Source organism: Cebidichthys violaceus, unplaced genomic scaffold, assembly GCF_023349555.1.
Source record: "Cebidichthys violaceus isolate CVI_PGR_0920_01 unplaced genomic scaffold, fCebVio1.0.p SCAF_30, whole genome shotgun sequence".
Taxonomy (NCBI): Eukaryota; Metazoa; Chordata; class Actinopteri; order Perciformes; family Stichaeidae; genus Cebidichthys; species Cebidichthys violaceus.
Genome location: NW_027176484.1, coordinates 442,930 through 515,018, shown reverse-complemented (window position 1 = coordinate 515,018; position 72,089 = coordinate 442,930). Strand labels below are relative to the sequence as shown.

Below are 72,089 nucleotides of genomic sequence, written 5' to 3'. Positions count from 1 at the left end.
GGTGATGTGGTCTGCTAGTTGCTCTTGGATGTGGGAGAGCAGCTGTGTGTTAGACACTGCGGTTGACTCACACACTTGTCGGGGGTGTAGTTGGACATAGATGGTTGGAGTTTCGATTGGTTCCAAGTAATCTGGTCCAAACCCACGTGGACTGCGGTGGATTTTGTTTAACCCAATTTACCGTTTGACGAGCTTGAAACAGATTGTTTCTGTGTGTGTGTGTGTGTGTGTGTGTGTGTGTGTGTGTGTGTGTGTGTGTGTGTGTGTGTGTGTGTGTGTGTGTGTGTGTGTGTGTGTGTGTGTGAGAGTGAGTCACATCCTACTATAGATTCTTCAAACTTTTCACTGTCAAACCTCAGCAATGCCTCAGCAGGTTTTTACCCTGCTGATGTTAAACAGAAGCATATCCTGTCACAGCTGCTAGTAACCTTAACGTAGTGTCATACATACTGGTGATCTGTGTGAATTCTCCTGGTGATAATTTCATTTATACTTTTGTCCGTGTCTGTTTTCCAGAGTTGATATGCATTTTAATAAGGCTGCTTGATTGTGAAATTTTTAAAAAAAAAATTATTATTTTTTAAAAATTTTAAATTTAATTATACATTTTTTAAAATTTAAATGTATTATTTTAAATTATTTTAATTTTGTATTTATTTTATATGTACTAATATACTATTATTCTTGTCAATATTTAGATCAATATTCTTACCATGGTTGCTCATTGTCGAGTGGGGCGTTGCTGTGAAGGAAAGGGGTGAAAAACAAGAGCATCACTGCAAAACGGAATACGGTACACAACAATAACTATATCTCGATTATCCCGACTTCATAATTATCGGAAGCCAAAAATCGTAATTGAGAATAAGAGTGGATTTAATTGCCCAGCTCTCACGACTAGCTGAGAAGCACCTTTAATGTCACAGACCGTGTGGGTGGGGCTGGAGGTATAGAGGACACACATCACATTGTTTCACGCTCTCTGATTCTAGAAGGAAAAAAACAAACAACACACCACCTAAAACAAACACAATCAATTTTGAAATGTGATTAAACCTGAGAAAAGTCAGAGAGCCCGACCTCGCGTGAACCTTTCCGGGGTCAGGTCCGACTGAGAGTGAATCGATGAAAGAGAAGAAAAACCCCACGGAAGGCTTTAAGATGAGCTCTCGCTCCCTACCCGGTTACAGGGGAAGCGGCTCTCCGGCTCAGGGGAGAAGACCGAGGCTGAGGAGCTACATCTTCTCGACACGTCTTCCTTGCATTAAAAAAAAATGAATTTTTTTTTTTTTTTTTCAAACTAAAGTTGCCCTGCACACGGCGATTATGCATTCATGTTCCAAGTACAGAGAAAGGGCAAAAGATTTTCCTTTAATGAAGAAATCTGTCTCTCCTTTTTTAAGAAACTATTTCTGAATCAAAGGTGTTTCAAGTATTAAACCTGCGGTGTTGATAACCCACTACTTCATATTTACATTTTTTTTAAAAAACTTCAAGCCTAAATGTGATTAAAGCTGAACTTTTACAGTCTTTGGCGGTAACTTCAGTGGGCGGCCACCGTCTTTTATACGCCGTCTTTTTTAACCCCCTCTAATTTCCGAATGTTTATAGCTCTCATGTTTAGTAAAATGCCTGTTGTTTATACAGTCAATTAATTTGTTAGTCTGCTGTTTTTATTTTGTTCATTATTTCTTTTACCTCCTGGCTGTCCTTGACATATTTCAAAAAGGACATTATCTACATGTAAAACCCTACCGGCGGTCTGCGCGCTGTGTGTGTGCTTTGGTAATTGCTCATTGCGAAGCTTCGAGTCTAACATTATAACCAAGGAGAGAGAGAGAGAGAGAGAGAGAGAGAGAGAGAGAGAGAGAGAGAGAGAGAGAGAGAGAGAGAGAGAGAGAGAGCGCAATTACATCCTACTGTGTTAAGTCTTGCAGTTTGGCAGCTCCAGTGGTTTTGGCATGTTCAGTAGTTTCTGCCTACAATTTTTTTTTTTTTTTTTGTCTTTCTTTTGGAAATCCTCTCCTGTCACTCAAGTGATAATGTTGATCTTTCTTTTTTTTTTTATCTTCACAGTATAATGCTGCCGTGGCCACCGACAGCCTCTGCATCCAGAAAGCAAGTCCCGTCCGTGGTTCTGTCCTTTTTTTTGAATATTTCAAGAACCGTTCATCCGATTTACTTCACACTTGGCGGGTGTGTTGTTGCTCGGGACCCGAGGGAATGCCGTGTCCAATCCGGTGCAATTTGGACAGCGCTGCTTGCAGCACTTGGGGGGGGGGGGGCTTCAGGGCTTCTGCGAACTGAGTTCAGCATGTCGTCTGCAGCGGGGTCTTTACAGGTCACGGCTTATTTACTGCTCTTCACTTTTGCTGCTGGATGCTGGATGCACTGGTGTTGCAACCAAACTCTTCTTACATGTGACGGCGACTGTGCACATAGTAGTACATTACATTACATTACATTACATTACATTACATTACGGTCATTTAGCAGACGCTTTTATCCAAAGCGACTTACAATTCAGTGTCTATCTACACGCCGTAGACGGAGCTACGGGAGACATTTTTTGGGGTTAATTGTCTTGCTCAAGGACACATTGACATGAGACTAGTAGAGCAGGAGCCGGGAATCGAACCGCCGACCCTCTGATTGAAAGGCGGCTTTGAGTTTGAGTTACCAATCCATGACTGTTTTGACTTGGTGTCCAAAATTCAAACCAGATGCAGATATAAAACAAAAAACTGTCCTTCTTAATAAGATTTAAGACCATCATTCAAAAAGTTGCAAAGTACAGGTAGGTAGGTTTTGTTGCAGAGGTTGAGTAAAAGTGATTATTGGGAAAATGATCTTGAAGTGAGGACGACACCCCCGGCACGGACAGTGAAATAGTCCTGAGGAGGTTACGGAGCGAGGAAGCAGAGGACAACCTATCGCTGAGATATGAAACATAAACCAATTAACAGCTGTGTCTGCAACTTCCACAAAATCTGTAATACAATTAAGGACGAGCGATAACAATGCCAAAGGCCGCACTTTCTGGTGGGACTGTAACGCATATCCGCTCGTCTGCTTAAAGGTCGTTCGCGACTAAATAAAAATGAAAAATTTAGTCTGTGGAGTGCGTGGAGGTGCAGCATTCAGCAGCATTAAGAGCTTTGAAGTAAGTCAAGGTGAACGTTGAATGTTTTATGTTTGCAGTTTGTGGTACCTGGCGGTGAATGGGACTGACAATGAAAGATGTCATTATGAAAATAATCCCTTGTACGCAGAACTACTACGCGTTTTGCACTTAAATCATTGTCCCCCCCCCCCCAACGCCTTAGCTTGAAATTTGGTGAACTGCCTCAAAATGAAATACCACACAGCCATTCGCTGCATGCCTGTATGCAAATGAACCTGCAAGTTTCCGTTAACAATTTGTGCACAATAGGTACAACCGGGGAAGGAAACGTAAAGATGCACGGACGTGAAATAAAACGTTTCCCCTCTAGCGCCATGATGCCACGGCAGGAGATCGTGCAGAATACCGTCTCATCATCCTGCCCAAATTAAGTGTTCGTAAATGTGCATCTGGGCTCCATTTTTTTTTTTCGATCGGGGGGGGGGGAGGGAGGCGCATTTAAGCTGCGCAGAGCTCAAAGAGATGGAACCTGAACAGCGCGTGACTGCATGGAAATGAATCACGGCAGCGGGGTAAATAAGTCAGACCGCCGAAGTGACGAACGCGACGCCGCAAACGCATTCAATCACGGCGTGTCGCGTCCGTGCTCTCTGTTGCGTCTTCATCACTGCGTTCCTATTGGAAATGCACATGTACAGTGTTTGCACATGTGCAGAGAGAGAGAGAGAGAGAGAGAGAGAGAGAGAGAGAGAGAGAGAGAGAGCAGTGTACAGAAAATAGGGTATCCCCAGGGACAGTGCTTACTCCCGGTGGAGCGACCTGTCTTAAATAAATCATTCCATTTCCATGCCCAACTTTCCCTATCTGCCTTTAATCCAGTGTGGGAGAGAGTGGAGAAAGATAGGGGAGTAAGCTGTTTGCCTTCCTCCTCTGCCTGTGTGTCGCTTTAAGCCTTTGGTAACTTGAGTTCCCAAACTTTTTATTTATATATTTTTTATTTTTGTGTGTGTTGACCCACTTAAATGTAACTGTAAACCCACAAACTGGGTTGTACAGTAGGGGGGGAAAGGGGGGGGGGGGGACAATTTAGAATGCATTTTTTTTTTTCTGTCGGTAAACAGGGCTGTTTTCATTGCTGCATGCATTCCAGCTGCATACCGCCGAGCAGGTTGACCGCACATGCCATCGGTAATGAGCGCTCTATTTTCGATGCACTTTGAAACGCAGCGCTGAATCTCCGCCCGTGCTAATGTCATGCACTCCAGTTAAAAGAAGAAAAAAAAAAAAAAAAAAGATCAGATGTCAAGCATTAAGACGGCAGTAAGTCATTTTGCACGGTCAGCGATATGCCGCTTGATGAAAGACTGAAATACTATTGTTGTTCATCCCCCCCAAAAAAAACCCAACAAAAAAGACAACTTGCTTTTTGCTGACTTCAGGTAAAAAAAAGTCAACGCCCACCTTTGCTGTGTGCATTCAGAGTACAAATGGAGTCCTCTAGGAACGCCGATAAGATGTGGAGGTCATTGGTAGTCCTGTGAACGGGCGACGGCGTTCTCCAGCTACACCCTTGGCGCAATCCCGTGGGTACCGCCTGAGAAGTGCACATACCGCATAGCAGATCAGTTGACCCTGTCAGGCTTGTGCCTCGCAGTGATTGACACGGCTCTCCGCGAAAGCTGCAGCCTCTTACTAGTGCTGACAAGACAAGGCGCCCCCACCCCCTCCACCCCTCACTCACTCAAGTTTCTCTACCTCGCCGAGTCTGGAGACCCTTCAGTCTTTTCATGTTGCGATCAAGTGCGGGAGATGTTTGTGAGCCCTGATGGATAAGCCCTCCGTTCCTTCGGTGAGCGCTGGGCTGGGAGGAAAAAAAGACAAAAACAAACTGAAGAGGAAGGAAAAGTAAACATGAACCATGATATAAAACAATCATTTTTTTTGATTTCTAGATAATAGAAACTTGACGTGCAGTTCACCGCCCACATTAAAAAGACCCCGTGGCCTCGGAGCAGCCACTTTATATACAGACTCTTGGATTTGAGGCGAAGCACAGAAACGGTGGATAATATTAGCGGTCCTCTTTACAACGCAGATGTAAAAAAAAAGCTTCTTTCTGTAGGCCTTATCTGTAAATTGTACAAATAGTGTATGAAAATTCCGAAAGCAGCCATTTACACGAGATATATATATATATATACGTCTGATAAAGCACAACCCAGCTTCATGCATGTCTTATATATGAACTACCAAGTAAATGAGATACAGGCAGCGATTACAGGCGACCTCATTCTTTTAATTTCCTGTCATCACTTTAAAGGAGAAGCGACTGGTTTTATACACACTCCGGTTGAAATTGCCGTCGCACAGTCCAGGCTCGTGTGAGTTGACGTCGCCGATTGCCGAGACAATCGGCGATTGTTGTTTTCCCAATGCCCGCATAAAGGAACCGTGATGTTATAGAATCGGGACGATGGTTCTGGTGCAGCGGCATGTCTGCGCAATGGCGATGACGACCGTTGTTGATCAGCGCACGTGAATCTGCTTCTTAAATTTGAAGCAACCTGTTTTTCCCATTTCCCCTTTTTTTGGCGTGCTCCGTACACTAAAGCTGAGTCCTTACTGCAGTGGGTTCAAATCCGAACCCGCTTCAGCTATACTAATAAAAGCCCCAAAAATCATCTCCATTCCCCAAATGCTTACTCACCAAAGCTCTGCTCGTCGCACCGAGAGCGTCCTGCCGCGTCGCGTCGCGGCTCAGTCATGGCCGCCGGAGATGATCTGCCGCCGTTCTCGCCGGTGCGCGTCGACGGTCGCATTGCATTTCCTTCTGACGTCGTCTGAACACATGTACAGCGAAACCATTATTCTTTTTTTTTTTTTTTTTTTTTCGCATGTGACTGAGAGAAGGAGGAGGAGGAACCCACAAAATACTACTTTTAACCATCAGTCATTAAAGCTGCACTGCAGATGGAATCACAGCTTTTATCACTACACTGTCTGGCAAAAAACGAACAACAATATAAATATGAAACTACAGACAACTTCCCAACCCTCACACAGACGCAGCAGGTTAGGCTAATTTAGCCTGATTTACTGTGTGTTTCGGGGCTACAAGCCTCTGTCTCCCTCTGGAGTCCTTTTTTTTTTTAATCTTTCCACAACGTACCTTTTGGGTCCCAACTGTATTTTTTTTAGAAAAATATGTATTAATTAAAATGCCCAAGGATTCTCATTATAAATTAACAGCTTTGTACCACAACATGAGGCTGCTTTTTTTCCCCCAAAAAAAATCAAGTCTGCCCCCCCCCTCAAGAACTTTAATGCCATGCAAATTGTCAAAGGCCGTTTGCATGACAAAAAGCATTCTTTACAGTTTCCCTTGCCCTCTGAGTGCAGCAGTATGAGGCAGCCTTGTGAGTGAGTGACTCCCCGAGTTTCACACTTACCCGTTTTAAATCACATCTTCTGGCTCGGAGCTTACTCCGCTCATCTCTTGGAAGTCGGCCACTTTCAACATTTATATCCTTATCTTAGTTAGTGGAGCCCACCAGGAAAAGCTAAGACTGGCTGTTTTAGTGCCATGGAGACTTCTGCAGTCGGATTGTAAAAGTCCCTCACTCACGGAGCTGCAACATCTTCTAGCTCCAAAAAAGAAAAAAAAGTTGATTTTATTTCGCAATGCTATACGAAATACTTTTTTCTTTTTTTTTTTTTCTTCAATTTGAGCCTCGTGTCCCTTCAGCCTTTTGTTCCCTCAGTTCTTATAAGTTCAGTAACAAGCTGTTCCAATATGGTGTCAGCATGTGTCCCTGCAGCACTTGAAAGGCACAAAAAATACTGAATTTGACTGACAAAATGACTACGAGGAGAGAGGCTCAGTGCACTGAAGTTGCAGCCTTTTATATAATTTCTAAATGACAACGCCATAATTGTTTTACTTTAATAGAGAGAAGTTAAAGGCAGCAGCCTTTGCTTTATCCCTGAGGGAATGTCAAATAGAAGATTCTCTGCGTCGCCGTCCCAAATATTAATCATCATTTACCTCCAGCCGTTGTGTACGGTGCTGCATTTGCAGTGTGTTGATGACAGACATTAATATCGTCATAAAGAGACTCAAAGACCACACAAAATCGAAATGTTTTTTTTTTCTAAACCTATTATCCAACAGTGAGTTATATCCTGAAAGGTATTTTGCAATGCCACATTGTATCTATTTTCTGCCCAGAAAGATAAGATGGTTACCCTTAGGGGGCAAAAACCACCATTTAAATCCAATATTTCCACGGACCGGGCGGCTGCTGCTGCTGTTGCTTGTGTAGAAACTAAGGTTACAAACAGTGTAACCCTAGTTCTGTAAGCACGTCTAAAGGACGGGGCAACTGAACCCGTTTAGTAGAGGGCGCCCACCTGGCCTTATAGAACTAGGGTTACAATGTCGTAACCTCTGCTCCAACTCATGCAGGAGCCAAAGGAATGCACATCCTGACTGACTAAAGGTTAGCAGAATACAGAATATTAGAATATTTCCTTCCTCGTTGTTAGTTGTTCTAATATTTTGGAGCGCACGGATTGTCTTCCTGTTTATCCTGTTGTTGTTTTTTTGACCTTTTCGAGTACACAGAGCAACCAGCCATCTCCGTCTTCTATCGTGAAAATACCATCGGTAATGGAAAATTTTATTATACGGCGCATTTATTTGATTACACGTAAACTCAAGTGCTTTACATTTAGATAACAAAATATAAGAATATAGGCATAAGCATATAGGAACATAGGTGGCATAAACAAAAAAAAATAAGAACACTAGAGGTGTCACGGTTTTCAATACCAAACCAAAAAAATCTATCAAAATGTGCTTTTTGATTTCAACTTATTGTTATTGTAAAGTACCCTACTGCCATCTAGTGCACATTCTTTTTGGTGTTTAACAGTTAGTTTCCCGTTTGACTGATGAAATATTGAATATATTATTTAAATGTCTTAATATGGCCTTAGTGTGGTACCTATACCCCAAAAACATCATGCTTGGTCCCGGCTCACTGAACCTTAACCTATTGTGTTAAATATTTAGGTTTCAAAGCCATAACGCGAGCTCGAGACCACGAAAGAAAATAGGGTTTTAAAACGTTAATTGTAATGTAAGTTAGTCAGATGACCTCTGGAGGCTTTTAATTGCGACGCGTTAAGAACGGAACACAGAAAAATTGGCAAATAAAATTACAGTGTTTGTACAGAAGAGAATTCTGATGGCAGCGACGCCAGCATTGCTGTAATTAGTCTTCAGCAGCACAGCAGGTACGTCTGCCTCTTCAAACGACAGCTGTCCCTTCTGCCGGCCCGTAAATGTCTCCTCCATCACATCGCTGCTGTGTCTCGGTGGCGCAGCAAAAAGTGTTAAAAAAAACAAAACATGCACTTGTAGGGCATTTGGAACTGGTTAACCACAGAGAAAATGTGTGTCTTTGTTTCTAAACCTGAAAGCACTCTTAACTACACTTCAACTTTATTGGGTTGTATTTCAGCAAATTCATTTATAATTTAACCTTAATTTAATCTTGTAAATTTTCATTGAGATCAAGGTCTCTTTTGCAAGAGAGCACACCAGAGGAAACGAGCACAGGGAGAAAAATCACACAATCACATGGCGTCTATAAATAAGTCAACAGTTCAGCTACCCAGTGGGTAAACACAGATGTCACACTGCAGAGTGCGTTTAGAGTTAACTAGTCTTGACGTCGAGTCTGGCAAATAGCAGCTTTTAAAAGTAGAGTAGCTTTAAAAAGGTATGGCTGGCAATGTTCTGTATTTTTCCCCCCCATTTCAAACAAATCACAAAAACGCACTATAGCCCGTGCCATAGACCTTCATTTACGGGAAAGAACATAAATCAGCCACATTCGACGTTTTTTCCTTCAGTGCGATGAACTGTAGGTTTATTTTGAGTCAAGGCTACGTTTGCCCTTCCTGTTGCTCTAAATACTCGGTAGTGCACCGAATGTGTGTTAATCCGAGGCTAATAGTCCACAACAAATGCAATATTTACTCCTATATGAGTAACATTTGCTTAAAGCTAAAGTGTCCAGCTGTTATTTACATCTTAAGTAGGAGAGAATGGGCTCGGGGCTGTGCTCTAGACGGAGCGCGGAGGAGACTGCAAGTACTGAGAGACGGAATAAACATAGTTGGTTTAAGACTTTTTAAGTTCCTTGTGTTGACGGAGAGAGAACCGTAAAAATACAGCAAACAAACTTGAAATTTGACAAGAGACAACCAGGAGACTTTAGAAGTGGGAGAATGAGAATGTAGTTCTCTCTTTTTTGTTGATTGGAGGACCAGCTTACCTGTTCTGATATGAAACCTCACTGATTATAATATGCATCTCTAATAGTAGGCACAGTGGTAAACTGTAATCAAACACATATGTAATATAATAATATTATATAATATAAAAATAAAAAATTGGAATAGCCAATTGTGAAATCGTGCCCTGACCCCCCCCCCCCCTTATTCTCAGTTCATGCACAACCTTGTGGGCCACATGAAAGTAGAGCTTTAATAAGAATACAGGACAAAAACTTTTACAGACTTCTTTTAAAGGCGAGGGGGGGGGGGGTCACTCTCTTCAGTGCATGGCCTTATGCCCACTCTGCTTCTAACCCCTCTATTATGCTGAATCGCAGGAAAAGGATTGCAGATACTCCAGTTCTTTCTTTCGGTGAAATAACTCCCCTCTCGGTTTTACCTTGGAGGTCTGAACATTACAGGGAATTTCAGTTTAGAGTGTGTGTGTGTGTGTGTGTGTGTGTGTGTGTGTGTGTGTGTGATGTCTTCAGTTAAGTTCTCACCTTCAGTCTTAAGTGTAGCCTCTCGGGAGGACATCGCTCGCCTCAAATTGCTAATGATTTATTTTTCCATCCTCCATCCAAGGTGCCTATTAAACATACAGTCAGCATACTGCTCACTTTTGCATCTTTAATGAACAATCTGCTTCGAAAAATTCTACCCATTTCTGACTTATCTATGTGCAAACATATTTTTTTTTTGAGCAAACAACTTGTTAATCATTCAAAAAAAAAAGAGAAAGTTTTCTCATCCACACTCAATGTTTTTCGTCCTCCTACGTAAATGTCAACATCCACAGCCTGCGCTTCTGCTCGGGGAATGAAGAACAGAGCAAAGGTGCAAAACCATGTGCATCATCTGCCATCAGTAAATGATGCACGCTGTAGATCGTTCTTTTTAGTTTGGCGGTTATCGGTACTGTACTTATCGCACAAAAAAAAAAACAACAACAATAATAATTGATGATAGAAATGTTTTCTTGTCAGAAATTTCCAGAAAAAAAGTTGAAGAGATCAGTGAAGATCTCCCCCGCATGCTCAGAGGTATTGCATATTTTCGGTGGAGGGAAGAAGTCACAGTTCTCCCTTCACAATGTGATGCACTGCGGTTTGCTCTCGGCTTTGGCAGAGGCAGTGGGAGAAGCAGGCAGTTATGAAGGAGGTGGTGATTGATTGCATTACATTGGCTGGTGTAGAATCACACCGCCGTAATATCCCAGTGGAGGTTGGACCTCAGCGTCCGTAGGAGGAACACATACCCACTGCAGGATCTCCCTGCTTTTGGAAGGGAAGGCTAAACTCACGGAGGAAGGAATGGGGGGGTGGGGTGGGGGGTGTATTGCAGAGGTTGTTGACGGGTGTTGTGTTCCAGGTTTTTCTGTCACCGCGACGCATCTCAGCCCGTCCTCTCCCTACCCAGCGGCTCATTTTTTCAATTACACCTAATCTAACCCGTATGGTTGGTAAACTTCAGCTGCGCAACTGGAGGATTCTTGGAAACTTTGCGAGGGAGTGGTATCGAGCGCGGATAAAACTCTAGCTTAAGATGAGTTACGCGTCCTTGCTGTGGGACCACGGGGCCCCGGTTCTCTCCCTCGATCAATTATATGTACTTTGAGCGTAAGTCGGGCTGCTAAATGATTGAGATGAACCCGTGAAAATCACTGCTTTTCTAAACGTTGCGTCATAAAAATTGTTGCGACTCTGAATTTGAACGCCACTGCATCTGCAGCAGAGTGAGAACACATAGCTTGTTTTGTTGTTACTCTTTTTTGAATCCCCCCTTCCAAAACATTTGCATATGGAGAAACGACGACTACAGTCGGCGAACAGGAGAGCGGGTCGCATGTTCGGTGAGGCATCCATTAACCTTTTGTTAAGTTTGCTGCGCTGCCTCCGATGACCTTTTGCGGCGCCATCCCACTCAAAGTACAACGGCGCAAGGCGAGGTCACTTTGTGTGTGTAGCACAAACACAGATGCTTCTCATTTACAGGAATGTTTTATTAATGTGCACTGTCCCTACCAAATAAATACAAAAAGTAATAAAAGAAAGAACATGAGACGTTTAAAAAAAGCGCTGACAAACTGTTTTTTTTTTTTTTTAATAAAGTATGTTTTTGTGCCATTTATTCCTGTTATTGGACACTGAGGCAGCAGTACATAAACAAATAGAGACGTATGACATGCAACGAAAGTTGTCCTAGGCCACAAGGACAATGTGATGAGACTTTTTTTTTTTTTTAAAGTGGCGACTAAAGGCAGCCTGTTTCGATGTTGTTATGTGAGCGATCAGACCGGAATCACGGCGACTGAAAGAACTCGTGACTTTCAGCGCCGACATTAGCGCTTTGCTATAACGTACAGTAAAATAGTGGCAAATTGCTATTGATGTCTTCTAAAAAAAAAAAAAAGGAGATCGAGACTTTGCCCTTCATGAAATTTAAGGCCGAAGTATTAAACCGTAATGTTCCACAACCTTTGGAGAGGAGAAGCTATTATCTCTATTCTGAAAACTCTTCATTGGAGAAGCTTTTTTTTTTTTTTTTTTATCTTTTGTTATATTTTTTGCCTCTTAAAAGTCTGCATGTTAGCGCACTGATGATCAGCTCAAGCGATGTCTGCGCAAGTGTTTCAAGTGCACTTGTCAGGTCGCATGCAGGTGTTGCCGCACTCGAGTAGTCCAGCCTCTTCTAAAACCTGGAGTGTCCATACTTTACTGTCCATGCTGTGTACCAATTAAATGGCGTTGTATGCTAATCGTGTTCTACACAGAACCCAGCGTTGTGTGAGTTTGTATGTTCGGGCGTTAATGTCTGTTCTCGCTTCAGGGCGCGCGGCGTTAGTCGGAGCTCTTCCGAGTGCAAAAATGATTGGACTGGAGGTGACGAAGGCCTGATGAAGACCTTTTTTTTTTTTTTAAGGCCACTTGTGGCGGCGTCACAGATGCTGCACCTGTTACAGAGCAACGGCTGCATATTCAGCAGCGAGTCGAGCCGAGTGAAGTGCTTGTTAACCGGTTCAAACTGGCTGCTTCATTTGCATATGAGCTCTTTGGGAAAAAAAAAAAAAAAAACGGCAACATGACATTTAATTAATTCTATGGAGAAATCTTTCACTTCAAGCCTGGTGACTTCCATGTACGCCGTACAAACAGGGAAAATACAGCCGCGCTGGGAGACAAAGCGCTGTCGCATACGGCAGGGCTCGCCGGTGAGCGTTTTGAGAAATTGGCAACCAATTCTTGGCTTTTGGTTGCCATCAGTGGCAACTAGGGCGGGACAGTAGATCGACGTTACATCGATATCGAGATATGAGACCGGATATCGTCTTAAATTTGGGATATAGTAATACAGCATAAGTATCTTTTCCTTTTTTTCCCTATTATTTGCCTTTACCCACTTAGTCAGTATATCCACATTTCTAAAGACTATTTATCATCACTGTATTTGGTCAAAAATAATTGTGGTAGTTGTGGTTGATGGTATGAATAACCAGATGACCCTGAACAGAAAAAAACAAAACAAAAAAAAGGGAATTTGTTAAGTCTTGGGAGGCAAAGTTTCCGGCATTCTTCGATTGTCTGGTTTTCCATCCTGGCAAGCACTTTTTAAAAGTTAGCCTGTTGAGGCCTGGAGTCCAAAAGAAGGAAGAAGAAGAGAACTGCAATAATTGTCACGACTGACAACATCATTATTTAGGAAGATATTATTACACAACACTGAACAAAACGGCAAACAAAATATGAAAGAAATGCATGATTACCAGCCACTTAACCGGTCTGGCTGCCAACAATTGAGAGTGTAAAAATGCAAAACATAATAATTATTGTCTCTACGGTTAATCATCTCATTGCTTAGCGCATCGGCAGTAAAAGCAGCACGTCAGGTTGTTTTAGTTACACTAACTGCGAGCCCCCTAATGCGTTCGCCGCGCGACGACAAACAGTCAGCAACTGGTGAACCATAATTATCTCGCCACCGGTGCCTCCTTCAAACCACCGGGGATTTTCCTCCGTGTCTTTGGGAAAAATGAGTGGGGGGAAAAAAAAAACAGACAAAGCACTTCAGAATAAAAGCCTCGGGAGATGGGTCCACGGGTCTACTTTGACGACCGCCACAGATAAGAGCTCCATCGAGAGCGGCAACCTTTTTTTTTTTTTTTTTTTCCAACCGTTGAGGAATTACATATGAAGTCGGTGCTCGCCGCAGAAACCGAAACACCGGCGATGAAAATTGTTTTTTCCCAAAAATGTGCAGCAGTTAGGGAGGAGGGGGGGGGGGACTCAACAGGGACTCAACAATCATACTAGCAGTCTCTGAATGTGATTGAGCAGCCCCCCCCCCCCCCCCCCCCCCCACACACACACACACACACACACACACACACACACACACACACACACACACACACACACACACACACACACTTTTTTATGCTGCACTACATGGTGGAGTAATCAAGATGATCCTGTGCTCTCTCTATACATACAGTGTGTACAATATGCAATATACAAGCAGCTTATAGGCTTTACCGTATGATTTCATATAGAAAAGTATATTGTGATATAGACAGTGTTATGAAACAACGTAAAGTATATCTGGATAGAAGGTTTGGGAGTTAATAACACATAGTATAGTTGTTGCACATGTTACACAAATCGTTCCAATAGGCCAAGAACAAAATCATGAAAAGCAAAACAAATCAATTTATTTTTCTGCAGTATTCACGTTCTGTTATGTGACAGATCAGACCACACAGGACTTGTGTGAAACGCGTGTATTGAAAAATGTACAAAATGACGGCCATGCATGCACCGGGGCTATCTGCCCACCCACCTGCCTACCTGCACTCCCACCAAATGTCATTATTAGAATTACACAAAATTGGGACTGAACACCTTCTTACCTGCCAATGGCAATAAAAGAGACACGCACCAAAATCTGCCAGCTGTCACCTCCCCACACCCACACACACACACACACACGCACACACACACACACACACACACACACACACACACACACACACACACACACACACACACACACACACACACACCGGAGTAGGAACAGGATTCTATTTTCTTTCCAGGGCCGTGGATGCATTGCAGCACAGATTTTGTCAAAGTGAGCACACTGAAGCTTACTTCCGCACATGTGCACTTGGCAAAAAAAAAAAAAAAAGCGCAAGAAAGAAAGGGAGATGTAATTTGTATGTCTACAAATGTCAAAATGTCAAGGCATGTAATCCTTTCAAGAGGTGATGAGGTCTTTGGTTAGAGCTTGGCGCCACTCCAGACTTTATAACAAGAAAAGTGCTTACTCCAAGTTCTGGAGGTGAACGGTGAGTCCTGATCCCTCTCTCCTCCCTCTCTCTCTCTCTCCCTCTCTCTCTCTCTCTCTCTCTCTCTCTCTCTCTCTCTCTCGCTTTTAAGGGATTATTGTGGTGTATCAGTACACATGGATTTACAGTAGCGGTGTACAGCATATCCTGAGTGGCATGCTCCATTTTATTTAACGCCGGCAAAACTTTAACAAAAAACAAAAACGCATGTTTTCCAAGGATGTATGTGGGCTGAGGTGATGTGCGTGTGTGTGTGTGTGCGTGTGTGTGTGTGTGTGTGTGTGTGCGTGTGTGTGTGTGCGTGTGTAAAAAGTTAGCATTCAAATCATTCAGTTTAACGACGTATCACAACAAACCCGCGATGCACTGGCTCACTGATGTGATCATTCGCACAGACACTGTCAACACGTTTTAAAAGCGCGGCGCTCTGGCAGAGCGACACATCGGGGTAGATAACCCAGTTAAACACCGACGGGGTGTGTTTGTGCGGCATACAGCACGTGTGATTACTGCTTTCTGAAAGCCTGATACATTTCTAATTATTTGCTCTAATTCATAATTGGATTTTTATTTTTATTTTTATTTATTTTTTTGTCATTGCAAAACTCACTCAAACGCAAACCGTTAATTACGTCAGTTAGAAGGAAACGCCAGAATATCTTGTTTTATTAACACAATGAAGGTGAGACTGTTATATTCTATGTATTCCAATCCAATGTTCATTTCCCTTGTAATTTCCCCATACTATGTTTTCTACCAATATCCTTGCGTTAAATAATTTCAGAATCAACTCCCAATAATTCCCCTTTTTGGGTTTTTTTTTAACCTCCTTTTTGTTTTTGTTCTTCCTTTGCAAACTCTTGATTTGATATTCCATGTATCCCTCCACTGCTTTTTAAAGAATTCTGTCCGACGTCTGTCCTCCCACCGCACATCGGTCTTCTTCCACTTACAGCAACTGTTGCTAGGCAACAGCTCATGGCTGCATTAGAGTATCAGTATTTACATAAAAAGAAAAAAGAAAAAAAAAAATATTAAATTGTTTGGTGAACGTTGGATATAAAGTTGCATCATGGAGAGATTCAGTCGAATTTCAACGTGTGGCGCAATCATTGGACGTCTCCACCAGTGCAGTAACTTTCTTTTACTGGGACATGTAGTGTGATTACAGTCACACGAGTGTTAGTAATGTATTACTCTGTTGCTCTAAATGCTGAGCATAGATATTGGATTACTGTGCAGGATTACAGCGCTCAGTATTGACTATGGAAATGACATAACGCTGCTGTCAGAATGCCCCTAAATCACAAATCTTCTTCTTCTTCTAATAAATAAAAGAAGTTGTCTCTGGACCCTTTACTGCAGTACGCTTGTGTTGAACATCACTCGACGAAGGTTGATATGTGACGCCAGACCAGCCTGATGCAGCCATATGGTTCTCTTAATGGTGGGTGACATCCGACGAGGCTTTGTTTCATCTCGTCCTAACTCGTGTAGTCCCACCTCAGCATATCGGTAGACCTACACCGGTATTCCTCAAATGTTTGAATTCCTTTAAAAAGGACAGACTGATCTTTTTCAGTCTCATGAAATATATATATATATATATATATATATATATATATATATATGAGATTCTTAAGCAGGGCCTTACTGGCACAAGTCCATATGCGGTCTAGGTGATTGGGCGTTTGCCCATGAATACATAATACAGTATAGTTGATTGGGCTTTTTTTTTTTCATGTGTGCATGAACAGTATATGGGTGATTGGGCCTCTCACACATTCAATGTCAGCCTTCACATTTGAACCGATACGCTCAAGACAATTTATTTTAATCCTTACGTTTTGCTTTGTCATTATTCTGCATTTTTTTTATTTAATCTTTAAGTGGCAACTTTTCAACTCCCCCCCCCCCCCCCCCCCCCCCCCCCCCCTAGTGCTTCCAAGTGGTATTACTGTTATCGCCGCCGCCATCTCGCCATCTCGTTCCGTGTTCCTCAGAGCCTGTTTACGGCGTAAAAAAACCCGGCCAACACAACCACTAAGGAATGTGCCGTGACGTCATCAATGTGCAGCGTTTGGCTTCATCTGGCGACTTTTAGTAAGCTAGCGCTAGCTAATTTCCACCGGGAAAGAGTTGCCAACAGCGCACAGGGGGACTCCACCGTCCACCGTTTCTGTCACCGGGTAAAAAAAAATGGATAAAGAGCTTCCTTTTGTGCCGTAAAGCGAGCCTTCGCGTTCTCCTCGGTGCAGTGAATCGCACAGTGAAAATGAGGTTCATAGGGAAACGCAGAGGGTGTCGTTATTCCACCGCCATCACTTTGTGCAACCAGCATTTACCTCATAATGTCTGTTGCCACTTTAATACTGGGGGGTTCATATGTTGTCGTTTCCTGTGGATCGTTCATGCACTCATGCCATCCATGACTGATTCACATTTTGGCAGTACTAATATTGTTAGTAATAATAATATTGAGAGGTAGCTTCGGTTTTTTTAAGGCAGGAGTCTACCTGCTGAAGCTGCTATTCAATTTTAATATTACTAAAATTGCAAAACTGTCTTTGGTCAGGGAGGGCTGTTAGTCAGGGGTTTAACCCCGACATGTGACCTATTGTTGAGCTCTTTACCCAAACCAGTAGTTTGGCGTTCGTCGAGTACGTGACAGCAGGACGGCGGATCGATAATTCCTTTTGGCGTTGCCGTCAGAACGACTCGCGCAACCCGGCGGTCGTCGCTGCTGGATTAGAGCTCTTACATTGGGGGGGGGGGCGGGGGGAGCCAGAGCGGAACCGCAGACTGTCATTTCCACGGCTGAGCGGTCTGGGTTTTTGTCGTCTGCCAGCCCATCAAAGCGCGGAAAAGGGCAGAGAATATTGCTTTCACTGCCAACCCCGTGTCTGCCAACGCAGGTAAACACATGTTTAGCATAAGACACTTCCTGGTGCGTTTTTGAGCTCTCCCTACTGACTCTTAAAATCACAAGCAATGCAGGCCCGAGCGTTTGGCCCAAGGCTGCAAATAACAACTATTGTTGTTAAAAAATGACTCAAATATTAAGTTCACACTGAACAGAGAATAACACATCTAAGAAGCTGGAACCATGAGGATATTTAGGACTTTCCTGTGTTGTGTTTTTTTTAACGGTTAATCAGCACCACACCTACACAACCGTGTTTGCTCTCTGTGCTCTCCTCCTCTGCAGCTTTTCCTCGTCGTCAACCTAGATGCACGGGTGCACAGTTTTATGACGATGTCAGCACTTGCTTGAAACTATGCCAGAGCTGCAACAGCAGCACCGGCGAGGCTTACCTTCCCCGTCTTAAACGCACAGGCCTCTCCATGTGTTTAAAATGCGTAATCTGCTACTCGACTCTCCGGCTCGTCTGCCCCGACGCGTGAGGTCCTGTTATGGTTGTGTCCTTCGCCGAAACGTGTCAATCTCGCCTTGTGTGTCTCGCTTCCAATTTGTCAGCGCCAATTAGCCCGGCCTCCGCTTCCTTGCACTCCCAAATAAAGCAATTTTGATTTCGATACAAGCCGGGGGGGGGGGGGAATAATTGGCGTACAGTGCTCTATAGGCCATTTAACATTATGCATTGCTTGTTTTGTTGGTTTGCATGTAAATACAGCTGAGGGAGCAGCATAGATACGGAGAAAACAAGTGCAGCACAATATGAAATATTGGAATACAAGTCTGGAAATATTCTTATCTTTTTTTTTTTTCTTTTTTTTCCCTCTCCCTTCCTTTGGAAATTCACTTCACGCTTATCCCTTGAAAAGTCCTAAATAAATAAAAGCATTATTTTTTTTTTTTTTCATCAGATGATACTCAGCCTGTCAGATTAAACCCGCCAGTGTTTTTTTTTTTTTTTTTGTAGTAACAATCACACAGACTACTACAGATTAAGGAAAGCAGATGTCTTCTTGCACCCCAAAGGGCAACATCGGCTGACATCGGCAGACCAATTTTTTTTTTTTTTTTTTTTTTAAGCTCTCTCTTTTTAAAAAAAAAATAAAAAAAGGAGAGCAAATTTGTGGAGCTGCCACACGCAGTTTAGATTTCCAGCCCACATGAGTCGCAGAGGCACGTCGAGCGCGTATCACTTTCAGGCAGCAACCGCATGCCTCCCGCCTCCCGCCGCTGCCAGTTTGCTCGAATCAACCCTCGGATCATTTGTCGCGGCGCCGGATGTCTTGTAGGCGGAAGTGGGATTGGCTGCTGTCAAGGCAACATGCAGCCATTTCTTGTGCCTCCTAATTGCAGTTTCATAGGAACAACCGCCATATATATATATATATATATATATATATATATATATATATATATATATATATATATATATATATATATATATCCCCGTCCTAGCCTAGAGCGCATATGTTCCAAATGTCGAGGTCTCGGAGTTGTTTTCCACTCGGCGATAAAAGGAAAACATCGAGGCGTCCATTCAGCTGCGACTGAAACAAAACTCCTAAACACAAAACACGGTACAGCTCGGTATCCGTGCAGCGACAGCAGCCTTTAAAGTCGGAACGATGTCGCCTTTTTTAAAATCCGTTTTGCAGCTCTTTGCTTCTGTCGGATATTGTAATGAATTATACATTAACTAGGATATTAATCAAAGCAAATAATACAAAAAAACATCTGGTACCTTACACACACACACACACACACACACACACACACACACACACACACATGCAGTGAGTGAGCATTGAGGAACGTTTTTCTTTCTTCTTCTCTTCTCCATCAAATCATAATACACTTGGCTCCCTCTCTTATCCAGTCTGTGCAGACAAAATGTCTGTAGCTACTTCGGGTACAATGCTGCCCGAAAACCTGCGAGAGATGCCAAAACTGTATTTTGCGAGGCAACTATCAGAGCCTGGAACTCACAATTTTTAGACCTTGGCCTACATCTGTTTCACATCGACTCACTCTCACTGATAGAAATGTGGCTACTTACAGGTACTGAATACAAAACTCAATTTTTTTGCAGGTTCTCATCCTATTCTCTTTCGTATCTCGTATAGTTATCTCAGCGGAAGGTCATGTATCTTGTGTCGAAACATAAAACAGGGATGCGCGTGCAGAGAAACTGCTCTTTAAAAAAAACGGAGCATTTTTTTAAAGCACGCTTTAAAAATCTTACTGCCCCCTAGTTTCCATCATATATATTTCATATCTGTATTTGTTGACATTTCTGTTTTTATTGGATATTTTATGGTGAAAAGAGAGAAAGGACGCAACGAGCGTCGAGCTTCCCGAGCCTGATAACAACCAAGACGATGCTTTTACATGGTCTGGTTCCTCAGGCTACTGAGCAGTCCATAAAGGATTTTTCTACCTTTCAGTCTGTGCACTCTCTCTCTCTCTCTCTCTCTCTCTCTCTGTCCACCTGTGTTCTGTCTAACAGGTGTTATTAGATTCTGGATTATAGACAACAGCACTCAAGTGGATTACCATCTGTTTTCACAGCTTGCTGGTGGTCCATTTAACCTGAACTAGACCCACTGAACAGAGCTTTTCTTAAAGGGGACATTTGCCCGGAAAAAAAAATAAAATCTGAAAATCAGCGTATATCTGGTTTGGTCATCATGTGTGTTTGGAACACAATAGAAATCTCTGCACCCTGTTCTGGTTTGGCACAGCTCAAATAATTCATTCTTTTACAAAGAAGGCCAATTCGTCTTTAGAAACTGGAGGTCATTTGAGTTCACATTTCGGCGGCCAAATCAAACCGTTTGCAGGATGTTCAACCTTCGTCTCTTCACAATGCATTTCATCCTTGACTTCCTTCTTGACCGCGCTGCTGTTAAACGGCATCAAAGTAGTCCACGAATGTGAGACGTGAGTTTTAAAAGATCATTACAATTCCTCCTCTGCATTGTGTAGGTTTCTGTCTTCTTGCTTCTTCGCCCTCTGGGGCTTCCGAAGAACAATGCAACGGAAAAAAGCGCGTCGACCACAAACGCATTTAGTGCGTGATCGTGGGTCGCACGCCATCGGCTGCTGTGTACAGAATAATGTAGCGTTCTTTATTCATGGAACCTTAAAAACAATGCTCGTCGTGTGTTCTGCTATAAGGGGCTCGACAGCTGTGGTAAAGTACAGTACGTTACATGAATAATCCGTTCACGATCGAGTTCTTGGAGTATTCCGTTTGCGGATGTAAACTCCGTATCCTGCTTCTAGAAAACCCGAATACGCTTGCTGGAGTTCTCCGAAAGAACACCAGGATACCGTATCTCGGTTATCGAGGCGCCACCGACCTGTGGACTTGCACACGCGTCGATGTACGCTTGCACTGCTTCCTACAGGGCAGTGAAAGGAACAGCTCCTTCCTATCTCCAGGCCACGGTCAAGCCCTACACCCCCCCGCCCGACCACTTCTCTCTGCTGCCTCGGGGCGAGCGGTCGCCCCGTCGCTCAGAGGTCCCTGCGGCCGATCGACCCGGTCACGTCTGTTCTCTGTCCTGGTTCCTCAGCGGTGGAATGAACTTCCCACTGACGTCAGGACAGCGGAGTCGCTGCCCATCTTTCATCAGGCTGAAGACCCACCTCTTCAGGAAGTGCTACCCTGAGCCTTCCACTCAGCACTTATTGTATTCATACTAGCTTGTTGCTCTTATTGTATTCATACTAGCTTGTTGCACTTATTGTATTCATACTAGCTTGTTGCTCTTATTGTATTCATACTAGCTTGTTGCACTTATTGTATTCATACTAGCTTGTTGCACTTATTGTATTCATACTAGCTTGTTGCTCTTATTGTATTCATACTAGCTTGTTGCTCTTATTGTATTCATACTAGCTTGTTGCTCTTATTGTATTCATACTAGCTTGTTGCTCTTATTGTATTCATACTAGCTTGTTGCTCTTATTGTATTCATACTAGCTTGTTTCTCTTATTGTATTCATACTAGCTTGTTTCTCTTATTGTATTCATACTAGCTTGTTTCTCTTATTGTATTCATACTAGCTTGTTGCTCTTATTGTAGTCATACTAGCTTGTTGCTCTTATTGTATTCGTATTACTTATAGCACTAACTGTTTTTCTTGTTTCTGTACTTTGGCTCTGAGTTATGCTCTGCTTCATGCTCTTAGATGCTTGTTTGGAAAAGGAAATGTACTTATGACTTCTGGTGACTAGTAGTTCTCTTGATTACCAATGTTGATGCACTTATTGTAAGTCGCTTTGGATAAAAGCGTCTGCTAAATGACTAATGTAATGTTACCTGCATACATTCTTTTCAAAATAAACTTCCGTCCTCACAGGGAACAACTTATTTAGGTTCGGCAAACAAAACTACGTAGTTAGGTTTGGGTTAAAATGACCATGGAAGAGACGTTACTCAAGTACTAGAAGTTACACGACGAATAAAACCAACGTTGACGTCTTTGTTTCACACGGGGGAGAAGAACCGCCATCTCCTGGCCGACAGACCAAACGTCTCACTTCTGGAGCGACCGAGAAACAAAAAGAGGCAGAAGCGTGACAGGCCGACACCGAGGGCAGCGTTAAAGGAGTAGTATATATCTGCTCTGTTTTTAAGGATCGCTCGGTCCACAGCGTGGAGGGTTGAGAGGGAGAGAGAGAGGGCGGGGGGGGGGGGGGGATGCTTTTAAAGCAGACCGCTTTTGACGATCCGAAGAGGTTTGCAATGACGACGTCGTGTTTTAATATTACTGTAATATGATCACATCCAGGGAATAAACTCATAAACGGGTTAGCCGCGTCCGAGTAAACACAGAGAACCAGACGGAACACCTTTTCTGTGAATCGACTTTCTAGAGCGGCGCAATCTGCCTCTGAGGAGAGTGTAAACCACTTTGTGATATTTTAAAGTTTGATAATCCGTCTATCTGGATTTACTAGTCGGTATTTAATAATCTTTTCCAATATTCCAATGACGCAGCAATCTGTGGTCTCACGGTACGACGTATTCCTTTTAAGTAAACTTATATTACTTTATTAACCAGTCGTTTAAAAAAAAAAAAAGTAAATAGCATTGATTTTTTTTTTTCTAAAGAAATTATAAATGTTCTCTTAAAAGTGGAAGCCGCTCCCTGCTTCTTCCTCGGGGAGATTAATGACGCTTTCACAGCGACTCTGCAGAAGAAGAAGAAGACCGTTCTGCTGATAACGTTGCCGATGGTTCGTTTATTTTATCCGTGAACCTCGAGTGGACTTCGCCGTGTCGTAGTTCAGCTTTTAACCTGTTCCCCCCCGTTGCAAACCCTCTGGTGTTGTTTTGCTTCATGCCAGCGTTTTGGTCTGAATGCACCTGATTCCTTTATCCGGTCCACCGCAGGGCTGCTGTATATTGTTGTATATTCATGTTCCACCGGTACCTCCAACTTCTAAGACGTGACTGTCTACTGATAAACAGCCGAGGTTTTAATATCCAAAAAAAAAAAAACTCTGAATATCCTTAATTAAAGCAAATGGTCATACTAGTTTGTTTTGTAGATTTTGTTTTCCTCAGTGAATGCAGCCTATAATTCCCGAATTTCAGATGACCAGCGCTTCACACCAGCACACGGATGCACCACACACACACACACACACACACACACACACACACACACACACACACACACACACACACACACACACACACACACACACACACAGCCTCAAAGCCACAGAGGAGCAGCCGGGGCTCTTTATTTTTCCCCCCTCCTTCCTTTCTTCTGTCCTTGTCAGATTATCCTCACAAGTACTGGGACTTTGCCCTTCTCTGGATACAGAGCTGCATCCGAGTGGAATAAAAATGGAAGTTCTGCAAAAATAAAGGAGAGTGTGTAAAATAACATCCAGCTCTAAAGCCACGGACGGTAAATGACCATCTGGTGAATATACTTCCATCTCTCACATACAGTATACACACGAATACCGTCTGGGAAAACAAAAGGAGATTTACAGCTCGGTTTCGGTCATAGGGGTGCGGCATCATTTCTCACCGAGGCCCGAGCGTCTCATCTCCTGAATAAACAGTAATCAGTTAGCGAATGAATTAACCATCCCGTTGTTTTCGAGGCTGACCATACATACCATTAGGTTGTCTGAATGGAGCCCGCGCCGATTGCCTCGCAACATTTTTTTTTGCCGGGCGGCCGTCGAGTACCCTGCGAGTGAAATGGAGCGATCCCAGAGGCAATTGTGACCGTGAGCCATTTTGTGCTATTTGGATAGTGGAGATGTTATAATGAAAAGCAGTCTCTTCACTGAAGTGAAGTGTGTTTTCCGTTTTTTTTTTACACGGATCATGATTGTTTCCTGCAGATATTCAGTTTAATTGATTGAGTGATAATGCATTTTGAAATGCCTGGTGAGTGTAGTGCAGGTTTGTCCTTTTCGGTTCCTGACAAGGTTCTGTGAGGTTCTCTGTTCGTCGTATTAAGTCCTAAAGCCTGGAAGTGTGTTGGAATTATTATTTTTTTTTTTTATGTTTTTGGTTAGATGCCTGAAATAAGGTCTGTGGTTAACACAAGCTTAAGAGACTTTAGCGTTTTGTTTTATGACATAAAATACATCAGTAGATGCCAACATTTTGAAGTTCTAACGTGTCTGAAAAAGGGTGGTTGCTAACGAGCGGCTATATGTTGCTAACGAGCGGCTATGTTGCTAACGAGCGGCTATATGTTGCTAACGAGTGGCCAAAGGTTGCTAACGAGCGGCTAAAGGTTGCTAACGAGCGGCTAAATGAGACTACAAAGTGGAATCATGGTCCACCTTTACCGCCTCATGCTCGCCTATAGCATTAGCTTTTTTTTACTACTGCCCATTGCACGCACGCACTCAAAAAGTACGGTGTTAATTTGATAAGATTCATTTAAAAAAAAAAAAAAACCTGTAAATATCATAAACTCGTCCGGTTCGATACTAACTTGGCGGTGACCTACAAAAAAAAATCCGTCATCTCTTCAGCACCCTATTGAGCTGTCGGTTATGAAATTCTCAAATTTGCATGCATGAATCAAATGATTCTGTCAGACAGATGGAATGATTCAAATTAGATGAAAAGAACCCGACTTCCCATGTATTATATAGAGAGATCAGTTCCTTTTTTCCTCTCAGAGTGAGAGAGATCCACTTCCCTCCTCTGACCTCCATAAAATAAGCTCAGTACATTTCCTCACGGCGCATTCTTCTCAGTTCAGCATTCTGGGAGCTGCTTAGTAATCCGTCTTTGTTTTGTGTATTTTTATACACGTTTTCATGTGCAAATGGGACAAAGGTGGCAAAGTGATGACAGCTTCCCTGCTGAATAATACATTCTATGAAATCTATTGGAAAAAAAAGAATTGCAATTTTTATTTGTATTCATGTACAGTATGAACTACAATCTCAGGTATCAATAATTGAACATCATCCTCAGAGAAATTAGTTGGACTCATTACAAGCACAGTCTCTTGTTTTTTTTTTTTTTTTCTTGTTTTTGTTTAGCTTTTTTGTCGTTTTTTTTTTTAACAATTGAAGCACATGTAAAATTATGATCTGAAGATCTTTTTTTTTTTTTGCATTATGTTTTTGAAAATATTTTTTTTTTCGTAGAAATTTAACCATTTGATGATTATATTCTCTCCGAAAATGAGAGAGAATATCCCCACGTACAGTAACCCTCCCTATACATAGACAGTTGGCAGAATAACACACGAGAATTGGATCACCTTGGCTCGGGGTCGGGTGGGGGGGAGGGTTTTTGCACAAAAAAATCAAGCTCACTCTGCTGGTATTTCAAGTCCAACATTCTGCGGGTCAGGCTTAATTTCACTCTGGCATTCAAATATCTCTCCACAGCCATCCGGCTCCAGCAAATACCAACACAGAGATATTCCATTCATTATGAATAGCTCACAACCCATCATCCCCAAATATATATATCAAAAATTCTCCACCTTTTTTTTTTTTTTCTGTTTTTTTTTTTTTTTCACTGTAGCCAGCGTCAAACATTGAATCATTAAGCCACCAAAAGCATTGAAAAGGATTTGAGCATTGAAAAAAGAAAACAGTGGAAAAGGGAAAGAATGGTTCACACCATGACGTGACCATTGACTGTTCTCATCTCAGTGAATAGGTTCTGTTCCACTTGTTCCTGCTCCGCTGTCTTTAAATGTATATTTCACCTCCACCGTCGTTTGTTCGCCATTCGGTCATCGTGTCAAAGAAATGGAATTTGGGAGACTTGACTTGATAAGAAGCAGCATGATTGTGTGTGTGTGTGTGTGTGTAGCGACGTAGCTGGTGTAGCTGTCTGTAACTGAGGTGAAAGTCGATAAAGGCGAGAGGGAGCCCCCCCCCCCTCCCCCGGACGGCCATGTAAAATTTTTCGCATCACGCGGCGATGTTTCATTTGATTGACTGATGCTTTGCAAAAAAAAAAAAAAGGTCACGTCACGCGGGGGCGGGTGGGGGTGGGGGTGGGGGGGGGGGGGGGGGGGGGTTCAAATCTCATCAAGACCATTTGTAAATACACACTCCGTTATGCCAGTTATGTCGATAAATCTGTCACATTTGTGAAATCGACCGGTGGGAAATTAAAATATGCTCGTTGCGCGGAGACCAAAGCGAATGGCATCTACCTCGTCTTACTTTCTGCACAAGGTCACTGTTTCCATGGCGACCGTCTGATGGCTAGTTTTGCCTCCTTATTCCTTATCTTTTTTTTTTTTTCTCCCCCCCCCCCCCCACTCTTCTCCCTTCTTATCTGTAATATATCTGTTTGAAGACCCCTCATGGCCGTTGTGGGGTCTGCCCACTCCCCCCCACGCCCCACACACACACACTCCCCCCCCCCACTGTTCCTCACTTTTCATCCCTGCCTCGCTCTTCCTTGAGCCTTCCTCTTTGAAAGACTAAATGGGAAAAAAAAGGGCAAAGCGTAAACAGACTACAGGAGAGACAATGTTCTGATGGTTCTATAAATGATGCAACATCAAAGTGGGAGCGTTTTTTTTTTTTTTTTCCTTCCCTCAGACAAAAAATTAAACTGAGCAAGGGTTGCTTTCGATATCAAAGGCCCCCTAACCCCGGTTAGATGTCGGGCACAGGGAGAGTGGAATAAGTCTCCCGCTGTTCTGTTATCAGCTTTGCTCTGTTCGTCTGCAAATGAACTGCTGATACAGATTAATGAGCTGTAACCCATCTCCTCTTATTTTGTTGCAGGTTCCCTAACTGCCTCGCTGACTATGCTAGCCCCCAGTCTGCGTTAGTCTGACAGGGTCACACTACATTACAAAGCAGCCTCATTTGCCTCTTTATCTGTATAACAGATGGACCATCAGCGCCTGAGCTTGTGTGACCCCGGGGGTGATGGCAAGGTAACGCGACACTGAGTGGACGTAGATCATTACTGGGTTAACAGGGAGGCTACAGACTGCAGCCTTATGCTCCCCCTCATTTTCCCGAACAATATTCTACCGTCGTGCGGCACACGCCGGCGGATAAAGCGAGACAAATGAGACACGGCGAGAGGGGTGGGGGGGGGTGAGGAACGTGCCTGAGCTAAGTGACAGAGAGACAATCAAAGACGCGATAGGACATGGAGGAAAGGAGAGAGGGTAGGCGAGGGGGTGGGGGGGGAGACGAAGCACTCAGACAGAGAAGAGAGGAGGAGTAGAAGGAGAGCGAAAGTAGTAAAGGTTGAAGTGTAAAGGAAAGGTAGGTAGGAGGAGTGGGAGCAGGAACCGAATCTTAATTAAAGTGAAGGATGTATGGCTGTTGTTTAGGAGCCACGGGGGAAATGCACAGTTGCTAATTTGGCTGCTCTGCTCCTCAGGCATGCTGGCTTCACTGTGATATCATCCAGAGCCGTGTCATTAAAAAGAGCCCATTTTGCGTTGAGTGACAGCTTAGAATGTGACGGCAATGAACATAACCCCAATTCTGGGGTTTTGTCTCTCGTTAAAAAAAACCTCCGCCGAAATTGGACGTGGTGCGCTGAGCAAATAAACGCTCATAAATGCTTATGAATACCAATGCCCTTTTAACAAAACATATTATCAGGTAAAATCCAAAGTGTTGAATCGATGGCGTTGCATTCATTTTTGTTCAAGACCAATTCGGTGGTTTCACATGAGCTGCATTTGATAAGATTCCACATTCACGTTTCGTAAACCATTCCTCCCCTTGTGCAGTATTACAGAGAGAGAGAGAGAGAGAGAAATAAAATGAGCTAAAAAGCTATCACAAATGTTTTTCTTCATTTAGCCACTAGACATACTTTTAATAAATAATCTTTGTTTTTGTAAAGACACTTGTTAAAGTATCATATGTCGTCCCTTTGCCAAATGCTGATTTACGCCGTCACCTTTGTCAAGTCAGTGTGATTTTGACTCCCTTTTTTTATCTTCAGGTTTTGGTCCATTGTACTCCAAGTATGAAACTGCTGATACCGGATGCTTTAGTCAAATTCAAGATCAGATTTGGGTCTCTTGTACATTGTCTTTTGAGCAGGCTTGAATCAGTAAAGGTTCCTGTGTGGCCGAGCTGTGTATGGTACCGAGCATAGGGCCGTGGTGGTAGGAGCTCTTGTAGGTGTTGTAGTGGTTGTAGTGCTCGAGGGGGGGCAGCGATAGGTGCCTCTCCATGGCGGCGACACCAGCGAGCTCTTCTTCAACTGTTATCACCTCCATGGAGGAGGCGGGCCCATCGGGATCCTGCTGGTTGTGCTGCTTCCTCATCTTGTAGAAAATGACCAGCAGGACAGCAGCCATGAGCGTGATGGCCACGAAGCAGCCGATGATAATCTTGGTGGTTTTCATCACCTCGTCCAGGCCGTTGAGGGCTCCCTCTCCATCCAGATCAAGAACTGGAATTGTGTAAGTCCGCTCTGTGGTCCTTGTTGAAACGGGAGTACCTCTCGTCGTAGAGGATGACACCCAGCCAAATGGGGGAAGCGGCGTTTGGCTGTCATCCCCCGGGGTCTCAATGGTCTCAACGGTGACTGTGGTAAAATAGGTCACCCCACTGTTCTCCACAGACGTGACATTAAGCACAGCGGAGGCAGAAATGTTGCCTGCCGTGTTGCTAACCATACAGGTGTAAGTCCCAGTGTCCTGCATTGTGACGCTAGTAAAGTTCAATGTCCCATCATTTAGTACAGACAGACGCACCTTATAAGCCCCGTGTGTCACCAACGAGCCGTTTGGCGTGAGCCAGCTGATGGATGTCAGCGAGCTCGTGCGACATTTAAGCTCCGCACCCATGCCCTCCGTCACATTCAAGTCACTGGGTGGCTCCACGATGACGGGAACATCACACTGGAAGTAGCTGTGGTCCAATTCCCCGATGTAGCGACCTTTAAAGACCGCAGGAGAGTGGCACCGGGCGCAGCAGCTAGTATTGGCAGGTACAGTCTCCTTCAGCCACCAGCTGAGCCACAGGATATCACAGTTGCAGTTCCAAGGGTTGTGGTGGAGGTGGACCCGCTCCAGGCGATGCAACGGCGTGAAGAGGTCATGCGGTAGAAAGGTAAGGTTGTTGTGAGCCAGGTTGAGCTCCACCAGCGACTGAAGGTCATCGAAGGAATTCCTCTCGATAGTTTGGACCTGGGCGTGCATCATCCACAGCTTCTGGAGGTTCACTAATCCCAAAAATGAGCTGGGCTTAACGACGGAGAGCTGGTTTCCTGACATTTCTAGCTCCTCAAGCCTCACCAAGGGTAAGATGTTGGGTATCTCCTTGAGGTTGCACATTCCCAGGTTCAGGTAGCGCAGGTTGCTCAAGTCCTTGAAGGCGCCGTCAGAATGTAGGAGAGACGTTTGAGCTCACCTAGATCCAGCCTTCGAAGCGAGGGGACCCGGTTGAAGGCATAAGATGGTATACTTTCGATAGGGTTGTTCCGTAGCCACAATTCCTTTAGCTTGGACAAGTACTCAAATGCTCCATTGGGGATTGTCGTAAGCCGATTATCAAAGAGCTCCAAGGTGTTGAGACTGGCCAGTCCATTGAAGGCGCCAATTTCAATGTTGCGGATGTGGTTTTTGCTCAGCTGCAGGATCTCCAGATGGCGCAGATGTTTGAAACTGTCCACCTTGATGACCTGGATGAGGTTGTCCTGCAGGTTCAGGTAGCGAGTGTTTGTGGAAATGCCATCTGGGACGTCCCGTAGGCTGCGGCGGGTGCATATGACTTTGCTGAACTGATTGCTGCATGAGCAGACGGAAGGGCAGGTCTGAGCGCGAACCAGTCCTGCCACCACCAGGATCTGGAGGGCCAAAAGCAGCACAAAGAGGGGGTTGGACAGCGCCCCCTTCAGCCTACGACCTCTCATTGTCTGGCGCTGGAGGGAGGAGATCATTTTGTTCAGCATTCATAGTTCATCTGCTGTTTGTGTTCTCTGCAGGAAGAAAAAAAAAAGACAGACAATTATATTTAGCAACCACATAAATTAACTGACAGAAAACAAAGAAATTGAAGATGCAACTTGGAGCTCTGGTAAATTATAATAGGTGTTTTTTCACCCTTTTTTATCCCTTCATATAGTCCAAACAATTCACCAAAAACTTGACAACAGATTGATTGACAATGGAAATAATAATTACTTGCAGCCCTAATCTAATTAAAACGCTACAACGTGCATAGAGTGTTGAAGAAACAAGATCTAAAGGAATTAAAAGGCTTCAATTGATTTGTCATATGCTGCCCTTATGTAGAATATAAAACAGTTTCTTGTTAGCTCTCTAACCCTGGATTGTCCCAGATTTCCAGACTTCACCGAAGCTTGACGCATCGGCACTGGAGAGCGAAAAAAAAACCCCAAAAAATGAGAACTTTGAGCATTCTGTTATTAAATTAAATTTAAATTGAATTTCTTGTAGGGATCCTAGGATTATTTAATACCCAAAGCCCAAGTCATAGACCGTTTTAACATTGCACAATGAATCTTCTCTATACAGAACAAATGTCCACGCTAACAGCAATGTAAAAACCAATGCAACCTGCATGCATGCAAACAAAGAGAAAGTCCACATATTCTTGCTTGAAATGGTGCTATAGAGCTCATATAAAACACAACATTACATGAACAAAGTCATTGACAAATGTTTTCCAGTGACAAAACAACGAGGCTAATTTTTCTCTTTTTTTTTGTTGTCATTTTACTATAATATTCTACATCCTTTTTTATTGCCTTTTGAAATTATGTATCTGTGATTCATTTCCCGGGGGGTTTACAAAAACAACGCTTTTCATTGATTCGTGATTAATGCCTTTTTTTTTCCCCACTCGAAACAGTACCGCAGAGCCGTTTTACTTTTTATTACGATCCAATTTATCGTCGCACCGAAATCTCTCACAAATAGCGTGATCCCATAGTGAGGGAGGGGCCCTGATATCGCCCTTGTATAACTACAGCAGGATTTATCATCTCCCAAATCAAGTGACTGACAAGAAACTCGTTACTTGTGTTATCTTAGATTAGATTCGATGAGATTAGATTAGTCCATTCAGCCTAAGTGTCTAAGAATATGCCGGAGTGTGCTCAAGATAAAAATAGACCCGAGACATTCGTACACATACAGTACACCATGTACCTTTCACTCTCACACAGCAGTGTTGATGTGTCGCTATCGCCCCTTATTATCTCCCGCCCGGGCAAAGATGGCAACCAACAGAATAAATCAATACGCGCTGTATTCCAAACGTATCATGTGTGCTGGGAAAATTATAAATGTGACAGCATTGTATCACGCTTTTCTATTAAATGATACAGTCACCGTTCTTCAGCGCAGTCGGCCGTCTTTGCCGAGAGCGAAGCACTCCCGCCTAGTGCAGGAGACATTAACCTTGCCTGCTGGGTCCTTACGCTTAAGTATCCCCCCCCCCCCCGTCTCTTTCCAACTCTTCCATTCTCCGAGTTATCTGTTAATCTTCTCTTTCCACCAAGCCACCAGCAAGAGGAAGCGAGTCTATTATGACAGGTGTTTTCTAAACTGTAAAAATTGTTAACTGAGGGGGAAATGTTCTCTGGTGAGGATGAGTGGCTGGCTTAATCAGTAGAAATGAGCCTGTGCATGTGGCTTGTGTTTTTTTTGTTTTTTTTGTTTTTTTGTTTGCCCCAGCCAGGCTGCCTGCCGCACACCAAGCCGAGTTGTTTGGAGAGAGGCTTGCAGAGAGATGCGTCCTCTGCTGGGGGAATCGGAATCGAATGCCTCCCACTGGGCAGTGTGTGTGTGTGTGTGTGTGTGTGTGTGTGTGTGTGTGTGTGTGTGTGTAGGGGGGGGGGGAGGGCTCATTTTGTCTGGCTGGAATCACAAACGACTCAGCGTCGCCACCTGAGAGATGAAAATGTCATACATGGCAAAGAACGCGGATGGAGAATGTCTGCTGTCAATAAAAAAAATTTAAAAAAATAATCTCCACCGGAATGCTTTAAGAATAGCAAATTCAGCAATGAGCAATGTTGATCTACCACTCGCAGAGTCATTGAGGCTTTGTGCGCGTGGCTTTTTCATAAAACATTGGTATCTGAATGCATTTTTATCAGCACAAGAAGGCCTTATAACATAAAAGGGGTTTGCAGAAGAAAAAAATCAAAATTGCCTCAAACATATTTCCTTCCTTTGTCGACGCAACACTGAGTGGATTAATTCCATCTAGGCATGCTCAGCATGTATTCACAGCCTCTGAATGCAGTAGCCCCGCTTACATCTAAAATCCTGCCAGCAACATAAAAAAACACACCCACCCTTACTCTTCTGCTCGCTGCACCAAGCACTGCGATTTGCCAAATCTGTTTGTTCTGATGAGTTTTGTAGGAAAAGTGCGAGGGTAACGTACGTCTCAATCGAGGGGGCGTGTGCAGAGGGAGGAGGGGCCTGTATAAAGCGGAGACCTTCGGAGCGTTTAAACCACGATGTCAGATGATTAGAGTCTTGTCAGGCAACGTCCGGCCAAATGCGTCGGCTCGGACGTGCCCACACACACACACACACACACACACACACACACACACACACACACACACACACACGCACACACTGGGGAAGCGAGCTCGGAAGTCTTTGATGCAAATGACCGAATGTCTACGACTCAAGAAATGAGGTAACAACAAAAAAAATTAAATAAAGAAATAGTCCCACGGCACGAACACAAGAAGAAATATGTTAACACTGCTCCGCGCGAGTCAAATTGACAAAGATTATCCATTCATGAGGATGAAACGTAACAAGAAATGTTGCATTATTGAGCAACTTGCTTTGCAGGCACATTTTTTTTTTTTTTTTCTTTTAGATTTTTGATGTTTGTCTTTGCTTGTTGGCATATTAAACATTTCCCCTCAGAGTTCTTACGCGGGGGGATTTGGACTGTTTTATGTTCAATAAGATTATTCCAAGCGAGCGACAAAAAAAAAAGAAAGAAAAATGACAAAGATCTCAATTTACAATCAGACAGAAAATGTGTGGCACAAGACCTCTAGACAAAGGCCAAATAATGCAAGTGACGTTGTTTATTATGCAATTTACCGATCAGTCGTTTGCAGTTGATCCAGTGGGTGTTGACCTGATAAAGTGGGTAAAAAAAATAAAAAAAATGAAGAAATGAAATGTGGCAAGTCCCTCTTCTTCAAGACGGAGAAAGAAGCCTGTGGCCGATTAGTGAACTGAATGTCCTTCTGCTAATTCGTTCCAACACAATACTGATTCATTACATTTGCATACGTTAAGTTGCGTGTCTTGTCGTGTCCTCGTTTGTGCTGATGCCGTAACCTCACGGGCCATCTGGGTTTTACAGAACACACGCGTACAGACGACGGACCTCAACTTCTTCTCACGTTCTTTCGTGCGGCGGGCTTGGAGTGTGCCTCCTCGGATGAAGAACATCAGATAACTATGTAAATGGCCAGCGCCATCGTGGTGGATGCCACCTGTTCGCTCGTGACAATTTTGGAAATTAGCATAAATTTACGGCCCAATAATACAACATAAGGCTACGCATTCTGCCCCATATGGCCTATATTGAAGTCCTGCTTTCCTGAGATCCAGGAAGGAAGTGTTTATTCTTTATATTACATTACAGTCATTTAGCAGACGCTTTCATCCAAAGCGACTTACAGTTCAGTATCTATCTACACACCGTAGACGCAGCTACGGGAGACATTTTGGGGTTAAGTGTCTTGCTCAAGGACACATTGACATGAGACTAGCGGAGGAGCAGGAGAAGGGAATCGAACCGACGACCCTCTGATTGAAAGACAGCTGCTAAAAAAAAAAAACAAGGAATGGGGAAACGTAACCAGTGGTTTTTAATGTGTCGTCTGAGGGTCGGTCTGTCGCCGAAATAAAAAAAAAAAAAAAAAGTTTCAGCGTATATAAAAAAACGTTTCGCCGCAGCGAGGCGATGGATTGGCTAGTGAGAGGGTGTCAAATAATTTAAGTCGTTGTGCAGGTTTGCGATGTTTGTGTTGATAATGGAGAATTATACGACAGCATCAGGAGCCAATTGAAACTAATGGTTATGTTGTTACGCTGTCTGAACACATTTTTGAATTATATTTAGCCTGTAATTCAAATTGCAGTCAAACAGACATTTTTAGACGTCATTTTATAGTGTTTGCAAAATGGCTTCAAAGTAATTAAATACAACCCATTATTAACGAAATGAAGCTGGGATAACGCTTAGACTAATTGCGCATGACAGTCTGGACCGTTCGTGTATTGTGTTGCTACTTACGAGAAATTTCGAGATCACTTCCCCTAAATCACCTCTTGAGAAGGAAACCTGTGAGGAGGAGTGGTTGTGCATGAGGCGCCGAGGAGACACGGATAAATAACCGCATGCAGCATAAACAATGACCTAAGCTAAAAAAGCAAACAAAGAGATATTGTGGGAAGGTAATGCTGGTGATCTCCAAAATCCAAATCCATTTGTATTATTGTCAACAGATCCGAGGAAGAGACCAGAACCGATGCCGAGTTAGTCCATCTGTCAATACTTACCGACTTTCCTACTGCGCTGGTGGCACTCAGCCCCCCGAAGCCTATTTGTTACCATTGAACAGCTAAATCTTTAGGAAACGGGTCAGAAATACACACTTTTGTTCTGCTACAACGGCTTAGTGCTATATCCTAAAACATCTGGGAACTGCAGTTCACTCAGACAGGACTACATGGATTATTAGGGGACTATTTCTGGCTGCAGATGAATACATGTAAAGCACCCATGTTCTTTGCACTAGAGGGATATATAAACGTCACCCGCTGCAACAATTGTTTGTTTCTACTTGTAGTTTTTGGACAATAGTGGAGATCTGTGGAACAAAAGAACGAGATATAGATATATATATCTATATATCGCGCTTTGGCTACACAGAAAATACTTGTTAGGAGAACAAATTCATTGTTTGGTAATTTTTAGGGGCTTTTATTGACCAAAATAAGTTGAGAAATATAGAATACTGCGAGCATAATCTGTTTAAATAACTTGGAGAAAATCAAAACGAATCGTCAGTTTGTAAACGAATCGATAAGTTGATCTACAGAAAATTCATTTGGCATCTATTTTTGTCATTGATGAATCATTTGAGGGGGGGTTTTTTGTGCAAAAAGTGAGGATTTAGTTTTTGTCTGTGTCACATGTGATTGTTAAATGAACATCTTCAGGTTATGGGCTGTTGAATGCATCACATTGGACTCTATAATGGGCGTTTTTCTCGTTCCAGACAAAGTGATTCATGGAGAAAAACAATTGGACATCAAAGCTGGGGTCGCACACATTGGAGAAACCATCAAAGAGTATGCATGTTTTTTTATTATTTTTTTTAAATCATCCAGCTGAATAACCCGGCCCAGTGTTGCCAACAAAAAAAAAAAAAAAAAAAAAAAAAAAAGGCGCTAGCAGCACTAGCTCCAAAGGTCGCTAAATCTAACGAGGAAAAAGTCGCTTCAGCCCTCCAAGCAAAGCCACTCATCCAAAAATATCATTATGAACACAAACACATGATATTGTAGACAAGCCAGAATGAATGCCACCAATACTTCTCTTGGATTTCTTGATTGCTGTCGGGGGTGTAAGGAGTTTAAACAAATATATCAAAAGATAACTTAAAACCCTCTCTAGCTTTAATCTAACAAACACATTGTGTTCCATTTTTTTTTCTCCTCACGAGCGAACAATTGTCTCACATTTAGAAAATAGCAAAATGTGGCCCAGTACGACAAACGGTCTTTGATGATTTCCTCGCCATGACAGATTAATACAGCATAATTATTAAGATTAAGCAAATCCAGTAATAATCATTTGAATGAAAGACAACGGCAGCGTCGCTATAAGCTTCTATAACAATGTGCGGCTGTGGTTCAGCTTCATGTGTAACAGGGGGTTTAAATCTTGCACTGGAGCCCATCACACCGAGAGGCCACCATTGCTTGCTGCTGCAGACTGAAGAGTGCTTCACTCTCTCCGGTCTCTGCTCCACCTGGAGAAAGGCAATTCCCCTCCCCCCCCTCCTCCCCCACCTCCTCCCCCACCCCTCCCATCCTGGTCTCAGCACGCCGAGTGCTGGTGAAATAAATCCAGCACGCCGTTGGGTGCTGCTGACTTATCAGCCAAACTCTCTTTTTTTTTTTAACAAGGAATGATGCCCCCCCCCCCCCCCCCCCCCCCCTTCTTCCGTTGACTGGATGAGTCTCAGAACAGCAAAACCAGTGTTATTTCCTTCAACATGTTTCACCTCTCTTGGGATGGTGTTATCCGACAAATATAAAAAAAATATATATATTTTAAGAGTTGTCACCGGCTTGCTTGCTTGCTGCAGCCAATTTTAAACTGTGCCTGTAACTAGGGTAAGCACCAGGCTGTGTTCAGTCCCACAGACCCTACTGCAGCTGTCGCATGCATGGTAGTGCTTGGTATGTTGTCACGTTTGGTGCTGAATTCACTAAATCTTGTTAGATATATATATATATATATATATATATATATATATATATATATATATATATATACTGAACATAGTATTTGCCTTTTGTCTTTATCGTCTGGTTTGGGTCGGTTGTTGTTGGAGCGACGCTTTGGGACAATAAATTTTTTTTTTAAACAAGGTTTGCTGGCAATGCAGCCTCTTCTTTGCTTCACTCTCCTTTGTGAAAAGAATTACAGGCCCCTGCTGCAGCACACTGTAGTCTACACACACACACACACAGAAGAAGAAGAAGAAGAAGAAGAAGAAGAAGAAAAAAAAAGGACTCCAGTGTTAATTTCTTTAGCTTTATAAAGCCAAATATGGAAGATTACTTAGCGGAACGCCCAAAGAGAAAATCGGGGTTACATCAGCTACGAATTGGAACCGAACGTAAACAGTGTTGAACGCGCGCGTTCAACCGGGTGATTCAAAGTACAACTGACGGCAGCCACAATATTTCATTTTTCAAGGCAATGAAAGTAACAATCCATCCTGACGAAAGTACCCGAGTACAAGTTATCTGGGAGGCGCGATATTTCATTTTCAATGGATTCAAGGTAACGTCGTCCTGATTGTACGGGAGCTAGAATGCATGAAGCATAATGTCTTGTTGAAAGATGGCTGCGGACATGAAATAAGGAAACATATAAGCAAGGTCGTACTTGTGGGTTATGTTGAAGTTTTTTTTTTTTCTCTCTCTCGCTCTCTCTCTCTCTCGCTCTCTCTCTCTCTCTCTCTCGCTCTCTCTCTCATCTGTGTGGAGATAAAGTGCTTCATGAATGGATGGCTGCCAAGGAGGTCAGTGAAAGGTGGAATGCTACGCTATAGGGTGCAGCATGCTCTGGAGACTGCAGCCACACTCAAGATTTAATAAAGCTGACCAAACCTAAAGTGTTTACTCGGTCGCTCACCCTCACAAGCACAGGATATGTTTAGATTCCATATATACCTTTTTTTTCTTTTTTTTTCTAAGTCATTTTGGACAGGTCAATAGAACAACGTAATTGGATTTTTTTTTTCGGAGCGTTTTTTTTTTTTTTTTCATAAAATCTCGATTGGCTCCTTTTAATTTTAAAGCCGCCTTATAATCGATTGTCGGGACCCCGGCGGAGGGGGGAGGGGGGGCAAAAAAACATGAAGACTATAGCTGACTGATACATCGACTTGACCCTATACAGCGAAATACTGCATGCAGTGCCATAATGTCCTAAACGCTGAGCCAAAAGAGGCTAAAAAGCTTTGCAGAGCTGCAGAGTTGGCTGACATTATTACTAGAATCATTTCATTTAATGCTATTTAAAAACAAAAAACATACAAGTATATTGATTAAGCTTTAGGATGACAAAAAGGGGGGGGGGGGGGTAATGCTGAGAGTTCAAGCTCAAAGCCCAATAAAGGAAATATGGATCAGACATAGAATCCATCCATTTTTTCCACACCTATGGTGTCAAATATACAGCCGAGGGCCAGAACCGGCCCATCAAAGAGGCCAATTCGGCCCACTGGATGACCATGAAGAATGTGGGGAAACTATTTGTTGACTGGGGGGGGGGGGGGGGGGGGGGGGTTGTGTTGTCCTGAAAAGAGTAGCAAGTCCTACGCTGGATACGTTATGAGTATAATATTCGGCGCCACTGTCAAAACCCATAATGGCGTAAAAAAAGTACAAGAAGAACTTGCAAGGACAGCTGAGAGCGGAGGAGACAAAATGATGTGTTGGCAGGTAAACAGCTGTCGGTTCTTTTAGTCGTGTAGCCGAGACCTCAGCGCAAACATCTCAGGCTGTTCGTCAATCGTTAATTGCGAACAGAATGTACATTCATGCACTTCTTTACAATAAAAGAGAGGTACACGTTTGGAGCTAGTTGTCATCTCTAGATTCTCATGGGACGGTTTTGAACAAGAATCCGTTTGATGCCTCCGCATTAGAGTCTATCCAGTCCACTCTACGATATACTGACACTAGTCCTGCAAATTCTTTTGGACCCAGAAATTGTTGCCATACACTGTTAAGCTGGATGTGAGCTTAAAAAAGGCCTTTTTCTGATGTCTTGTTTCGGGGTCTCTTATCATCGTGAACTACGAGGAAGAAAAAGATGATGCGGGTTTTGACCCCTCGGACCTGAGCTCAACCTCCACCACCGTCCCCCCCCCCCCCCCCCCTCTTAGGGCAGCAGTGCTTCCAGATGGCACGGTCGCATTATTGAAAAATCATCAAAATTATTATTTTTTTTTTAAGATGACCAGGCTCATTTTTCTCCCGTCTGTGATGGAGCGAGATTAAATTAAAAGAAAAGGCACAAATTTGAGAGCAATCAAGCTGCCATCTGGAATTAACGGTCAGGCAGACCATCACTGTGAGAACAAAAAAAACAACCTATAGGCTCGTTTTAAATTTGCTATCAGGCCAATATGCTACGCTGTAATGTAGACAGAGTGACGATTGCGGCCTCGGCTTCTGAATTCTGACGGGCGTGTTTTGGCTTCTGCTTATTAAACGGCTTTGAAAACTGCCGCGACGCACACACTTCAAACTTTGTGGAAGCAAAAAAAAAAAAAAAAAAAAAAAGCAGTGAGTGGACGACTCTGTCTGACGCGAGAGAGGGTTTTAAAAAAAAAAAAAAAAAAGCGTCACACTACCGTGTAAACAGGTTCTGCGAGGATTAAAATGGAAGCGATCATTGGCTTAAGAGCAAAGTAAGACATTGCACATCTGTAAAGTCAAGATATTGGAGTTGCAACAAACACGTCGAGAAGGAACAGCCAGTGTCACATGTGTACTTGAGTGCAACTGTTTTCTCTGCGAACTGCTCTTGTGTCACCTCTTGTGTCACGGTGTTAACAGTATCACATTATAGAAAGCTCTGAGTCCCCCCCCCCCCCCACACTGCACGTTATTTCATGCGCTTTAATTTCAGGCAAGTAGGGGAAGGTTTGCTATCTTGTGCCAATACTGGAAAGAGGGAGAGAGAGAGAGAGAGAGAGAGGGTAAAGAGACACCTTTCAAGTGATAATTCAATTCCTGTTCACGTAGTGCCGTACGCCGCCTCCATTATGATAATTGCGCGGGCTAAATAATCTGCGGGGACCTCCGCGTTTTCGAATGCACTCTGCCAAGGCTGTGTCCTGGTCTCTGCAAAGGGATTAAGACAGGATGCCCTGGGTGGCAGGCAGACTGACTGAATGCGAGAGGGTGGGGGGGGGTGCGCTCTTAGTATTCGTGTCACTCGCCCGGCCCACCAATCTGCTCCCATGACCGCGTTCCTAAAAAAAAAAAAAAAAAAAGGAGATCCGCCAATATGCGGGTCGGAAGGGGCGTCGCAGGCAGAGTCGAGGCCGATTTGGACTGAATGAAAACAGTGAAGAACGACAGCGTGACTCATGTTAGTGGTGGGGGGGGGGGGGGGAGAGACAGACAATGTCCATAATTGGTTACACAGGTTTAAACTAATGCTCACACTGGGGGATTTTGGTGTCGATGATCACACAATGCTGTGTGAACACACACACACACACACACACACACACACACACACACATGCGGTGCGGGGTTTAGCTAGGTGAGTACAAACAGCCAGCAGCGGTGGCGGGTATAATGAGCATGCACAGAGCCCCATACGCTGCCCCCTCCTTACAGCAGTGAAAACAGATCACTGCGTTAGCGGTGAGATTTGCGACGTAGGTGAACGCTTTGGTACCGCCGGGCGAAATAATTCAGTGCGCTCGCGATGGCCTTTTAAGGTTGAAAGACGAATTATTAAATATTTAATCCAGTACATTTTACGCCTCATCAGTGGAACTTGGCTCCTTCCAAATGTGTTAATAACATATTGAATGTGATTCTTCTCAGGTTCAAAAGGGCTTTAGAAAGTGAGCCAGGTAAGTTGTCTTTTCATGATATATAATATATGCTTTTTTCATGGCAAAAAGGTATGGAAAAAAACAAAACGCTTTTCCTACAGAATTTGTAGGAACCATTTAGATTCCTCCCTTCCTGTGTCCCATCGACGGTGCGGCGGGAAATACCTCCTCCGGAAGGCCGACACACTGTCAGTCATTGTTAACGTTGGGAGAGACAAACAGCGTCGCATTAAAAAAAAAAAAAAAAAAAAAAAAAAACACGACACAATAGCAATGTAGCTTCAATTGGCCGTCTTGGCAGGTTGCCGCTCCCTGCACAACGAGGGAAGAGTGCTCGGAGGGGATTAGTTCACTGAAGTGTCCCCTTGTTCAGTCACAGCTTATTTGCCGATGAATTCCGGCCATTCTAGTTCGCAAATTTGACTGAATGGGGAAAGTTGGGAGGCAGGTCTCTCCGGAGGTTCTGCGTTCACATCGGGGGCGACGCCGAGGGGACGGCGAACAACAGACGGCACCGCTGTCTTTTATTTTTTTTGTTCTTTTGTTTAAGATTGCCGGGCCCTGCCGCCGTGTCTCTCGTTGGGAATCCTTCCCGTGGATTCCGCCCTATAGTTATCAGTATGTGAGAAGTCGTTCACACGTCTCTAATAACTGAGACTACGCGTGCGGCGGCGTATATAGCCCCCCCGTGCAGACGCACCGCCGGAATGTAGATTGGTGTCGAGACACGGCCTCGCGAAGAATTTCACACAATCGAAAACACCGATTAGATAGTGTGAATCTGAATAATGTTTTAGGCCGCGTTTACGTTGTGCAATTACAGTCACACGTTGGTCTTGTAAAAACGTAGGTGGTGGTAAAACGGCTTTAGCTTGTTGCTTGCACTGTAAAGTCATTATTCTGCTTTTAGCGGTAGTTACTGTTGCTTTAAGAAGAAAAAACAAAAAAGGTATCCAAAATACACATTTAGGTCGTTTGCTTCTGTTGATTTCTCCTAAATTCACCAAGAGTTACCGTTAAATTGTGCCTCATTTGCATATTGAAACCTACAATTCCTACAAAGTCATTGGCTGGGAAAGTTTAAACGGTGATATTTATTAGATAGAATGTTTACTCTATTCACCTGCAGTGTCCCCCCTAAAAGATCAATACAATAAAAACAGAAGTATACACACACACACACACACACACACACACACACACACACACACACACACACACACACACACACACACACACACAATCATTAAATCGATACGCCTAAACAGGTGTAGCAAAGCCGAAAAAGATGAAGCCTGAAGCCACTGAACGTTATGCTTTCTCTTCTCCTAATCCTAAATGAAACGGTAGCCGGTTGCTTTGTTTTGCTCGTTGGCTTCACTGGGTTTTTTCCACTTGACTTGACCAAATGTCACAGCGAGCGGCGCAAAACTAATGATGTGTTTATTTTGGAGAGAACAGTCACAGAAATGAGATGCTCCTGCTGACTTGCCTGGGCCGACTCGGTACTCCTGACCGCTTGCATTAACATGTTGCTGAGCAGAACTTTAAACGTTTTCTAAAGTGGACGTTGCTGTTCTGATGCAACCAGTGATGGATTACTCCACCTCTTCAGGAAGTGCTACCCTGAGCCTTCCACTCAGCACTCATTGTATTCATACTAGTTTGTTGCACTTATTGTATTCGTACTAGTTTGTTGCACTTATTGTATTAGTACTAGTTTGTTGCACTTATTGTATTAGTACTAGTTTGTTGCTCTTATTGTATTCATATTAGTTTGTTGCACTTATTATATTCGTACTAGTTTGTTGCACTTAATGTATTAGTACTAGTTTGTTGCACTTATTGTATTAGTACTAGTTTGTTGCACTTATTGTATTAGTACTAGTTTGTTGCTCTTATTGTATTCATATTAGTTTGTTGCACTTATTGTATTCGTACTAGTTTGTTGCACTTATTGTATTAGTACTAGTTTGTTGCACTTATTGTATTCGTACTAGTTTGTTGCACTTATTGTATTCGTACTAGTTTGTTGCTCTTATTGTATTCGTACTAGTTTGTTGCACTTATTGTATTCGTACTAGTTTGTTGCACTTATTGTATTCGTACTAGTTTGTTGCTCTTATTGTATTCATACTAGTTTGTTGCACTTATTGTATTCGTACTAGTTTGTTGCACTTATTGTATTCGTACTAGTTTGTTGCACTTATTGTATTCGTACTAGTTTGTTGCACTTATTGTATTCGTACTAGTTTGTTGCACTTATTGTATTCGTACTAGTTTGTTGCACTTATTGTATTCGTACTAGTTTGTTGCACTTATTGTATTCGTACTAGTTTGTTGCACTTATTATATTCATACTAATTTGTTGCACTTATTGTATTCATACTAGTTTGTTGCACTTATTGTATTCATACTAGTTTGTTGCACTTCTTGTATTCGTTTGTTTCTGCGCTGTACTGTTGCTCTGCTTCATGCTCTTAGACGCTTGTGTAAGCAAGGAGATGCACTTATGACTCCTGGTGACGAGTAGTTCTCTTGAATACCTACGTTGAACGCACTTATTGTAAGTCGCTTTGGATGAAAGCGTCCGCTAAATGACGGTAATGTAATGTAATGTAACTTGGACTGGGACGTCTAGTTGGGTGCATCCGCCCTGAGGCTAGACTGCAGCACTTCTAATCTGCTTGGAGTCTTAAAAAAAGTGCCCGAGATGAAAGAGGAACCATAGTTTGCGTGCAGTTCATGGACTTCACCATATTAATTCCATTACGGGGTGAACGTGGCTAAGTGGAGAGCAGGGCAGCCTTTCAATCGGAGGGTTGGCGGGTCGATCCCAGGCTCCCGCTCCGCTAGTTTCAACGTGTCCTTGAGCAAGACACCTTTCACTATCGCTCCCCAGTAGCTGTGCCTACGGTGTGTAGTATAGAGAGCGTCTGCTAAATGACTGTAATGTAATTATACACCACACCAAATTCAACACTTGAGAATTGTTTCTTTAAATATTTAAATTTAGTTGCGGTCACTTTTTGTGACTGATAGAAATGTACGCCAACTCTGCTCTGCGTTGGCGTACATTTGATCTGCCGCACAGGACTTCTTTAAAAAGAAAATGTCTCTTATAAAGCTGGTTGCTCCCGTTGTGTTGCGTCTTCATTTAATCAGAATTTGGTGTGTTAACTGCATGCCAAATGAATCAGCCGCATTGCCTCCGAAGTTACCTCGTGACCGGTTACTGACGAGCAATGTAGCAATTAAAAGGCGATTCTTTTTTTTAAATGGGAGTCTGGCTTAGTGCTCACTCCACACACACACACACACACACACACACACACACACACACACACACACACAAAAAGTCTCGTCACTTCCAGCAAACTTTACAGAGAACAAGGAGGGGAAAAACAGCATCAGCGATCTGTTTTAACCACATATTCTCAGCTACTCATCTGTGTGAACTAACCCACAAACAGCCTTGTTCATGGACTCACGTTGGCGCTCTGTTGTAGAGTGAATATAGGGGAAACGCTGGAATGCGGAAGTTGGAACAAAAACTGCACAATTATAGTGAAACGCTACATTGTTCTTCGCCATAGAGAATAAAGAGATTCATTAATATTCTACAACTCCTAAAACACAAATGTCCCAGATTGAACTAATAATTGCCGACCTTTGTCGTAAAAAAAAGAACGGCGCATACATTGATGCTCACGATCACGCGTCGTCCCGCTACAGCTGAACACACGCGCAGCCTGGTAATTCTACACACATGCATACCGTTGTAGCGTTCCATATCTTGGTCAAGGATTAAACGCAAGCTTAAACCCCTTCGCCCTCAATATCGCTCGAGTGATGCGACAAGGGTGTGATACTTCTACCGACCCCCCCCCTGCAGCGCGACTCTCTTTTCACTCGGACTCCCTCCCGGGGAGGTCAGAGACGTCGGGTCATCTTCACGTAGAGCGCCTTCCCGGAAGCTGGCGTCGAGTCGGCGGGGAATCGCCGCGTGTCTTGCTCAAGGGGACGAGGGGTAAGAACGCCGTTACGAGCTCCTTTCCTGTGTGGCAAACAACGGAGAGGATCTTAAATCTCTCTCTCTCTATCTTCCCGCTTAAGAATGTCTTCAAAAGAACCTCCCCAAACGTAAGAACACGAAGCTTCTGGAAGACGATTTTTATTTGAAGTGAATATTAGGAGAGCTCCATTAGGCTGTCCTACTTCGAAGGCAGTCTATTCACCTCTATGTAGAACAAAAAGAACAATGAGGTACTTCTCAACTATTCTTCTTAAAAGCGAATCCCCACCTTGTGCCTTGTTATATTATATGGGTGCCACCGGTGCTAATTAGTACCTCAAAAAATGTGCACGAGTGGATCCCGAGCGACGTTCCGGGTCGCACGTGCGTCGCCATCTAACCGTCAGAATCGCAGGACTCTATAAATCCCTTTTCACAAAGTGAGTCGTCAATCCCACTGCGCCGATTCACAGCTTCGAAAAAATTAAATTCCCTTCGACCAGATTACTATAATTATCTGCCTCACGGTTGAAGGGTGAACAGAGGATTAAGGTCTGTTTAAAAATAACCACCATCAAATATATTTGGACTCAATAAATGAAAGCTGCAGAGCAGACATTTTCTCAGCGGTGTGATTTTTGATTTCTCTCTCTCTCTCTCTCTCTCTCTCTCTCTCTCTCTCTCCTTCTCCCGCCTCTTTTTTCTTTTCTCTCCGCTAATCTGCTTTTTTGGTAATTCGCCGGCTGCGAACGCGTGACGCTCGCTGGGACGCCGTCTTAAAGTCGGTCGCAAATCAAAGCTGGGCAAATTGCAATTATTCAAGTGGCAGTCAACAATTTTTTTTTTTTTTTGTAAAAGACGGATGCGCGCCGTATACAAACAGTCCCCCCTCGTGAAGGCTCAGATCTACCGAAAGGATCGCAAATCACCGCCGCGAACCGCGCCATTGTTCTACTCGCGCAAGGTCGTTCGATGGGCCTGGGATTTGTTGTTTTGTTGCCGCACGAGCATAATGTGCCTCTTTAACTCTGTATTGTTATACACTGATGATGATGATGATGGCGATCATTACCCCGCATTATTATGCTTTATTATCTACCAAACCAGCTGCTGAACAAACTAGCTGCGGTTGAGCTGGGCAACGCGTCCCGTTGAGTTCGCTCTCTGCTGATGTGCTGATTGATTGTGTGCAGCCAGTGTTGACAGCATACAGTAGGTAGTCCATCTTGTTTTTCCCCTTCGTTATTTGTTCACGGAGGGAACTCTCAGCTGGCACGCTTAATAAGCTGTTAAGGATTGGTGTTGTGCCAGAATTTGTACAAAAAAAAACAAAACAAAAAAAAGTGTCTCCTCGCTGGTTTGTCCTTGTTCGTCCTTAGTGTTTGTTGTTTCTATTTTGTGTGTTTTTGTATATTCCATTATCATACACGACAAGTAAATTAATTGTGTTTTAATACCGCAGTAAGTTGCGTGATCGCGGTGAAATCCAATGGGCTACTTTCCCTTCTATTAAACACAAACAAATGTTGTTTGTGTTTAAAAAAAAAAAAAAGGTTGATGTGAATTTAATCCACAGAGATGTAGGAAAATAAATGGAAAAACGCTGATGTAATTATTGCATCAGCGTTTTTATGTATGTGTGTGTGTGTGTGTGTGTGTGGGGGGGGGGGGGGGGGGGGGGGAGCTGCAACAGCCTCTTAAAAAAACGCCACGGTGAGATGTTCCTGCTAAACTGTGCACACACTCACAATACTTTAGTTCTGTGATTCACGATGTAGTCGTTGCGTCAAGTTAATAAACATAACTTCGCCGCTCAGCACGTTGATGGAGACGGTGATTGCGTATGAAGTTAAGGCACTCATTTTTATCTTTGACCATTCATTTCACCTTTTGTGAATCGCGCGCCGCAGTCGTTCACGGTCCAGACGTCGTGTTGGACCACACGCGTCTTTCGCCCGTTAACCTTGGTCTGTAATACCAAGTTAACACAAGTTGACACTGTTTATATTTAATCCCCGGTTTGCCTAAAGGCGAAGCTGCGCTGCTGGTTTATTGTTCGTCTGAGGTAGCTTTTCTTTCTAACCCCCCCCTTTCATTGTACGGTTGTTTGAGTCGAGCGTGTAGACGGCGTGACCTCGAGCCGTGTGTTTGTATTTGCTCACAAATGTGCAATTTTGTACCGCCAGCTATGGTGTTTAAGTCAAACCGTTAGCATAACCGTAACGCGATGCAGCGGGGCTTGTAGCTAACTCCAACGTAAACGCGGCCGCGTCTTTCACTAGACGCAACGGACGTTGTGGTAAAGGGTGGTAGACGGGTCAAACAAACACAGGACTTTCAGCCGGGAGACTGACTCTCAGGAGAATGCAGTGTCCAAACCAACACCTGAGAAAAATACCGGGCTTTTTTTTAGCTGCTAAATGCTCCTCAGGCTGCTCTCATCCAGCATTCCTGAACGATAACTACGGAAAATATCCGTATGTTATCCACATAATCTTGAACAAAACGACAATCCATTCCTAAACCTAACTACGTAGTTTTGTAGCCTAAACCCTCACTAAGTTTCCTATGAAGACGGACATTATTTGGAAAAGACCGTATGCATGTAACATGGGGAAATGTTGCATGCCTTCGTAGGACAACGCGTGAAATAATGAGGAATAACTTCTGGTAGGACGTGATCGTAGCCGCTAGCCGTTACCGCCGTGTGTTGCTGGGAAGGTAGCGCACACAGTTGCGGCTATTTATCTAATGGTGTCAGGCTGCGGGCTGACACCATTAGAGAGGCTGGTTCAAATGAACGAAGACGGCACACGAAGGTCGTGAGCCTTAAAAGCCAAAACGATGGGCTGAAAGACGCTGAAATGCTCCAGACAGCTGAGAGGACACTTCTCCGACAGTTCATTTGAACGAGATTATAGCAGTTTTTAAATAATTCAAAAATACTTCCATCCATTTTCTTCATCACTTGTTGCGCTCAGTGCCTTGGGGGGGGGGGGCTGGGGGCTGCAGCCTATCCCATCATGCACTGGGGGGGAGAACCACGCTCGGCCACTCTATCACAGCGCCAACACATACAGACAACAACAACAGAGCCTTCCGCTTCGTGCAACCTGCGAGTCTCGAGTGCTGTGGGAGGCTACAGACCGATGCAGGCGTGGGGATAATATGTATTCCTACATATGTATTTATCTAAACTCCATGGAATTTTGAAGTCGTGCACGCTGAGCACATAGATTACATTGTCTTTCCCCCGCTCTCACTCTGCATGTCTGCAGCTCCACTGCACCTTAATCCTCCAGCTTTTTTTTCCACTCTCTTTCCTCGAAGCACCTATCCCCCCCCACCCCCCCCCTTACCCCCCTCTTACTCCCCTGAGAACCACTATCTGTCTCCCTCTATCCGGGAGCCTTTTCTCTAACTCCGTCTCATTCTCTACTCTCATCACTAAATAATTCCTTACAGAGGGAAAATCTAATCAAATCTGAATGAGTGTGGAAAAAAAAAAAAAAAAAAAGCAGAGGTGGGAAGAAATTGTGTGTGTGTGTGTCTGTGTGTGTGTCTGTGTGTGTGTGTGAATCCGACTTGGAGAGAAGGGGGCCTAAAAAAAGCCGGAATCAGAAAGCAACTTTGGCAGTGTGTGAGGGGGTAGTGAGAGAATTGCAAGTGCATTAGCAGTCAGAGCACTTAGTGTGAGGAATCCATTCATTATTCATTAGCTAATTCACCATGTATAGTAATTAAAATCAGGGCCCGCTCCAAAAATGGAAAGAGCTATGATAGACTGCTTTTTTTTTTTTTTTCTATGTACAATATTTAAGAGGGCTGTTTTTCAGCACTCATGCTCCTGTTGTTTTTTTTTTTTTTAAATGGTGCGTTTCAGGTTTAAATGGAGCGATTCGCTGCCCTTCTATCTTCCACTTCCACTTCCACTGCACTCGAGTGACATCCCCCCCCCCCCCCCCGACACGAGAATAACCAAATCCAAAATGTGTAAAGGTGCAACGTGACCTATAAATAACAAACAACACCATTTATTGTACAGTATTATGTAATCAAACGCGTGTTATTAAAAATCTAAGTCTGCATTTTTTACATATTTTCTGGTGAAGATATTTCAACAGTTTTCTCTCATTTTATTTTATAAAGTCAGACAGCATGTGCACACAAACCTAATCGTGTCGTGCCACAACCAGGCGTGTTTATTTGATCCCGACAAACACTACAAGACCGAAATAATGTCACGTCAATTAATAGCAAGACTGAAGTAGGGCGTGCTGATCGTCCCTCTGTTCGGTCTGCGGGGGAGGAGCTCGTTTGAGCTATATTTGAACAACAGAGTTCTGTGTTCTGGCCTTGTTCTGACAGCAGCGGTAAAAGGTTGGAGTCGAAATAATCCTACAGCGTGTGAGGCGAGTGTCTGTGATGTGCCGGTTTTATTCCAACCGATAGACTAATTGTCTCTCTGGCAGGTGGCTCAGATCAATGGATATAACCTCCAGCTTTTTTGGGGGGTTTTTAAATTATTATCTGTTGACTACAGTCAAAAAAATAAATTAAAAAATCTTCCTCTGGGTTGCTTCTGTGTGAGGCACATATTACTCAAGCTCACTCTCAACTCGCTCAACTCGCTATCACTCAAGCTCCTCGTTTACGGAACGAGACCGATGGCGTACGAGAATCGATCCGGAATCCTACCAGAATACAGATGTGCAACCAGACCCGTGAAGATAATGCCATCGTATGTACGTTAATCTATATGTTAATCGACCTTTTTAACACGAAAGGCAGTACAATAAAGTCAGTAACGGCCTCTGATTACCAATTTAGAACACGTCAACACCCCTAAACTAGCACCGACACAGCGACGTCTGTTGTTCATCTATTGACAATTCCTACCACGGAGTAGCGGTTCAACATATATCCAGGTCATGGAAACTTTAACATCTGCTGCGCAAGCACTCGGTGTCTCTCGTAGGTCTTTGTAGAAACGAAAACTCTTGTTCAGCAACAGAAAAAAAAAAATGATGCTTCTGCTTTTCTTGGAGCAGCAACAGCAGCTTTTTGGGGAATAAACAGGGGGGGGGGCAAGTTGGCACGAGCAGCGACAGCCACGTGAGTGAACGAGAAAAAAAAAATGAATGCCACCTTTACAGACGGGAAAATTACACAAAATGTAAGGAAAGGGAAGTGAAGATTGGGATTGCCTTTCAAAGATGAATAGCACAGCCAGGATAAACGGGACAATGATGAACAAAACAGACTTGTCCTGTTTTTTGTTTTTGGGAAAAAGCAATGATGATTTATCACCAAAGCTATACCCCCCAAAAAAAATAAAACCATCTCATCACATTTAGACACAGCAGGTGTCTCCTAAACAACAGCGGGTGACCGCTTTTTTCAACACAAAGCTGTATTTCACAGCGTTACTTTGTGCGCTTCATTTACCATCAATAACGGACAAGCTGAACCAGAGGTTCCTATAGGATCGAGCAGCGGCAGTCTGTGCAATGCGGCGTCGCGGCGATGTGCATCGTGGAGCGTTTACTATAACGGCGATGTCAGGTGTTGCATCTTTTTTTTTCTTTTTTTTTTTTAGTCTCGCATTAGCCAGACGTATCTCCGCTAAGAAAAGATCCATTCTGATATAGAGGGGGGAGAAGAAGAAAAAAAGCCCAGACTCTGGCTTGGTTGTATTTCTTTAAACCAATCGCGATTGTCTTGGCCGGCGCTAAACACAGAAATGCAGCGACTGTGACCTTGCAAAGTAGATTGGATAATGGCGACTGATACAAGCGGCCAACGGCGGCCCCATCTCAGCCCGAGCTTCTTCGTCTCGTATCTGATGGCGTTGTCACAGAGAAGGTCGAGACGAAACCAAACGGGAGGGTCTGTCCGCGAGCCAGTTACCGATCTAATGATCGGAGCCCTTTAGTCCCACGGTACTGCATTTTTCGATGAGTCGTCAATTAACACACATTGCTGTTAATTGGATTTCTGTCGCCCTGCGTGTGGATCTTGTTTTATGATGTAGTTTAATCGCCGACTGCTTTTGGACCTTTAAAGTATTTAATACCAGAAAAAAAGTATGCAATTATGGGTACATTTGGTTCATATGTTTTGTGTAGGCGACTATATGGAAAGTAGTTTCCTGAATACGCCGATGAACTGATTTATGGAAATAGCTGAAATACATTTTCTTGAGTCCTCGCTTTGTACTTGGATTCGTACTAATTTGAACCGTTTGAATTTTCTTTTTATGTAATGTACGACATTAACATCAACAAATGATAACATAATGAACGGAGTCATGTGCAGCACTGGTCTAGTTTTAAAGCTGACCTCGAGTAGCCATCGGTGGTTCTGCATTTTAAGACACACAAATCTGTGTGCGAGCAACAAAATCCTCATATTTGAGGAGCTGGAACAAGGAAATGCATTTGTTTTTTTTAGATATGTTTTATTATCAAAACAGTTGCCGATTATTTTCCTGTCGCTTCACTAATGATTTCAACTCTAGTTTGCACTTTCTACTGGAACCTCCGGGTAAAGAGGTCCACTGGGGAAACAAACAACATGAAACTGCGAAATACTCGCCCGCAATTATTTTGCCTCAAATTTGCAAATTTGCAACATTTGCAGCACTTTTTTCCCAATAAAAGGTTTGAATAGACTCCTTCAGTGGACCAACATCCGACATCCTACTGAACCAGAGCAGCGTCTGCCTGGGCTAAAATTGTGGTACCGCCTAAGCTACTGTAAAGCTATCTCATGAGTTCTATGAGTGAGATCTCCTGGTGGACAGTTACAGTGTATGTGTCAAGGTGTTTTATTGTGAAAGGGAAGAACGAAAAGGAGTGGACCTGGTTTTGCGCCGCCTTTTGTCACGGTTAAAAAGGAATAATAAACGTTGCCGTCTTGGTTCGGACTACGGAGCCTCCATTTTGTACGGTTTTAAATATGTCCGTTCAGCGCGACTTGATTGGTTGATGCCTTTTATTCAAGGTGCGACAGCTCATGAAACCTCACTCTGAAAAATGAAGGTTTTCTGCAGCGTAATATTTGACATAAACTGTTAGGAGAAAAAGTGAACGTAATCTAAAGGCCCCCGATGTGTGAAGGCTTTTAGACGTAATGAATAGACCTTCATTTCTACATTATTTACATTTTGCGAACTGGACTTCTTCACGCCGCAAATGAGGAAGACCAAATGACTTATTAAATCAGAGGCCGGTCCCCGTTCCGTTTTGCAGCAGTTCATGTTACACACTTACAAACTAGCCTTCATCCTTCACATTCATTTTTATTCGGAGTGAATTGTTTCTTCAATTAACATATCCGGTCTTGTGTCACCATTTTAAGTGGATGAAAGCGACTGGCGGATGAGCGAATGGAAGATAGAGGGGAAGCGACAGATGTTGGCTGGAGTCGCTGTTGCTCCTCTCTCTCTCTCTCTCTGCCCTGGTGTAAAAGTGGGTGTTCATCCCCTGAATACAGATGGCATTACACAAGCAATCCTCTAAACGGCTGAGACACGCTAACATGCTGCTGTCTGGAATGGCCCGCGTCTATCTGCAGCGCCTTTTTTTGCAAAAAAGCCAAACACCTCAGTTTAATCTCACAGCCGAGAGCCTCAGTTTAGGATACGGTTCAGAAGACATGTCATATTACCTTTTACGCGCACTTGGTCCTCAAATAAATGTCCTGCGTTGTTTTTATTTTATTTTTTTATTTCTGCGGTGTCGGCGAGAGGAGGGGACAAGCGGTAAGTTATGTCGAAAAATTTGGGGGCAACTCTTTGAAGCTGCCCGACGGTAGTCTCCGCAGCAGAATCAATGCGTGATGGGAAAATATCGCTTGAATGCACAATCATCTTAATAAAATTGAATTTTCGGCGTGGCGCCTTTCCTCCAGTCCCCCTCGCTCGTGCCTTGGCGGTGGATCGGCCTGAACTTATGATAATTAACCTTGAACACCGTAGGGGAAAGTAAAGGATGGAAGCCCGCAAGATTTTCAATAATTAAATTATCCTTCCTGTTGCATGTCTCGGAAGTCCACTGCCACATCCTCTGCCTCCCCAGCCACTGATGGATCAGGTCTTTGTTGTGCAAATTCCTATTCATCGTATCGTACCTCATCATTCAGACGGTTTAGGCCGCAGAGAGCTGCACATGAGTGGGCAACTGCTTTATAATGTAATGCATTTGACATGCTAAATGCTTTACATTGTTTCGTTATGCAAGCAAAGGCAACTTACATGTCTCTATCATTACATCTGTGTAACTTGACATTAGGGATGCTAATTCAGATTTACCCTCGTTAACCAATCATTAGCCGTCAAAATTAGCGCCCTTTCATGCAGCGGCGCTGTGGTTTTAGTGCCTTTTTAAAAAGCCACCCAGTTACAACGATAACCTGCTACTGTATGCGCAACAGTCCAGGAGAGTTAGCAGCCACAATGTAGCATGTATTGTCATGGACACGTGCAGTGCAGCCAGTCTCCCAGCTGGTTCTCCACTGCATCAATTCGTTTAGCTTGCGAGGTTGTCAACTCCGTGTCTGCCTGGCATACTCTGTCAGGGTTTAAGCCAGTGAAATGTAAGCCCGGCGTAACGTCAGCGATAAGTCTGGTCGAGAGAGAGAGAGAGAGAGAAAGAGAGAGCGTGTGTCAAGTCTCAAATTGTTCTTAATATTGATTAATTTATCTATTTAGTTCACCTATTTACCAGGGACAGTGCACATTAATCAACATTTCAGTTTCCACCTCAATGTAAATGTGCCAACGTTAGCTGGAGAGCTAATTTTCATCTGCAGTCCCTGGGCAGGATATTACAAGCCAAATATTATCAGTGCGATGCTACAGCAAACACTATAGCGCAACAGTGTAGAGCACAGTACAACACAATACGATACAATACTTAAAAATGCATGAATACTACCTGCTGATTAGAGTTACGGGTGTTGGCCCCGAAGCTAGCCACAACTCCGGCTCAGACTTAAGGTGGGCCAGATGTTCTCCTTTAAGTGACAAGCTGCTCCTCAAATTTTTGCTCAGCTTTTAACAACAACAACAGAAAAACAGTTCAAAATTCTTATTGTTGGTTCACAATTAAGATGGTAATCGTTAAAATCCCTACTTGACATGTTGAATCAGGTTCATATTGGTTTGAGATTTGATGGTTTTGCAAAGAGGGTTGGAAACTGTGTGACACCTCTTAACCATTTAAGACCAGCGCCATGGTGAAACCTGCAATTTCAGGGTTAGTGCCTTTGGTTCAGGGCAGAGGCGGGAGCATTCGTAACATGACTTTTGGTTTGGTTGGAAACCTGGGTGACAACAGGGGGTTCAGTACCAGGACCTTATAGCTGTGAGGTGACAGCGGAGCCATTTTCCCCACCTCAGACTGATCCAGAAACAGATTTTGATGGATAATTTCCAAGCTCCAGAGCAGCTGCAGCGACTACAGCTGATATTTTTTTTTAAATCATAAGCACGAAGCAATGAGCGCCCAGTGAGTGGAATTCATCATTCATCCATGGTTGAGAAGAGCGACGGCTCGGTCAGGTGAAGGAAGGTTTCATGTTCACGTCTTGAGTAAAGCAGAGCGCTGCCAATCATCCGCGGAACAACCTACTTGACAAAGCACTTGTCTCAAGTTAATGCCTATTGATCACCAGGAGCGAGGCAAAAAATTGTGGGCCATGCTGGCATGGATCCACTCTGAGGAAAAACAAACCATTACAGGAAAAACAACACGAAAAATAACCGTTGAGGGGGCCGACTCAAAGTCACCATTCAGCTAACGTTCCTGTCGTAGCGGTTGGCGCAATTACTTCCTGTTGTGCGTGTTTGGAAAAGAGAGTCTTGAAGAATTGAAAAGATGTATGTGTAATTATGTGAGGCAGAAGCATTTCTGAAGGACTATTTGTACTCGAGGTATAAAATCATATTGAGCACCTTCACAGCATCATTTCTACGGGCCATTACCAAACATTGAGCTGTGATACTCGCCAGGAATTTCACATTTTCGTCAGTAACCGCAACCAATCAATCTAATTCGCAGTCAATTTTAGACAAAAGGGTCCGTTCAAATAGATTACAGGCCCACAAAGTCATTGAATTTGCGATTGTGACCTTCGGTTTGTGGATCAACCCAGGGAGAGATGAGGCCCACTGGGGTGTAAAACACTCACCTAATGTGCTATAAATCCACACCATTACAGTAATTGACCAACCGCATTGTAATCGCAAACAATACTGTCCTTTCTCATTTGGATAATGTAAATGAAGTGCTTTTAAAATTGACTTTGTCCAAGGTAATTTACAGCAAAACTGAGCAGAATGTATTTGTTATGGCTGGCACTGACAATATGCTGTTGTTATTTTTTTTTACTGACCTGAATATTTCTTCAGCTGTGGTACTATTTACACCATGCATCTAATCATTCCATTGTTATTGCTATGTCTCTCACACACACACACACAAAAACCCTAATCATAGCAAGTTTGAAGGTTAGCAAGGATTCCTTCCATCCTAAACACTGTTTACACAGACGCAGTTCTCTCACTCACACACACACACACACACACACACACACACACACACAGTCAGTTACACATGTACAGGTGTCTCATGGGACCTCCTTGCAGCGCTGCCCTTTTCCTCTGGATATGCTCAAACAGAATACACGAGCTCGAGGGCTTTGGAAGAGGGCCAGGCTCGTCTCCTCGATTTTGGGTCATAAACGCGGCCTCTGCCCGAGGACCCCGGGGCCTTTTAAAAAACAGGGCTCAGCTTGATTGGACACACTTCTGTTGCTCCAGCCCGACTGCTGGCAAGCCAGCTGATCAGAGAGGCAGAACAAAGCCGGTTCTCTTACAAGCCGGTCAGCTCTCAACCTCATACAGTAAGCAGGATATAAATATATATATATAAAAAAAAAAAGGCCGTCTTCGCTTCGCTACTGCTTGTAGATGGTGGAAACTGCTGTAAGGACAGCAGCCAAGGATTGTGTATCAACATAGAAATAGAATAGGAGTTTAGACCACAAATTGTAATAACATGCCCAGCGACTACAGATGAAAATTAGCTCTCTAGCTAACATTTACATTGAGGTGAACACTGAAATGTTGACTAATGTGCACTGTCCCTGGTAAATTAATTAATTAATTAAAACTAAATAGAACTGACATTCCCATTCAAATCGGCATAGCAGGATGGTCAGAGCTGGCGGCCATTTGTTATGTGTGCTGCATTGTGGTCACTGAAGTAAGCTAACTTCCATACAAACTAAACCGATTTACAGCAAGTCACAAGCTTCTTTTCTGGAACCAGTGTAGCATTAAAGCATGGTGGTGAATCAACAGGCTAGCTAGCTTACTAGAAGGCAGCTGGCTAGTTAGCTAGCTTGCTAATTCTGCCATCCTTTAATGCTACACCGGTTAGAGAAAATGAGCCGAAAAAGCGGCAGCTCTGGCTTTTAACGGTCCCTCCGCCTCACTCCCCACTGCTCTGGGGAAGGACAAGCTACCGAACAAGCTAATTAGCCAGCCAGAGCTGGCGGCCATTTGTTATGTGTGCTGTTGCATTGTGTTCACTGTAGTAAGCTAACTTCCATACAAACTAAACCGATTTACGGCAAGTCGCGACTAAAACAAGCTTCTTTTCTGGAACCAGTGTAGCATTAAAGCATGGTGGTGGAATCAACAGGCTAGCTAGCTTACTAGAAGGCAGCTGGCTAGTTAGCTAGCTTGCTAATTCTGCCATCCTTTAATGCTACACCGGTTAGAGAAAATGAGCCGAAAAAGCGGCAGCTCTGGCTTTTAACGGTCCCTCCGCCTCACTCCCCACTGCTCTGGGGAAGGACAAGCTACCTAACAAGCTAATTAGCCAGCCATCCGAGAGCTGTGTCCGCTCTCTTCCTGGCGAGCTACGCCTACCATTTACGGCCCCAGTGTCGTGTGTTATCTTATCACCATAACAACTAACAACAATTTATTTTGTACTTGTCAAATGACCATGGCAACTGTTCAGTGACTTTCTTTTTACTCCCAATCCATTTCTACGGCGATAGATTAGGCATCAGCAGTTCATTTCAACAGGTCCTGAGGACGGTCCCTATACATTCTGCATACAGCCTTGCTTACGCCGGTGTTTTGAACGCCTAATTTGTTCATGAATAATACAACGTGAACCATTTGGCTCATGAATATGAAATAGATAGAACCAGAGGCTCTCCCCATAATCAACAGTCGACGCACACAGGCCGTCGTCAGCTCTGTAGCTCTGCAGCAGTATTTCCTCTGGTGCATTTAGCCGATCACAGCCGATCATAGCCTTAGCAGAATGTTAGTGTTGGTACAAACTGTCCGTGAATAATGTGTGAATGCACCGTCTTTCGTCGCCAAGGATATTTTAGTGGATCACAGACGTTCTCCCTCTCCTTCTGTCTCTTTTTTTTTTTTTTTTTTTTTGCTCTCTCTCATCTTTATGCACAGACAAACGGTATTTACAGTGTGACAGCCCTAATTCCCTAGAAAACCAACTTCTTATAACATGCAGCAAAAAAAAAAATGACGATTGTAATATTTTATTCACTGCTGTTGGATAAACAGTGTGCTCTCTGTAGAAACAACAGTGAAACATGATGCAGAGCCGAACTGCTAATGCACCAACAATCTCTTGCCCATTCGTTTACCCCGCTTCAAGCCACATGGCTCTGCTCCAGCATGGCCATATGCCCCTTAGCCTAGCTGCTCTACGCTATATTAAATGACTCATGATACGGAGTCTACATGTCATCACTACCCAAGAATGAGAAAACACGACTGGGGGATACAATCTTATGAATAGATATGGATGCTCGTTTGGCTCAAGTCATAGATTCAGTTAAATTAGATGTCAATTCCACAACACTGTCCTTCAGGGCTGATTTACTGCCTTCATCAATTGGTCTGTTGAACCGTTTTTTTAGATATCAGAAAATTGTGACCTAAAGATTCAATTTACATGTTTATGATTATCATAAACTAGCTGACATTTAACAAGTTGAAATCAGAGAATGTTTAGCTTTTTTTGCTAAAAAACTCAAAACTCAAATTATGAATAGTTACAAAATAGCTGTCGGTGTTCTTTTGGTCGATTGTTGAATGAGTCTTTTGATTACAGCTGAAACTAATCACAGAGTCATTTTTTTTAAGCAGGAATAACAAACATTGCATGGTTTTGGCTTCTTCAAATTAAGAATTTGATGGTTTTCTTTGCCTCACATGAGTAGACGTAGTTGGACAAGGCACACAATTTAAAGACATCACTTTGGGCTTTGTACAATTAGACTTAATGATAGTTAATCTGCAAATAAAACAAAAACTCAGTAATATGCAATCCTCGTTGCGATGTGGTCTATTGAGAGTGCATTATGAAAACAGGCACGCTGCTTAAATGTTGCTGATTTTTGCTTCATTTCAGAAGGGGCGTGCTCCTCTTTGGGTTTGTATAAACCCTTTTCCCTTTCAGAAGTATTTTTTTTTCAAGCCCATTATATCAACAATACAAGGTTGTCAAACTAGAAAATGAAGCTCTTTTCAGCGCCTGAAAAGTTTGAGGCAAAGCCCTTCCAATGCCTTGCTTTCTTCTACACTAGGTATGACCTTGACTATCAAATGGCAGAACACTCGTGTGGCTCTCTTTGGTGTAGGTTGGACTGCGCTTTGTAGTTGTGTAGCAGCATAAGCAGAGGCTGTGCATGCTTGTTAGTGGGTGGCATACAATATATATTCATCGTGTCCCACGTATAAGCTGCTTTTGCAGGGTATAAATTTGCCCTCTGTGGGTCTGGTATTAGCACTATGAGTCAAACCCACCAAAAGTTGAGGGGAGGTGTGCAACGTTTAGTCACGCTGATGGCATGGGTGACCGTCTTGTCTTTAGACTTTTGTGGTTTTGATTGAAATGCCTTGACAACTATTGGATGAATTACCATGAAATGCTGACATTACTGTTCTAATCGGGGGGGGGGAGTCCTCCAATACTGTAGTTCATCATGACATCTCAAAAGCCTGAGCTGTCCTTTATGTTTGGTGCCGATAAGAAAATGTCACTGTGTTAACACGCTAAATTTGAAATGTTTAGCCTAGTAAGCGTTGCGCCTGCTAAACATCAGCATGTGGATTTGAATGCTGAATTTAGCATTTCGCACAAAGCACCACTGTGCTACGATGTGGGTTGGGTGTAACTCTGCCAAACCCACTATATTAACAATACATGGCTGCCAAAGACGAAGCTCAATTCAGTGCCTGAAAAGTGGACATTTAGGCTAAGAAATACAAAGTTTTCACCGAAAAACAAGGTTGTATTCTGAGTACTTTGTCTGACTGGACACACACACACACACAATGTGTATTTATGTGTCCAAGACATTGATCCATCCTTATCTAATGAGATGACAGGTCTTGCTAATTAAAAAACCCTGCACCACACGTAGCAGGTAAGTTAGTCAAGCAGTGCTACATTCTCTAATATCATTAAATGGCCCTTATTGTTACTCATTTTCATTACCAAAGGTGTGAATGAGATAAAGACTCAGGACTCCCCCTCAGCTGGTGTCCGTATTCCCTGCATGGTTAATTAAAGTCCAGACAGCAGGTGCTATTTAGACAAGCTTGCAAAATATAGCTTCAGCTGTGTATTCACAAAAGACATTACAAAGAAACACTTACCGAGCTTCAGGTGTAACAAATAATTAGGGCTGTGACTAATGAATATTTTCATTATTGATTAATCTGCTGATTTCCCTCTTCATTAATTAAGGTGAAACACTACAGGCAAAAACATTGTTTTTCCATGAACTGGTCGATTTTGAGATGTTGGGCTAATCTGCTTCCACACCACGCCCTCTTTGAGATTAGTGGAAAAATAACCCCTATCTAAAATACTAGTGTAGGTGTTTATTCTGCTCCACATTGTCTATTAGCATGTGTAGAATGTGCCTTCGTTCACAGAAAGTTAGCGTTAGTTAATGCCTCATTTACATATTTAAATACCATTTCAGAAAAAGTGTAATGAAAAAGTAACTGTCTTAATGTAAGTCACCAAGAGGGGAACTTTTCATGGAGATAAAGTATTAGTTGAAGTTTTTACCCATACTACCTGTAAGTGTCCTCAAAATATTGTAATTGTACAAATGAGTAAGACTCTGAGCCAGAAATCTCCACTTCAGTAGCTCTTACATCCACCAAACGTTCCAGAGTTATTCCAACCTGTACTCTGAAGATTTTCACAGAAGGGTTTGCACGCTAAGTTATGCAAATGTACACCAATTTTACATGAGTGTACCTTCATTTGCATATTTAAACATAATATTTCAGAAAACATGTAATACAAAAATGTATAATTGTCTTAAAGTAAGTCTGGCTATGTTTTATGGAGGTATGACATGTTTATCCTATTTACCTGTAGTGTCTCCGATTAATTCATTGTTCTGTTTAATTACAGATAATAGTGGACAATAGTCGTCTTAAACATATATTCATATTTACATTTGATAGGCAGGTACTAGTGAGTTTTTGGCAGTTGTTGACCTAAAAATGACATAAAGGATTAATCGATTATCAAAATTCTTTAACCATTGATTAAACACCCAACTCAGCATTGTTTTTTGGGTTAAGCCAAGTGTTGTTGAGCCATGCACATGATTTTAGATGTGCTTAGGTTGTTAGACGTCTGTGTCTGAGATTTCTGCCGCCACCCAGTTAAACAAACATTATAGAATTTTCTTTGTAGTTTTTGAAGCATTGAAAAATGGTTTTAGAAAAAAAACAATGGCAATGTGTCTTTCCAGAAACAATACTTAACTTAGTCTGGATAACCTGCTACTATTTATATCCTATTGTCTAATTTATGGCATATTTAAAGCCTATGAAGTGATTGATTTAGTCAATATCGAGAGAGCGTTTGTTTTTAATATCTTTTAATGGAAAATAAATAAAAACAACTAAATTGAGTCTTTAGGTCTTCTAGGATTCTCATCCTGCAGATCTGCGGATCCAGACTTTTTTTTTTTTTTCAAAGGTTTGGTAACTGTGATGAATAAAACATGGTATGAGACAAATGTGCCTTCAGTGATGTAAAACAGTTACAAGATGCAGAAAACAAGTAAAGGATCAAACTATAGTGCAGCTGTCATTTAAGTACGTATTCAAGGCTTAATGTATGTCACAACAAATGAAAGGGACCTTGTGTAATTATTGAGAATGAATGACACAAAGAAAGGCATCGGAGGAGCTTTACTCTTTTTTTTCTTTTCCTTTGAATCTAAAGGACAAAATGCCCTTGTGGCAAAGAATGAGGTTCACCAATTATGTATTAGTACATGGCAACAAGGGAACGAGATGTTCGAACAGCCTTGTTCAAGCCCAGAAAACACTGTGGTTAAAGAGAGACGTTGTCATAAAAGGGGGAAAATGTAGCAGAGGCGACTTTCAGCCACCCACTAAAGAGGCATTCTTGTCAGACTTACAAGATTCCCTTCTCGGTTTAGTAGTGTTTGACTTGGCGCCAGTTACTGGGGTTTCATCTTTGCCAATTAAGCCAATCTAATGTATTCCAGCAACTGGAATCTAAGCTGTTTGCCAAAGCATTAATGAACGAGATATTAATTTCATTCTTACACTGATTTGGTAATTTCCTCCAATGCATCGTGAATCAGTTTCTGTTCCTCGTGAGTTGCAACATGAAAGTCCTCTAAGTAATGTCGAGATATTTTCATCAATTACATCTGAGCTAAATGAACTGGCAGGAGATAAAAAAAAAAAATGTACATATGTGGGGAATTAGATAAATAGGGTAAAGTTAAGAGAGAGGGAGGCCGACAGAGAAGGGAGGGCATTGAACATGAGAGAGATAGAGACTCATCATGACCGTCATCACTTCAGCTGTTATCCCTAATTCTCTAAGGGAATATCTCAGTAAGGCGGAGTAAATTTGTGGCTGATAAGCTGAGACAATGAGATTTGCCCGGGCTTTGTGGCAAAGCCCTTCCAAGGGCTTGCTTTCACCTACACTAGGTTTGAACTTGATGCATCAAAAGGCTCATATGGCTCTCTTTGGTGTGGGTTGTGTAGTTGTGTTATATACAGCAAGATAAGCAGTAGCTGTGCAGACTTACAATAAAGAGTCATCGTGTCGCACATCTTCCTGTGCTCTTTGCAGTGTAAAGATGCAATTATTTCCTCTGAAATGGGCACTATGACTCAAACCACAACAACTTCAATTGGCTAAATGTTAGCATGCTAACAGGCTAAACTAAGATTTTGAACACCACGTCATTGTAAGCATGCTAGCAAAGTTGTCTTTAGCATTAAGCTGCCTTTAGCTACATTTTGAGCAGTGCGCCAAGTGTAGCATGTCCGCCATGGAAATAGAATCGGAGTAGAACGGACACTGAGCTGTTTTAGATGATCATTTGACGAGTACAAAAGAAGTAGACAACACATGTTGGTGGGGCCGCAAATTGTTCTCGCAACTTTGTGAAGAAGATGGTGGACGCAGCTCCGCAAACGGAAAGCTGGCTAGTTAGCTATGTAGCTTCTCCTCTTTCGGAGCGGCAGGGTGTGAGGCGGACTGTAAGACCTAGTAGCCCGCTGTTCCTCTCATTTTCTTTGATAGCACTACACATTACAGAATTAGCAAGCTAGCTTACTAATCGTGCTTTAATGTATGGATGAGGCATCAATTGTTACATTTCACTCATTTACTCTGGCTCTCTATGCTTCCTAACAGTAACGGCTTGTTTTAGTTTGTACTCCAAAACGTCACCTCAATGATTCTTTGACTTGCCGTAAGTCGCTTTAGTTAATACGGTAGTTAGCCGGCAACAGTCGCAACGGCAAGCCATACACATAAAATATATATACAGTATATATATATGTATGTATGTATGTATGTATATATATATATATATATATATATATATATATATATATATATATATATATATATATATATATATGACCAAACACTCAATTCATAGCGTTGAAAGTAAGCTTTTTTTTATGTTTTTAGCTTGCTACTTTGCAAAGAATAATTTGTGTCAGTTCCAAAATGGATCCCAAAAAGCTGGCCAAGTTGATGGTTACAACAACATATCAATTTGTATACAGAAACTTCACCTCCTGCAGCATAATATGCTACTTTTCCCTGTCCATCCATATCATCAGTATGTTCCAAACCCTCATAATTTGGCAAAGAAGTGACAGGAACATACTGACTATACAGATGGACGGAGGAGAGGCAGATTATGCTGCAAGAGTTTTGAGGTTTCTCTGGACATTTTTGTTACTTTTTCTTCCCCCCTCTGCTTCGTTTTTTTATTTTTTATAATTCATTGGAACAGCTGTGAATCCCAGCTGTGGTCCTCCATGAAGGAACAAGAGACACCTTTTAAGCCTACACACTGGGACAGTGTGTGCGATATTCAAAACATAGGTTTACGATTTCAGTTTCTTGTTTGTCTTCGTGGCTTGCCATAGGAGAGCCATACATATACATTTCATCCTAATAAACATTTGTTTTGACCATTGCATGCCAACATTTTTGTAAATCCAGCATTGAATCTCATTTTGAAATCAGAATTGTGTTTATACTATTTTACAGGTTTAATAGTCAGCAGGTTTTATTAACAGAAGGTTTTAATATAAAGCCTTGAATATATATTGAACAAAAATCAAAACACTACCATTAAAACAACTAACACCCATGTTTGCCATGTAGATTATAATCTAATAAGTGTTGATTTGGTGTTTTGCAGGGCAAACGACGTGAAAGGGCGAAACGTAAGTTCAGGTAACGCCTTCGGTATCGGGAAGGAAAATGGCTTATATGGCTATATGAAGATGGTAAATTTAGCTCACATTTAACCTCGATGTCTAGACGTCTTTGGACCTGCAAATCAATACCATACCTTCGCAGGAGATGATTAACTTTGCTAAATGTTTTCACTGTTCTTGCTAATAAAATAGAGAGGACATAACGGATCCAATGAGGGATTGGTTTGACTTTGAACTTGACTAATCAGAGTGTTTTATCAGCTTGGGATCGGATCCAAAAATGAAACCAGCTATAAAAACGCAGCCCGACACATTCCCAGGAACAATTCCCATGATGCACGGCTTTGTGTGATTTCCTGTAAGCTGTATCAACCGATATGTCTACATGTTACTACACTCTGTTGAAAACTTTTGAAACGGTACAAAAATAAAAAGCAGCGAAATGGTTGTATAAAAAGCCATAATTGGCTTTAGGACATTGTTTACTGTGATTATGCATTCTTCAGAGCAGTGGGGGCGGCACTCAGCTGCGCCTCACATCACAGCATCACCATACCTATAATCACAGCAAATAACGCTGACTGCTGAGCATTATCGCTAAACTCTACGTATATATATATATGTGTGTGTGTGTGTGTGTGTGTGTGTAGGCTGTTGGTAAATCTGTAGAGGAATCTATAACGGGCATTATGGCATTTGCAGAAAGTGGCTGGTTGCTGAAGAGGCGGGAACGTGGTACCCGTAGCCCGAGCATACTCCCTCCATCAGAGGCTCTTGCTGGAGTTGATGGCTGGTTGCTGCTGCAGGCCACAACAGACACATAGTACACAACACAGATGGTGAAATAAGGCACCAACGGCTACAGTCAAAACAGTGAATGTGTCATAATGACATGTGTGCCATAAGTTATGTTTTTTTTTTTTGTTGTTTTTTTATTGCAGGCATCAACACTGTCACTCCACATAAGGCGCACTCAGCGGTAATGAACTGTAGTAGGTCGGCAGGCACACACGAGCGGATACAGCCTGTTCCCAAACCACCACATTAATATTTGTTGATTTAGAAATGCAGACTCGTGAATGACACGGAGCAGGATTCGCTGAATAATCCCCCTTTCTGGTGCACAAAGGCATAACTTAAGCTGCTACAGTGAATACTAAGTCTCTCTAGCCTGGCATGCGTTGGACTCTCTCACACCCGACGCAGTTCAACCCGCTCAGATCGGCCTCGTCTCTTGACTCGACACAAACACATGTTTTTGGAGGTACCGCTGGATAGCTACAGAGTGCTATCTATCAAAATGGAGCCCACTGGAACTCAGCCCTTATCCCCAGCTCGCTTATTCATGTCACACCGAGGCACACTGTACATACACATTTACAGAAATGCACACAGTCCTGCTGTGTTAGTTAGGAGGAGCCAAGACAGAACCTCGGCCATAATTTATCGCCACTCCAAATGCCAGTCCTCATATCAGTATGCAGAAGGCCAAGACGCCAATATAAATTGATGAAACAACAAAACAGTGCCCCCGTATAGTAAAGCATATCTCTCAAAAACACTGACTACCCCATCAATCCCTAAAAGTATAAGTGCAAGGCCGAAGATAGTAATTTGAAAATGTATTGGCAGTTTTTGCTGTTGACAGATCGAATCCTAGCGGGGCCACGCTCAAATGCACAAACCAGACGGCAACCTCCGAGTCTGAAGTCTGAAGCCAACGTTGCAGTGTCTTAAACTCGCATTCTTTCTAATGGCCATCAGGGGGCGACTCCTCTGGTTGCAAAAATAAGTCTAATTGTATCGAAGTCTATGAGAAAATGACCCTAATTCTCATGTCCTTTATTACCTCAGTAGACATTGTAACCATGAGTACATTGTGTCAATCTCTAGTTTAAAGCATGATGTTCATTTAGTACATTATGGTCCCATTTCATGTGAAATAGACCCTAAAGCAGGGGATGCTTTAGGGCGGGGCTACCTTGTGATTGACAGGTTGCTACCACGGCGTTGTCCGGTCTGGGAGTTGTCCGTGTTTTTGTCTTAAAACTTTAACCTTTTAACGGTGTGTTTTCACTTCGTGAAAGTTAATTGTAACATTTTGGTCGCCAAAAGAAATGTCTTATTCATTGTTTGGTTGCTCTTAGCTCCACCCCTTTTTAGTGGCACTTTTGGTTGCAAAAAGCCAAGATGGCGACAGTCCAATACAAAGATGGAGACGGCTAAAATGCCAAACTAGAGGTTTCAAAAACCGCAGTCCACAAATCAATGAGTGACATCGCAGTCACTACGTCCACTTCTTATATAAAGTCTATGTAACAAACATCGTCGTTACACGAAGAAGGGGTTCCAGGCTGGTCAGAAGGTCAAGACAGAAGCTACACAAAAGGGTGACATTTTCATCTAGCAACTGAGCTGATGGAACCAGCATAATATTTGGGACTTTGTCTGATAAATGACCTGTGTGTTATTCTTTTTGTCCATTAATCATTTATCTGCTAATTGCTATTGCCATGAGTTTGGGAAATTAATTAGGAAATCCGAGTTTTGACTGACAGGTCATTGACATCTGAAACATTGACTGGTCCTTAGAATTAATCCATGATTAATGTCCCACCATGCTTGTTGTTGTGTGTCAAAACCCCGGGCAGAGCCGTTTTGCTCATTATTTTGTTTCCCTTGGCTCAGTAGAAGAAGTCTCTGACTTTTACAGAGGGCTGATTGTTGAAGTACATTTTCGCTGGAGCCTCTGTGATGTTCATTTTTTTTTTTTTTGACTCAATGATGTTTCACAATTGGAAAACGCGGCTAAGTTGATGATGGCAGGGAAAAAAGAAGAAAAAAAACAAAACGTTGTAGCGACATTACCACCCGGGAAGAACGGGGGCAGATAATCCTAAAAAAAATGATGTTAGTGCATTGTTTCCAGACGCAAGAGGAAGAAAAAGAAGGCACCATGAATCAGCTCTCTACAAATGTCTGTCCGAGGTGTAAGACGGCAGCTTGTCGCAAGAAATTTAGAGGGCAATATTATGGAACTGCGTCGCGTAAAAAGCCCTGATTATACCTAAATTACCTCCTCTTTTTTTTTTTTACGCAGCAATTTGTGCAAAAACAAACAGTGTTTTACTGAGGAAGGATGGTTCGATGAGTCACCCTGTTCTGAACCAGCGGTTGACTACATGTTGTGTCACGCATGAAAAGAAATCTATTCGCCCAAGTGCTTATTTCCCACAGTGAAGGCTTCTGTCAGAGCTTGTTCTGGTGAGCGGTCCTGGCGTGGTGTACATCCATTCCCTTAGCAGGCAGGTAAATGCCAAAAAATCTGCAGCGGCTGTCAGGACGAACACATTTATTATGCTTCGCTGTTTCTGTCCTGATGACTGAGGGAATATTACAAGGTGACAGGAAGCAAATCCGCAGACTGTGACGGGGGTCCCTGCGTTATTCGGCAAAGCGTGGAAATCACGTTTGCCACCCTGGCAGTAATGGTCACCGGTCCTCTACCAGGCAGAACATTACACTGATTGTATAAACAACGTTTCTGACCCCCCCCCCCCCCCACCACCACCACCCCGCCTTTTGAAATCCACACGGTGGAACGTCTCGAAAGCTCAGTGTTGCAGCTCAGGTGGCTCATGTTGACCCGATGCCCTATTGAGACACATATCGGCGCAGTTACCAGCGGTGCACTGAAATACTCCAGGCCTGAAAATGTAACCGTAAAGGTGCTGAAATGAGTTTGTTTGGGTTTTTTTTGCATATCATATGAGTTGAAAACACCACCAATAACTTGGCATTTTCTAACTTGTTTTCACACATTTAAAGAGCCACACTAAGGAATAAATGAACCAGACTTTCTCCTGTTATCAGGACCCTACATTGCTGTATTTAGGGTGATTCAATTCACCGCTTAATCCTCAAACTTCCAATCAAGCAGTTCTACAAGGTGAACTACAAATGGGCAGGCAAAATATTGTGGTAAACCGAACCTTAAATTGACAGCCCCGTTCTTAAAACACTCCCGAGTTTGTCCTTCATTTTACAGGCAGGTAGTAAAATCGCCAGATGTGCGCACGAGAGTGTACACTCGAGGAAGAGCGGGGTTCAGCTTTTTTTTTTTTTTTTAAGTGCAGTGCTTTTTGCCTGCAGAAGCACTGTGGCAATTTTCAGATGCGATGTCTGCTCCAAATGCGGCTCCCTCTGCCCATTTCAGCCAACACACACACACACACACACACGCATGTATTTTCGGCATCAAGGCATTTCAGCACCTCCCACTGATGGACAGCTCCTATTCACATTTTCAACAAAAAAAAATCAAAAAATGGAAAAGAAAAAAGAGGCTGTATTGCCAAAGCAACAACTCTCGGACTTGATTTTTTTCAGGGGGGTAAATGCACCTTGTACTTCTGGTTAACCTGTGGTAGGGAGAAATGACAACCTCATTCATATCACCCATGGGTGGCTTTGGCTGGGGGGGAGGGTTTGCAGACATACTGGGTCAACAAGCAGAACCACAGAGAGGAAATGTGTGTGTGTGTGTGTGTGTGTGTGTGTGTGTGTGTGTGTGAGGTTTGTGCATGAGCAGATTCTGCAAAATAAAGCTTGACCCGGAGCCTTTCTGCTTCGCCACATCCCCACTCAAAGCGTCCTTTCCTGAGGGGGCCGCCTGCCCACCTGGCCAATCCCGCGCTCTTGTTGCTGCAAACGTGTATGCTGAGAATACCTGAACTGAATTTGAATTACCATATGACGTAGGCCTTTTTTTTTTTTCTAGCAGTAATGTCCTGCTGGCAACAGGGGCTACCACAAACCCATACAGTCTCAAGTGCTCAAACACACAATTTGTTGCACCAGCTAACCCTCCCTACACACACACACACACACACACACACACCGCAACCCCTTTCCAGTCCCTATCAATCTTTATCTATATATATCTCACACACACGCACGCACACATTCTGAAGCACACACACACACACACACACACACACACAATCGCTCACGCTCGAAAGAGGATGCGACAGCTACCTATAGAGATGGGGATAGAACATGTCAAAAGATACGAATGCAGAAAAAAGTGTCTTTCTTTCCGGTGAAGTCTGCGAGCCAAGCAGAATTCACCGGTTAAATGGCGATGAATCGGTTTGCACGGGGACACACAACCGCACACACACACACACACACACACACACACACACACACACACACACACACACACAGCCACGCTGAATAGCCTCAATTGGACTGGAATTCAAGCAACAACAAAAAAATAAAGAGAGAAAATACTTACGCATTTTTTCGAATGAATGAAATCGAGGCTGAGAGCAGTGAAGGAAAAACCAGCAGGGCCCCGGTCCCCGTTTTCAAGATTTGCAGCACGAGCGAGGCACAAATCTCCATGTGAAAGGGGATTTTTTTTTTTTTTTCTTCTTCTTTTTTTTTTTTTTTTTGGAGGGCTGCTGCAGTCCGCGTCTCTCTCGATCACAAGTCAAGATGCTCGCCTGCTAAAAAAAAAATACCAAACATTCAGAAAGAGTTGCGCGGATCTGCGGTGCGGCCACCATCCCCCTCGGATGTCCACTGAGCGCCGATGAGAGCCCTCGGAGGAGCAGCAGTAACCCCCTTGGACTTGAAGATATTCCTCTGGACTGAGGAGGAGGAAACCCTGCAGAGTTTTTTTTTTGATAGGGGGGGGGGGGGATCAAGTCTGTATAGGCCCTTCTTTCCCCCAGAAGCAGAAGCAGTCACAGTCCAAAAAATTTGACTTCCACCGGTGGTTTTCCTCTGTGAAAGATCGCTAAATCAAATCCCACATAGAGCGAAAAAAAAAAGAAAAAAAAGAAAAAGATTACAACCAAAGTGGACTTATTCTTTTGGATTTGAGAGTCGAGCTGTATTTGTTCACGCGGATCATTTACTCAAAAGAAATGAACGCGATCAGAGGAGCGACGTGACAATTAATTACCCATTTAAAGCGTTGTTAAGGTCAGCGCAGAAAGGGGTGCAGAAGCGTCCTACCAAAAAAAAAAAAAAAAAAAGCCCCGAAAACGCGCCTATTGGGTAGAATTAAGGATATCCGTCCCACTGCAACCATCACACGCGTCGCATCAGGACAAATGGGTTGCCATAGGCTGCTCTACCAAAAAAAAAAAAAAATCGCACGCGGCATACAGTATTTTTCTATCAAGTAGAACGGGGAAAGATCCACGGGATGATATTTGTACCCCCCCCCTCCCCTCCTCCTTCAAAGCAATCCGGTGTATCGATTACATAAGCGCAGCTATTACTAATAATTCCCCTTGTCAGGGAGAGTGTGTCCGATCCGGGTGGTGTGGCAGCAGCATCATCATCATCATCATCATCCGTGTGTTGCAAATAAAGCGGTATTTTTTATTTTTTTTTTCTCCCTGCCACCGGCTCCTAATGGTTCCCCCGCTCGCTGCAGTCCATGACTTGAATAGCGAGCACGTTGAAATCACGGTCTCCAGGCACAGATCTGGCGCGCGCGCGCGAGCGAGCGAGCGTGCGAGTCACGTGTATGTGTGCGCATGTAGTGGGTAGGTGCGCGCGCGGGCGTGTGTGTATATATATGTGTGTGTGTGTGTGTGTGTGTGTGTGTGTAGGCGTGAGCGTGTTCCCGTATATCGCCCAGGGACCACTTTAACTTTGACCACTTTGCCTGCGCGTCCATCTGCCCGTTTAAATCACCCAGCGGTCGTTAATTATCAGGGATCAATCGCATTAACGCATACAGCCCAGATCTGATGTCTCTCCGAGTGTGTGTGTGTGTGTGTGTGTGTGTGTGTGCGATTCAATTGTTGATGAGGTATGGTTGCCACCTACAGGCGTTAGTCTCTATGCAGTCATCCAAAAACGCAACCGTCACAAACACGTTCCCATTCCACACATTCAACATGTAGAGAGGTCTCATCGCTCCTCCTTCCACATCTAATGCACAGCTGGAACATTGTGCAACATGTAATCTTCAGCTGCAAAAAGAAATCATGCTTTTAGAGGTATTGGAACAGTGCATTCATTATCTGACCGACCGCTGTTTCCGCTGAACGTGTGTGTGTGTGTGTGTGTGTGTGTGTGTGTGTGTGTGTGTGTGTGTGTGTACACGCGCGGCCAATATATTCCTTTATACAAATGCTGTCAAACGCAGACAAAAGTAACCTAGGCAACTCCGGCGTGGCTGAAAACCTGCTAATTCCCGTTTGCTGCCGATGGTCAGATGAAGGGGAGAAACTGCATTCGCCGCAGGTTTGGCACTTGTGGTGCGACGAGGTATAAGTCACCGAAGACTTGCAGACCTTTTTCCCCCCGGGCGGGACAAGCGACTGTGCGTTCATTTGGTCTCGAGCTGAAACAGCGTGTCTCATTAGAAGACATAATGGACCACAAGTCGCCGACGTGACGGAGTGGATGCTGGTCGCTGAGGCCGCGCCGCTTTGTGAGATTCAGGCGGACGGAGAGAACAAAGATGAATATAAATCAGTCATGGTGGGATTGTGTTACATGTTGTTTTGATTGCACACAAACAATCCAATGAGAGCTGAGTGAGAGCCTGTAATGCACCTTTAGGAAGTAAGTGTTTAGGAAACTCTAGATAGGACGAACCAGAATGAATAACTGGAGGATAATGAAACGACGAACGCTTCCCATCGTGGGCATGAGGGGTCACCGAAGTCACATAACAGCCGTAACAATTACCAGATCGCCATGTTGGTCACATATATGGGAGGTTTTGGAGCGATGTGTTACCATCATCATCAAACGCCAAGTGAAGGAAATGGTGCGGCATCTTACCATGAGTTTTCTCAAGGGAATATTTTTGCCTTTTAAAATGCCAGAAAATGAGAGAGAAATATCATCAAAATGCATCCAAAACCCAAAAGACACTCAAGTGGAGAATATGAACATTGGAGAAGCTGTAACCGGGTTTTTTTGGCATTTTGAACTCTAGCTTAGTGTTGGACAAAATTAAATTTGGACCTCGATGAAAATTCAAGGGCTCAACATGATGAGCAACGAGCAACAGACCAACGTTTCCACCGCGAGAGCGTCACGGTTTCAGACAGTTGCAGAGGAATCATTTTCCGTTGATCGACTCATCACTAATAACGTCGCTTTCAGCTCGAGACGAAACATCTTCTTAAAGGAAAAGAGCGTCGCTCCATCACAGTGGTTCTGTAGTGTATACGGCGCTTTAAGTGCTATGTAAATGCAGAGTCCATTTACCATTTACTTCTATCCATCTATCATCAAACGCGCATGATTCCGCGATTGTATCCCGACGCCCTCATCTACAACACGTCCCTTTCTTTAAGGCTTGAAAGCTATAATCCGATGCATGTATTCACTGTGTAATGAATAACTTTGTGTTTTGCAGAGTTTCACACACACACACACACACACACACACACACACACACCTGAGATGAAATAGCGCGATGTGGGAGGATCGTAATGAGTATTTCTGACTGAATCAAAGTCAGAACCTTTAGAAATGAAGCTCATCCGTGTCCTTGCGCGTCTCTTTGTCATTTTTAAAGCTGCTTTATGAAGAAGTCAGACGTCGGCGTACGTGCGAAACCGAGTTTGACCGTGACGCGGGCCAAAAGGAGTAATGAAGTCGTAACTCGGCG

At 43.2% G+C, this 72,089-nt stretch overlaps 1 protein-coding gene across 1 annotated transcript; it reads right to left on the bottom strand.

Moving 5' to 3' along the window:
• Positions 1-26,636: 26,636 nt before the first annotated feature.
• On the bottom strand, positions 26,637-69,977 carry lrrc4cb (leucine rich repeat containing 4C, genome duplicate b). The gene is given in 3 exon segments (XM_068724352.1): positions 26,637-29,576; positions 29,579-30,167; positions 68,733-69,977. Coding segments are annotated over 2 exon segments (1,893 nt in total). The 5' UTR covers positions 30,141-30,167; positions 68,733-69,977; the 3' UTR covers positions 26,637-28,245.
• Positions 69,978-72,089: the final 2,112 nt, after the last annotated feature.